The 70,488-nt window shown below is 39.3% G+C and overlaps 1 protein-coding gene across 5 annotated transcripts; it reads left to right on the top strand.

The window, feature by feature from the left end:
• The first annotated feature begins 30,449 nt into the window (after positions 1–30,449).
• On the top strand, positions 30,450–65,628 carry LOC128696082 (2-oxoadipate dehydrogenase complex component E1). 5 transcript variants are annotated; one of them, XM_053787136.2, is made up of 18 exons: positions 30,452–30,768; positions 32,640–32,757; positions 35,032–35,200; positions 37,754–37,973; positions 39,889–40,050; positions 40,626–40,813; positions 43,742–43,855; positions 45,834–45,941; positions 47,548–47,705; positions 49,472–49,607; positions 49,888–50,019; positions 56,864–56,993; positions 58,097–58,393; positions 59,490–59,692; positions 60,059–60,179; positions 60,968–61,156; positions 63,319–63,404; positions 65,058–65,628. In XM_053787136.2, the coding sequence occupies exons 1-18, from the start codon at positions 30,603–30,605 to the stop codon at positions 65,160–65,162; spliced, it is 2,802 nt and encodes a 933-aa protein (XP_053643111.1). In that variant the 5' UTR covers positions 30,452–30,602; the 3' UTR covers positions 65,163–65,628. The 5 variants fall into 5 exon arrangements, with proteins under 5 accessions (XP_053643113.1, XP_053643111.1, XP_053643110.1 ...); XM_053787135.2 differs by having other exon boundaries at positions 56,864–56,999; XM_053787137.2 differs by having other exon boundaries at positions 30,453–30,768; positions 56,864–56,984.
• Positions 65,629–70,488: the final 4,860 nt, after the last annotated feature.

Below are 70,488 nucleotides of genomic sequence, written 5' to 3'. Positions count from 1 at the left end.
ATTATTGCTATAAACACGCTAGATAACAGGGATATCTTGCTACTCCTACTTACACTTTGGTCACACTTCACAGACACGCACATGCATATATATATACATACATCTAGGTTTTTCTCCTTTTTCTAAATAGCTCTTGTTCTTCTTTATTTCTTCTATTGTCCATGGGGAAGTGGAAAAGAATCTTTCCTCCGTAAGCCATGCGTGTCGTATGAGGTGACTAAAATGCCGGGAGCAATGGGCTAGTAACCCCTTCTCCTGTAGACATTTACTAAAAAAGAGAAGAAGAAAAACTTTATAAAACTGGGATGCTTAAATGTGCGTGGATGTAGTGCGGATGACAAGAAACAGATGATTGCTGATGTTATGAATGAAAAGAAGTTGGATGTCCTGGCCCTAAGCGAAACAAAGCTGAAGGGGGTAGGAGAGTTTCAGTGGGGGGAAATAAATGGGATTAAATCTGGAGTATCTGAGAGAGTTAGAGCAAAGGAAGGGGTAGCAGTAATGTTAAATGATCAGTTATGGAAGGAGAAAAGAGAATATGAATGTGTAAATTCAAGAATTATGTGGATTAAAGTAAAGGTTGGATGCGAGAAGTGGGTCTTAATAAGCGTGTATGCACCTGGAGAAGAGAGGAATGCAGAGGAGAGAGATTTTGGGAGATGTTAAGTGAATGTATAGGAGCCTTTGAACCAAGTGAGAGTAATTGTGGTAGGGGACCTGAATGCTAAAGTAGGAGAAACTTTTAGAGAGGGTGTGGTAGGTAAGTTTGGGGTGCCAGGTGTAAATGATAATGGGAGCCCTTTGATTGAACTTTGTATAGAAAGGGGTTTAGTTATAGGTAATACATATTTTAAGAAAAAGAGGATAAATAAGTATACAAGATATGATGTAGGGCGAAATGACAGTAGTTTGTTGGATTATGTATTGGTAGATAAAAGACTGTTGAGTAGACTTCAGGATGTACATGTTTATAGAGGGGCCACAGATATATCAGATCACTTTCTAGTTGTAGCTACACTGAGAGTAAAAGGTAGATGGGATACAAGGAGAATAGAAGCATCAGGGAAGAGAGAGGTGAAGGTTTATAAACTAAAAGAGGAGGCAGTTAGGGTAAGATATAAACAGCTATTGGAGGATAGATGGGCTAACGAGAGCATAGGCAATGGGGTCGAAGAGGTATGGGGTAGGTTTAAAAATGTAGTGTTAGATTGTTCAGCAGAAGTTTGTGGTTACAGGAAAGTGGGTGCAGGAGGGAAGAGGAGCGATTGGTGGAATGATGATGTAAAGAGAGTAGTAAGGGAGAAAAAGTTAGCATATGAGAAGTTTTTACAAAGTAGAAGTGATGCAAGGAGGGAAGAGTATATGGAGAAAAAGAGAGAGGTTAAGAGAGTGGTGAAGCAATGTAAAAAGAGAGCAAATGAGAGAGTGGGTGAGATGTTATCAACAAATTTTGTTGAAAATAAGAAAAAGTTTTGGAGTGAGATTAACAAGAAAGCCTAGAGAACAAATGGATTTGTCAGTTAAAAATAGGAGAGGAGAGTTATTAAATGGAGAGTTAGAGGTATTGGGAAGATGGAGGGAATATTTTGAGGAATTGTTAAATGTTGATGAAGATAGGGAAGCTGTGATTTCGTGTATAGGGCAAGGAGGAATAACATCTTGTAGGAGTGAGGAAGAGCCAGTTGTGAGTGTGGGGGAAGTTCGTGAGGCAGTAGGTAAAATGAAAGGGGGTAAGGCAGCCGGGATTGATGGGATAAAGATAGAAATGTTAAAAGCAGGTGGGGATATAGTTTTGGAGTGGTTGGTGCAATTATTTAATAAATGTATGGAAGAGGGTAAGGTACCTAGGGATTGGCAGAGAGCATGCATAGTTCCTTTGTATAAAGGCAAAGGGGATAAAAGAGAGTGCAAAAATTATAGGGGGATAAGTCTGTTGAGTATACCTGGTAAAGTGTATGGTAGAGTTATAATTGAAAGAATTAAGAGTAAGACGGAGAATAGGATAGCAGATGAACAAGGAGGCTTTAGGAAAGGTAGGGGGTGTGTGGACCAGGTGTTTACAGTGAAACATATAAGTGAACAGTATTTAGATAAGGCTAAAGAGGTCTTTGTGGCATTTATGGATTTGGAAAAGGCGTATGACAGGGTGGATAGGGGGGCAATGTGGCAGATGTTGCAGGTGTATGGTGTAGGAGGTAGGTTACTGAAAGCAGTGAAGAGTTTTTACGAGGATAGTGAGGCTCAAGTTAGAGTATGTAGGAAAGACGGAAATTTTTTCCCAGTAAAAGTAGGCCTTAGACAAGGATGTGTGATGTCACCGTGGTTGTTTAATATATTTATAGATGGGGTTGTAAGAGAAGTAAATGCGAGGGTCTTGGCAAGAGGCGTGGAGTTAAAAGATAAAGAATCACACACAAAGTGGGAGTTGTCACAGCTGCTCTTTGCTGATGACACTGTGCTCTTGGGAGATTCTGAAGAGAAGTTGCAGAGATTGGTGGATGAATTTGGTAGGGTGTGCAAAAGAAGAAAATTAAAGGTGAATACAGGAAAGAGTAAGGTTATGAGGATAACAAAAAGATTAGGTGATGAAAGATTGGATATCAGATTGGAGGGAGAGAGTATGGAGGAGGTGAACGTATTCAGATATTTGGGAGTGGACGTGTCAGCGGATGGGTCTATGAAAGATGAGGTGAATCATAGAATTGATGAGGGAAAAAGAGTGAGTGGTGCACTTAGGAGTCTGTGGAGACAAAGAACTTTGTCCTTGGAGGCAAAGAGGGGAATGTATGAGAGTATAGTTTTACCAACGCTCTTATATGGGTGTGAAGCGTGGGTGATGAATGTTGCAGCGAGGAGAAGGCTGGAGGCAGTGGAGATGTCATGTCTGAGGGCAATGTGTGGTGTGAACATAATGCAGAGAATTCGTAGTTTGGAAGTTAGGAGGAGGTGCGGGATTACCAAAACTGTTGTCCAGAGGGCTGAGGAAGGGTTGTTGAGGTGGTTCGGACATGTAGAGAGAATGGAGCGAAACAATGACTTCAAGAGTGTATCAGTCTGTAGTGGAAGGAAGGCGGGGTAGGGGTTGGCCTAGGAAAGGTTGGAGGGAGGGGGTAAAGGAGGTTTTGTGTGCGAGGGGCTTGGACTTCCAGCAGGCATGCGTGAGCGTGTTTGATAGGAGTGAATGGAAACAAATGGTTTTTAATACTTGACGTGCTGTTGGAGTGTGAGCAAAGTAACATTTATGAAGGGATTCAGGGAAACCGGCAGGCCGGACTTGAGTCCTGGAGATGGGAAGTACAGTGCCTGCACTCTGAAGGAGGGGTGTTAATGTTGCAGTTTAAAAACTGTAGTGTAAAGCACCCTTCTGGCAAGACAGTGATGGAGTGAATGATGGTGAAAGTTTTTCTTTTTCGGGCCACCCTGCCTTGGTGGGAATCGGCCAGTGTGATAATAAAAAAATAAAATAACAGAGACCTGGCTCAATCTGAAAGATAGAGAGATGCCCTCTGAATGTCACATACAAGGCTATAAATTATTCCACACTGACAGGGTCAACAGGAAAGGTGGTGGAGTAGCGATGTATGTCAGAGACAATCTAAATTGTTGTGTTAGACAAGATATTAAATTAGAAGCGTCAGCCACTGAATCTGTTTGGTTACAACTTCTCGAGGGCCGAGAAAAACTAATTTTGGGTGTGATTTACAGGGCCCCAAATCTTGATAGGGAGTGCAGTAAACTTCTATGGGACGAAATTCGTAAGGCATCTACATACGAAAATGTTGTGCTAATGGGAGATTTCAACTATAGACAGATTGACTGGAGCAATTTGACAGGAAATTTAGAGTCAGGTGACTTTCTTGATACGATCCAGGATTGTTTTTTAAAACAGTTTGTGACAGAGCCAACTAGGGGAAATAACCTCCTTGACTTGGTTCTTGCCAGTAGGGAAACACTAATTAATAATCTTGAGGTTAATGATGAGTTTGGGGAAAGTGATCACAAATCACTCAGTTTTAATATATCATGGAATTCCCCTAATAATGGCAATCAAGTCTCCGTCCCTGACTTTCGCTTGGCTGATTTCATAGGACTGAAAAATTACTTAGGTGGGCTGAACTGGAATGACCTGACTAAGGGTCAGGTAGGTGGTGATGGTTGCCGATATGATGCTTTCCAGGGCATAGTTCTAGCTGCTCAGTCAAATTATGTTCCAAATAGGGAAATCAGATCAAACAAAAATGATCCTAAATGGATGAACAATAGATTAAAATATCTGATTGGTCAAAAGAGAGGCATATATAGGCAAATCAAAAGAGGAGAGGGGCAATTGAGAAATCGATATATTCAGTTAAAGAGAGAAATAAAAAAGGGAATTAGAAAAGCAAAAAGAGATTATGAGGTTAAAGTTGCAAGAGAATCGAAGACTAACCCAAAAGGATTCTTTCAGGTATACAGAAGTAAGATCAGGGACAAGATAGGCCCACTCAAAAGTTCCTCGGGTCAGCTCACTGACAGTGATAAGGAAATGTGTAGAATTTTTAACACATACTTCCTCTCAGTTTTTACACAGGAGGATACCAGCGATATTCCAGTAATGATAAATTATGTAGAACAGGACGATAATAAACTGTGCACGATTAGTCACAAGTGACATGGTCCTTAGGCAAATAGATAAATTAAAACCTAACAAATCCCCAGGCCCTGATGAACTGTATGCAAGGGTTCTAAAGGAATGTAAAGAGGAGCTTAGCACACCTTTGGCTAATCTTTTCAACATATCACTACAAACTGGCATGGTGCCAGATAAGTGGAAAATGGCAAATGTGATACCTATTTTCAAAACAGGTGACAGGTCTTTAGCTTCGAACTATAGACCAATAAGCCTAACCTCCATAGTGGGAAAATTTATGGAATCAATAATTGCTGAGGCAGTTCGTAGCCACCTTGAAAAGCATAAATTAATCAACGAATCTCAGCATGGTTTTACAAAGGGGCGTTCCTGCCTTACGAATTTATTAACTTTTTTCACTAAGGTATTTGAGGAGGTAGATCATGGTAATGAATATGATATTGTGTATATGGACTTCAGTAAGGCTTTTGACAGGGTCCCACATCAGAGACTATTGAGGAAAATTAAGGCACATGGAATAGGAGGAGAATTTTTTTCCTGGATAGAGGCATGGTTGACAAATAGGCAGCAGAGAGTTTGCATAAATGGGGAGAAATCAAAGTGGGGAAGCGTCACGAGCGGTGTTCCACAGGGGTCAGTGTTGGGCCCCCTGCTGTTCACAGTATACATAAACGACATAGATGAGGGCATAAAGAGCGACATCGGCAAGTTTGCCGATGACACCAAAATAGGCCGTCGAATTCATTCTGACGAGGACATTCGAGCACTCCAGGAAGATTTGAATAGACTGATGCAGTGGTCGGAGAAGTGGCAGATACAGTTTAATATAGACAAATGCAAAGTTCTAAATGTTGGACAGGACAATAACCATGCCACATATAAACTAAATAATGTAGATCTTAATATTACGGATTGCGAAAAAGATTTAGGAGTTCTGGTTAGCAGTAATCTGAAACCAAGACAACAGTGCATAAGTGTTCGCAATAAAGCTAATAGAATCCTTGGCTTCATATCAAGAAGCATAAATAATAGGAGTCCTCAGGTTGTTCTTCAACTCTATACATCCTTGGTTAGGCCTCATTTAGATTATGCTGCACAGTTTTGGTCACCGTATTACAGAATGGATATAAATTCTCTGGAAAATGTACAAAGGAGGATGACAAAGTTGATCCCATGTATCAGAAACCTTCCCTATGAGGATAGACTAAGGGCCCTGAATCTGCACTCTCTAGAAAGACGTAGAATTAGGGGGGATATGATTGAGGTGTATAAATGGAAGACAGGAATAAAGGGGATGTAAATAGTGTGCTGAAAATATCTAGCCTAGATAGGACTCGCAGCAATGGTTTTAAGTTGGAAAAATTCAGATTCAGGAAGGATATAGGAAAGTACTGGTTTGGTAATAGAGTTGTGGATGAGTGGAACAAACTCCCGAGTACAGTTATAGAGGCCAGAACGTTGTGTAACTTTAAAAATAGGTTGGATAAATACATGAGTGGATGTGAGTTGGACCTGATAGCTTGTGCTACCAGGTCGGTTGCCGTGTTCCTCCCTTAAGTCAATGTGACCTGACCTGACTAGGTTGGGTGCATTGGCTTAAGCCGCTAGGAGACTTGGACCTGCCTCACATGGGCCAGTAGGCCTTCTGCAGTGTTCCTTCCTTCTTATGTTCTTATCATGCTCCCCCCCTCTCCCTCCTGTCCTCCAGTGTTGTTGGGTCAATTTCCCTTAGCTCTCCTCGTAGGACATGCCCCTTAGCTTTGGGACTACTCTCGTTGCAAACCTTTGACAGTGCTCTGTTAGTGTCAGGTAAAGACCTACAAGATGTAGCTAATGTAATAAATAACACTAGAATTGGAGTCCTGCAGCAAATGGTTAGTAGACAAACTATTGTTACACCTCGGGAAAACGGAAGCCATTCTCTTTGGCACGAAACAAACTAAGGGTAAATAATTTTAATGTCCGGTGTAATGGGAAACCCATCACTTCAGTTTCCTCAGTAAAAAATCTGGGAATCCCCTTTGACCCATGCATGTCAGGAGAACTGATAGGGAACAGTGTAGTAAAGAAAGCGAATGCGAGGCTGAAGTTCCTCTACAGACAAGCAGTGTCTACCTACTGAGGCTCGCAGGACCCTATGTCTAGCCCTTCTACAATGTCATATGGACTACGCTTGCTCTTCATGGTACTCTGCCTTAACAACAAAAACAGATAAACTGCAAATCACCCAGAACAAAATGGTAAGATTCATCCTGGACCTCGGTCAAAGAGAACATGTAGGCCAGGAGGAATTACAACCATTGGATATGCTGAATATTGAAGACAGTAAAACAACTGAAGCTAAATCAAGTTTATAAAATTGCTCAGTGTCCAGAATATCTTGCTGCTAATTTTGTCAAGGCTGGGAACCAAAGCAACCACAGTACTAGGGGGGGAGAGCACAATTTTGTAGTACCCACAGTCAGTAGCCAGGCTTCAAACACCTTTTATTGCATAGCCATATGGAACAGATTGCCTGCACATGTCAAAGCCAGTCATAGCATGAGCCAGTTCAGGAAGAGGGCCAAAAGGTACCTATGAATGAAGGGACAGAAAGGGAGGAGAATTATTTTTTTTTTTTTTTTAGCTAATACACATATAACTAACTTTTTACCTTATTCCCAGTAGCCCTAACCTCGCATATCATAAAAATCTTCGAAAGAGTAATGAGACGGCAGATTACAAATTTCATGGAGCAGCACAACCAACATAACCCGAACCAGCATGGTTTTAGAGCAGGACGATCATGCCTGTCACAGCTGCTGAACCATTATGACAGAATTACGGAGGCACAGGAAGATGACCAAAACGCAGATGTGATTTACACAGATTTTGCAAAGGCGTTTGACAAATGCGATCATGGAGTGATAGCGCACGAAATGAAGGCCATGGGCATTACGGGGAAGGTAGGCAGATGGATTTTAGGTTTCCTAACACACAACACAAAGTAGCAGTGAACAGGGCAAGATCCAGCATCAGCGAGGTCAGAAGCTCAGTGCCCCAAGGCACTGTCCTGGCACCTCTGCTGTTTCTCATCCTCATATCAGACATAGGCAAAAAACACCCGGCACACTTTTGTATCATCATTTGCAGATGACACTAAAATAAGCATGAAAGTCACTACGGTAGAGGACACTGAAAAAGTACAGGAAGACAAACAGGGTTTTCCAGTGGGCAGTGGAGAACATGACGTTCAATGGTGACAAGTTCCAGCTGCTTAGGTATGGAAAGAATGAAGAACTCAAGAGGGTCACCAAATAGATTCTAGAACGTAAGGAACATGTAAAAGACCTGGGAATAATTATGTCAGCGGACCTTTCTTTCAAAGACCATAACAAGACAAAGATCACGACAGCCAGGAAGATGACGGGGTGGGTATTGAGAATTTTCAAAACAAGGGAAATAATGCTGATGGTGACTCTTCAAATCGCTAGTGCTCCCTCACTTAGAATATTGCTCAGTGCTGATGGCCCCGTTCAAAGAAGGAGAAATATTGGAGCTGGAACAAATACAGAGATGGTTTTGTAATTTTGTAAAGTTTATTCTCTATAAGGATTACAATGCTGAGTTTACAGAATTTGGTTATTGTGTGGTTTATATGTAGTAAAATAATAATTACAGAGTGTACCACTAGAACACCTAGCATGGCTAAGCATTTCGGGCAGACTTAAATTAAATCTTAAGTTTTAAAATATTACAAAATTATGAGGTAAGTTGGTATTATGGCTAAGTGACTAAATACTAGTTTGTGAGTTTAGCAATGTGAATGCTTTTGTTTTGGCACTATACATAGTTTCAGTATTGGAGTATCACAGGGCAACTTATGACTAGTTAAGATTCATTATTTTGAGATTGAGATTGATATTTCTGTTTATGGTCAAATGGGTGAGTGAGTGTAAGTGTTAACCACCAGGTGGAATTCGTGTAATTAGTTGACAGGGTGTATCAGGGAGATAAGATGTTTTCTGATGGTAGTTTTGAAGGTGATGAATGTGTCTGCAGTTTTAGAATTTTCAGGTAGGGTGTTCCAGATTTTAGGGCCTTTGACATACATTGAATTTTTGTAAAGGTTTAGTCGGACACGGGGAATGTCATAGAGATGTTTGTGTCTGGTGTTGTGCCTGTGGGTTCTGTCACAACTATCAAGAAAGCGTTTTAGGTCAAGGTTAATATTGGAATTTAAGGTCCTGTAGATGTAGACTGCACAGTAGTAAGTGTGGATGTACTGAACAGGGAGTAAGTTTAGATCTATGAAGAGTGGGGGGGTGGAGGGTTGCCAGGGATGGGATTTAGTGATTATTCTTACTGCGGCTTTTTGTTGGGTTATTATTGGCTTTAGGTGTGTTGTTGCAGTTGAACCCCAAGCACAGATAGCATAGGTGAGGTATGGATATATAAGTGAATGGTATAGTGTGAGAAGGGCAGTTTGCGGCACGTAGTATCGTATCTTGGAGCCTGTAAAGCACCTAAACTACTGGGAACGCCTGCAAGTCTTAAAATGTATTCATTGGAGCGGAGGAAAGAGAGATACGTGATAATATATACCTGGAAAATACTCGAGGGCCGGGTCCCAAATCCGCACACTGCCATAACATACTGGAGTGAGAGATATGGGAGGAAGTGTAAGATAAACCCAATGAGGAGCAGGGGTGCGATGGGGACAATAAGGGAACGCTGTATCAACATTCGGGGTCCCAGACTATTCAACATCTTACCAGAAGATATCAGAAACACGGCTGGAACAAGAAGCCTTCAAGAGGAAACTGGACAAGTATCTTCACCAGGTGCCAGATCAACCAGGCTGTGATGGATATGTGGGGCAGTGGGCCTCCAGCAGCAATAGCCTGGTTGACCAGGCAAGCACCAGCCGAGCCTGGTCCATGGCCGGGCTCAGAGGGTAGATAAACTCTCGAAACTCTTCAAAGGTAATATATATATCCTTTATAGTACAATAATAAGATATCTGCTACATTGTATAAGGTATTAAAAGGCCCCCAGTGGAAATAAGTCGCTGACTTTTTTGGGTAATCCTAGGTTCTCTACACATATGCTGCTATGTATGATAATCTATGTAACTGTATATGTGTATACCTGAATAAACTTACTATACTTCTAATTTCTTGATGTGCTTGACCAGGTGGGGGTTCCAAACTGGTGCTGTATACTCCAGTATGGGCCTAACGTTAGTAAACTGTGTAGAGTTCTGAACGATTCCTTACTGAGGTACTCAAGTTAGCCCGTGGCTAACGCGACGGGCTGGAGTTTTGAGACTCTATGACCGCGGGTTCAATCCCGGCCGGGGGTATGGTTTGGTTTGCCTTACTGAGGTGTCGGAACTATTCTTAGGTTTGCTAGTCGCCCATATGCTGCAGCAGTTATTTGGTTGATGTGCACCTCAGATGTGCTTGGTATTATACACACCCCAAGATCATCTTCCTTGAGTGAGGTTTGCAGTCTCTGCCCTCCCCACTAGACTGTACTCTGTCTGCGGTCTTCTTTGCCTTTCCCGGATCTTCATGACTTTGTACTTGGTGGGGATGAACTCTAGGAGTCAGTTGCTGGTCCAGGCTTGCAGCCTGTCTAGGTCCTTTTGTAATCCTGCTTGATCCTCATCCGATTGAATTCTCATTAGCTTCACATCGTCTGCAAACAGGGACACTTCTATATCTATGCCTTTCAACGGCATCACGTCATCCCCCCACCCTAAACAAAAACAAAAAAACTTTCTACAGAATGGCGTACTTTAAACAATTATGGTAATTGACATATATAAATTACTTTATAGAATGCCCTTGTATTGCAAGGCATTTCGGGCAGCCTTAATTAAAACTAACAAATACTAGACAGCGAGACACATATGGTACATGAAAATATAAATACTTAGTTTATACTATATTGAAGGCATTCAGTAATTTAAAAAATATTCTTAGTGAAGATGTACTAAGGATGAGCTACACACCTTAACTTAAACAAGATGGGTCCTACACAGATGACAGCAAGGAAATGAGTGAGCTACTCAAGTCCCAATATGACTCAGTTTTTAGCAAGCCACTAACCAGACAGAGTCGATCAAAATGAATTTTTTATGAGAGAGCCACAGGAGGGAGGGAGGGAGAGATACATGATTATATACACCTGGAAAATCCTAGAGGGACTAGTACCGAACTTGCACACGAAAATCACCCACTACGAAAGCAAAAGACTTGGCAGACGATGCACCATCCCCCCAATGAAAAGCAGGGGTGTCACTAGCACGTTAAGAGACCATACAATAAGTGTCAGGGGCCCGAGACTGTTCAACTGCCTCCCAGCACACATAAGGGGGATTACCAACAGACCCCTGGCAGTCTTCAAGCTGGCACTGGACAAGCACCTAAAGTCAGTTCCGGATCAGCCGGGCTGTGGCTCGTATGTTGGTTTGCGTGCAGCCAGCAGCAACAGCCTGGTTGATCAGGCTCTGATCCACCAGGAGGCCTGGTCTCAGACCGGGCCGCGGGGGCGTTGACCCCCGGAACTCTCTCCAGGTAAACTCCAGGTAAACTCCAGAATTTGGTTAACACAAGCCTATCCGATGTTATCCTGACGCCAAATGACTTCGAACAGGCGATAAATGACATGCCCATACACTCTGCCCCAGGGCCAGACTCATGGAACTCCGTGTTCATCAAGAACTGCAAGAAGCCCCTATCACGAGCCTTTACCATCCTATGGAGAGGGAGCATGGACACAGGGGTCGTCCCACAGTTACTAAAAACAACAGACATAGCCCCACTCCACAAAGGGGGCAGTAAAGCAACAGCAAAGAACTACAGACCGATAGCACTATCATCCCATATCATAAAAATCTTTGAAAGAGTCCTAAGAAGCAAGATCACCACCCATCTAGAAACCCATCAGTTACACAACCCAGGGCAACATGGGTTTAGAACAGGTCGCTCCTGTCTGTCTCAACTATTGGATCACTACGACAAGGTCCTAGATGCACTAGAAGACAAAAAGAATGCAGATGTAATATATACAGACTTTGCAAAAGCCTTCGACAAGTGTGACCATGGCGTAATAGCGCACAAAATGCGTGCTAAAGGAATAACTTTAAAAGTCGGTCGATGGATCTATAATTTCCTCACTAACAGAACACAGAGAGTAGTCGTCAACAGAGTAAAGTCCGAGGCAGCTACGGTGAAAAGCTCTGTTCCACAAGGCACAGTACTCGCTCCCATTTTGTTCCTCATCCTCACATCTGACATAGACAAGGATGTCAGCCACAGCACCGTGTCTTCCTTTGCAGATGACACCCGAATCTGCATGACTGTCTTCCATTGCAGACACTGCAAGGCTCCAGGCGGACATCAACCAAATCTTTCAGTGGGCTGCAGAAAACAATATGAAGTTCAACGATGAGAAATTTCAGTTACTCAGATATGGTAAACACGAGGAAATTAAATCTTCATCAGAGTACAAAACAAATTCTGGCCACAAAATAGAGCGAAACACCAACGTCAAAGACCTGGGAGTGATCATGTCGGAGGATCTCACCTTCAAGGACCATAACATTGTATCGATCGCATCTGCTAGAAAAATGACAGGTTGGATAATGAGAACCTTCAAAACGAGGGATGCCAACCCCATGATGACACTCTTCAGGTCACTTGTTCTATCTAGGCTGGAATATTGCTGCACACTAACAGCACCTTTCAAGGCAGGTGAAACTGCTGACCTAGAAAATGTACAGAGAACCTTCACAGCGCGCATAACGGAGATAAAACACCTCAATTACTGGGAGCGCTTGAGGTTCCTGAACCTGTATTCCCTGGAACGCAGGCGGGAGAGATACATGATTATATACACCTGGAAAATCCTAGAGGGACTAGTACCGAACTTGCACACGAAAATCACTCACTACGAAAGCAAAAGACTTGGCAGACGATGCAACATCCCCCCAATGAAAAGCAGGGGTGTCACTAGCACGTTAAGAGACCATACAATAAGTGCCAGGGGCCCGAGACTGTTCAACTGCCTCCCAGCAAACATAAGGGGGATTACCAACAGACCCCTGGCAGTCTTCAAGCTGGCACTGGACAAGCACCTAAAGTCGGTTCCTGATCAGCCGGGCTGTGGCTCGTACGTTGGTTTGCGTGCAGCCAGCAGTAACAGCCTGGTTGATCAGGCTCTGATCCACCAGGAGGCCTGGTCACAGACCGGGGCGCGGGGGCGTTGACCCCCGGAACTCTCTCCAGGTAAACTCCAGGTAGTATTAAATGAGAACTGAAGGATTGAAAAAGAACGGAAATAATGGCGGCTGAAAGAATATGTTCAGGATATGTTCGGCATAATGAATTGTCATCAGGTTTAAAGTGGTTGGCAGACAGGGAGCCTCTGGATTCTTCTGGGATTTTTAGATTTTGCCACCGAAGTGGCTAGTTTATTGTGCACCCCATATCCATCCTGTGGACGGTAGCACAAGAGCATATGGATACACAAAAGGCCCAGGAACTAGGCCCCAAGGGGTTAACAGGAATACATATGGATTTATATCTACATATCTATAGTTCACTTATCTGTTACAAGCAAATTTAGGAAATTTGCTTAGTATATCTGGTATCTTATTTTCATTAATAAGATATCTTGACATGTCACATAGGTTATTATACTGTCTGTCTCTGTATTCTTCAATAAGTGGACAATTAATCACATAGTGTTCAAGACAGTGACCATATGCCTGATCACATAATTTACATTTAGTTTGATCATCATCTGTGTGTCTCCCAAACTGCCAGAAGTACTTGTAACCAAGCCTAAGCCTGGCCACTACAACATCAGCCAGTCTGTTCACATTGCAAGTTGCTCCATAAACATACTTACCTACGTTCATGTTTTCATAGTGGGTTATAGATCTACTCAGGCTTCTAACTGCATTCCTATAACAATCATTTTCATTATTTACTTATCTCCTAATATTATTCCTAATGCTAGACACAGTTATACCAAAGTTATATTCTACATTCTCCTTCTGGGTACTCTTCTTGGCTAACATATCAACTTTATCACGAAGGAGTAATCCAATGTGTGATGGGATCCATAGCAATTGTACATTAATTCCTTTGTCCCTAATTTTTGAGTATCTATACCTGGCTTCTCCAATGAGCATGTTGTTGGAGTCATTATATGAGTCAAGAGCCTTCAGTGATGACATAGAATCAGTAATGATGATAAGAGTCAAGCTCAGTGTCATAGGTTAGCTTTAGCGCCATTAGGATTGCAAACAATTCAGTTTGCAGTGTAGATGCCCAGTTGTTAATTCTTATGCCTAACTCAAATTTATTATCGTTTTTAACAAGGGAGGTGGCAACAAGAGCAGATGTAGCCCTGCCAGAAGACTCCTGTTTAGATCCATCAGTGTATATAACTTGTGATAACTCATTGTCCTCATCGCCTCCGAGCCGTGTGGACGAGCTGCGCAGACGCTCCTGTTTGAGTTTGTTTTGCGCAGTTTACCTGATTGAGCTGCCCCTAGCGTTGGTTGGTGGAAACTTTATTTTCTCCAACATGGCGCTGAATAGCAGAAGAAGAATCAACACTGTCTGCATTGAGATGATCCGTGGTGCTGTCACAGGATCCAACATGGATTTATTATTACCAGCGATCATTCGCGATACCTATGGTATAGCAAATGAGGAGATATGTGGTGTCGCATTAAATGGAATGACAAGAATCTTCGTTAAGATGACGTCTGCACAAGTCTACGAGGCAGTGGTCGACAAGTATCAGGAGACCATCATACAGGTTAATACAGCTGTGTCGGTGAGACTTCATGATGTATCTCGACATTACACCTGGGTGAAAATCAGGAATGTGCCTTTTGAGGCGACTGATTTTGATATTACCAGTGAACTGCGTACTTATGGGACGGTTCACGTAGCCACAGCAGGGAGATGGGCAACTGGACCGTATGCAGGTGCGCTGGAAGGCGCGTATACAGTTAAAATGACTCTTCGGCACCCTATTCCTTCATATATTGTGTTGAAAGAATTAAGGACTCAAGTCTATGTAACGTATGCGGGGCAACAACGTACGTGTCGGCTATGTGGGTCATATGACCACATCGCGGCGCAGTGTGAGAAACGAAGTGGGTACCCGGCACAACAGCAACGGCAACAGCAGCAACAGCAACAGCAGCAACAGCAGCCAGTGGACGAGGTTGGCGATGAGCGAGAACAGTCTCTTGCTACACCGCCCCAACAACGGTTGTCATGGAGTGAGGAGGTAGACAAAGAAAAGGAGCTTGAATCGCCAGTTGTAACGCTACAAGGAGAATCTCAGTCATTGGACATACATAAGGTTTTTGAGGAGAGACTACCTAATATGGGTGAAGAAGTGGCGGCGTCTTTGGTAAAGGCGTTGGATGACCTGTTAGAGGAATCGGTCCTAGATCAGGTGGAAGACCCAGGCTCAGTTCTGGGGAAGGCTGTGAATGATGGTATGGCAGAAGATGACGGTTTGTCGACGAGAGAGTCTACAGGATTGAAGGTGCATGCAGTAGAGGTGGAGGTGCATCAGGACGGTGCTTCTGATGTCAAAATGCAGGTGGAGGGCGGGACACGAAAGAGGACTGCAGCATCATCGGATTCTGATGATGTGCTAACTCCTGCCCAACGCCCTGGGAAAAAGTCTTGGGTGGAGGTACAGAAGAGAGGGAATGGTGAACCCAAGGATCAAGGGATTGCAAAGGTGATTCCCAACAAAGGGGGGAGGGACAGAGGTGTTGCAAAACGAACTGGGGTAAAGTCAATGCCGGGGACAAAAGGAAAACCCATTTGTTGAATTCAAGTGTTTTACTATAAATATTAACGGGTTGAGAGCTGAGAGGAAGCTTAAGTGGTTTAATGAGTATTTGGTGCGACTTGGTGTGGATGTGGTATTCTTACAGGAACATAATTTTAGGCCTGGTTATGAGTTGGATATGAGTGGTTATAATGTGTACATGGAACATGCGACGCGTTTGAAAGGTGGGGCTGCCATTTTGGTAAAGGAAACTAGCCCGTTTATAGTAAGGCGTAGTGAAGGGGGGGAGGGGAGGGTAATTAGGGTGGATGGAACTTGGGGTAGGGTTCCCATTAGTTTAGTATGTGTATATGGTCCGGCTGAGGGTGACGTGAGTATTAAAACTAAATTTGTTCGGGACGTGCTGGTCTATTTTTTACGTGGTTTACCGAATGTTGCAATAATAGGCGGAGATTGGAATTGCGTGATACGTCGTAAAGATGTGGAGCCCAGAGGTGCGGGGTGTTGTTTGGGTATATTGGGGGATATATTGACCGGGGTGGGGTTAAAGGATGTGTGTGGGGGGGGAGGGATGGTAGAGCATACCTTCATTAAACGAGGTTATGCGGCGAGGTTGGACCGAATGTACGTGCCTTGTGCGGTTACTGTGCGGAGGGTGGATGTGATAGATGTGGTTTTTTCCGATCATAGAGGAGTGGTAATAGATGTGGATATTGAGGGTGTGCCTCGGAGGGGTCCATCATTTTGGAAATTGAATGTAAAGTTATTAAAGGAAGAGGATAGTCTTTTGTCTTTTGGACATATGTGGGATCGTTTAGTGGTAGAAGCTCCAGGGGATGTTGCCATGGTTAATTGGTGGGAAACAATAGCTAAAAAACGTATTAAGGAATATTATATTAATCGAGGGAAGAGATATAATCAGTTACAATACGGTTTTCAAAAATATTTAGAGGGGCAGTTGCGCGAATGTTATGCACAAATTAATGCTAATTATCCTGTTATTGAAATTGAAAGTTTGAAGGAAAATATCCGGAATTTACAAAATGAGAGGTTTGATGGGGAAAGGCTTAAGGGCGGGATTGAGGAGGTTTTGTGGGGAGATCGGCCGTCGGCGTGTGTGTTGCGGAGTCAACACACACGTCGCAAGGCAATGGAGTTAATGGGGTTGAATGTTCAGGTAGGTATGCAAGGGTATAAAGTGGACCAGGTGTTGACGACGACTGAGGGTATGAGTGGGTATATTGATGCTTGGGTTAAGTTGAAAACGCAAAGTGTGGGAATAAGTGAAATAGCATTACAGTCAATTGGAAGGTTTGTGCAGTGTGAGTTGACAGAGCATGATCGATTCGTTTTGGAAGGGCCGATAACGGAGTGCGAGACATGGGTAGCTTTATCCGGGGCGCAATTAGGAAAGGCACCAGGAATTGATGGGTTGCCCAGTGACTTTTATCTCCAAAATTGGAGCGTTTTAAAAGAATTTTTGGTAAGATTATTCAATATCATTAAGCGGGATCGGGTTTTAGGGGCACAGCAGCGGATGGCTGTGGTCGTTTTAGTGCCTAAAGGTGAGCCATTAACAGTTAAAGACTATCGTGCTATTTCGTTATTGTGTGGTGATTATAAGATTTTTGCAAGAATTTTAGCTAACAGAATAAAAAAGGTCCTGGGTAAAGTGATCGATAAGGGACAATATGGGGTGCCGGGAAGGTCTATGTATGACGGGCATGGTTTGATTAGAAGTTTTATTGAAGAAAGAGTAAAATTGGGAGTGGGGGGGGTGTTGGCTATAGATTGGGAGGCGGCATATGATAGTGTAGAAAGGGAAGCGTTATGGAAGATTATGAGATGGCAGGGGTTTGGAGAGGAAATTATATCATGGGCCAAATTAATGTATCAAGATGCATCCTTGCGGGTGCAGGTAAATGGAAGGTTAGGAGAACAAATTCAGATGAGCAGGGGTCTACGTCAAGGTTGTCCCCTTTCACAAATATTTTTTGCGTGTTTACAGGATCCCTTTTATAGAGGAATTAGGGTCTTATTGGCAGCAAATGGGGTTGGTGACGAAAGGGGTGGGGGGGCTGGCATTGTTGGATATGTTGATGACACAACGATTTTAGTAAGTGGTAACAGGGATTTGCCTCGGGTGGAAAAGTTAGTAAATGTTTTTGAAAAGGCTTCTGGCATGTCAATTAATAAGGAGAAAACGAAGTATATGGATCTTGGAGATAGGTTAAGTGAGGAATGTGAAGTAGTTGAAAGGTGGAAAAAGGTGGACCAATTACTGATATGTGGGATCGTTTATGTAAGTGATATCAAGTTAGCACAACAAATAAATTCAGTGCGTATTGTAGATGGTGTACTGAAGCGCCTCAGTGGTTTACGAGCTGCACACTTAACTTTGCATCAAAGAGTAATTACAACGAATGTCCTATTATATAGTAAACTTTGGCATGTAGCAGCAATATATCCGATACTTCGTAGTGAGATACAAAGGTTACAAAAGCGCGTTTTTAGATTCATTTGGGGTACTGGAAGCGAATGGTTAGGTAGAGCGGTTGTCACACTCCCGGTTGGCCGTGGAGGGCTGGGTCTTATAGCTGTTGAAAAGAGGATTATGAGTGTGTATTTGAAACGTAGTTATAAGCGGGAGGGGGGGGCGAGGGAAGGCGGACTTCATAAGATACGTCAGGATATGCAACGGTGGTGGGTGGGTAGGGAGTTCATAATAGGTGAGGCAATGTTACGGGTCCTCATAAACATGAGCGATCCTTCACATATTAAATTGGGAAACCTTGATGGGGTGGAAGGTAAGGCAGTGGTAGCAGTGGTAGAAGGTGTTTATCCGATGTATGATTGGCGTAATATCTGGGGGCGTTTGAACAAATTACGTTTAAAACCTAAAGTACGAGAAGTAATGTATAGATTTTTACATGGGATCTTACCGTCTGGAATGGTTTTATTCCATAAGAGAATACGGGAGGATGGGATATGCAAGGCTTGTGGTGGATGGGAGACTGTTTTCCATATAGTGTATTTTTGCGAATGTATTGAACTAATAAGGGTTTGGTTGGGTAAGGTAATAAGGTTAGTGGGAGGGGGGGGTTTGCAGGTGTTGAGGGTTTTAAGCTTAGACATAGGTGGGGTGAATCAGATGGTAGAGAATGCGGTAGGGTATATAATTACAGATTATATTTATATGTCTTGGGCTATGAGAGGAGCGAACGTGTGTGAAAGAATTAATGCATTAACAGCAACTTTTTATAGGACAAAGTGTAGAAATAAGGAGGTGTATGGGGGGAGATGGGAGAGGGATTTAAGTGAGGGTTATAGGAATTTCACTTTACGGGATTTACGGGAGTTGAAAGGCAGGTAAGGGGGATGAAATGGGCTGGTTTCCTAGAATGGGCGGTAGCATGATGAGTTTGATGAATGTTATATGAGGTATGTCTGGGGTGCAATTTTAACATTATTTGTTCCGAGTGTGTCAAGTACAATACAGTTATATTTGGAATTATCGACTTATAACTATGTATGTGTATGTGTGTATATATATGCATGTGTTGTATGTGTGTGTGTATTTGTGTATGTATGTGTTGTATGTGTGTGTGTATGTGTATATATGTATGTATGTGTATGTATGTATGTGTGTATGTATATATGTATGTATGTGTGTATGTATGTATATGTGTGTATGTGTACGTATGTGTATATGTATGTTTACTTTCTTGTATATACCATTAATGGTTTTTCTCATGAACATTTTCAATGATATACAATACATATTTTCTATGAGCATTTATGATTTTGATACAATGTGTAAATGTCAAAATGGCTTTTTATGTTCCAGTTTAATTTACAATTGTATTTTTGTAAGCACAATTGATTTGGTGCCAATAGAAGTATGTAGTTTAAGAGTTTTACGAACCCTTGAAGTTGTAAGAATTGGATGAAGTTATTCATGGTTGAGTTGACGTAATATTATAACTGACGTTGTAAGTGATTGTGTTCAATTAGACAACATACTTTATATACTTATTTATATGTATGTACATGTATGTAAATTGAAGTCTGATTTTAAAGGTGAAGAGTGGGTTTTCCTTTTTTGTTTTTTTTTTTTCTCTTTATGGTAATACAAGGTTGTATTATGTACACCAACAAATATGGTTAGGGGAATGTGGTAAAATTTTCGTGTTGATTAGACATTTATAATACAGATGAAATACTAGGCTTAGGTTAGGGTAAATTTATGATAATTGTGGAATGTTCTTTGATTCAAACTGCTCTTTATTATACTTGTATTTTATTATTCTAGTGTGAATTAAGAGCAAGGATGATTAATTTGAGGAAGAGTTAATATAGGTTTGCATGTTTTTGCGAAAAGTTAACTTATCCACATGTAGCTAGTATAGGACAATTTTAAGCTTCGGTATCTGATTTTATATGTAGGTAATAGTGGTCATATTTGTTATATTGTAATGTTATTCGTTAATGTTTCAATATCTAATGTAACGTTTTTTCAGTTATTTGTTCATATATTGTCATCTTTAGGGTTTTTCCTTTTGTCTATTGTCTATTGTTGGTTTTAAATAAAATATAAAAAAAAAAACTTGTGATAACTTATTACTACCAGCTAGGTGAGAAATTTCTTCTTGAGCAGTTGCTCTAACAAGTGATTTAAGGAAGGGATTAATAGCAATGAGCTTCTTGGGAGGGACTTGCAGGTATGTGATATTAAATGATCACATCTTCCACAGAGGGGTGAAATGCTCTTGTTGCCTAGAATGATACAGTTCATGCAGGTTATAAAACTTAATGCAATTGCACGTTTTCACAATCCATTTAGATCTGTGTGTATTTACCTCTAGACACATGGTAAGATTCATTGTGGCAGTGTCTTGTTCATTTCTCAACATTCTAATACCGAGTGCAGTGTTAATCTCAACAATCCTATTACTGATCCTAGAAATACCAAGCTCCTTCCTCATGTTAAGAACTTTTGTAGATCTAGGACAGCCAAGAATAATCCTGAGAGCTTCATTTTGCATTAACTCCAAGGGTCGGAGAGAACTTTCTCTAGCTAATATCAACATGGGAGCAGCATAATCAATTAAGGACCTAACATAGGCTATGTACATCATTCTTACGATTCTCACATTAACACCATAGTTGGGGTTGTAGCCAGCAACAGCTTTTAGAGCATTTAGCCTAGCTTTGCATTTGTTGTTTAGTTGTGGTATAGTGGATTTGTTAAAGGGAACATCTACACCAAGATATATGTAAGTTTTAACGTAGCTAATGATTTCACCCTGCAAATAGATGGGTGGGGGATGTCGTTTGCTTGTTAATATCTTTGTTTTAGAGGAAGATATTATGAGGCCTAGTCGATTACAAATTGCTTGAACTTCATTAAGAATGGTATTCATCTTCTTATGCCCTGTTGTATGGATCATATCACCAGCATAGCTTATAGCTATATGTTTAGGTGAGGCAGGTAGAACATTTAGGAGAGCATTAACCAGAATATTAAATAGCATGGGACTAAGAACTCCTCCCTGCGGTGTACCTAAAGACATTTCTTTAGAATCACTTCTGAAGCCTTGGTCAAGGACAGAGGATACTCTATTTGACAGGTATCCTATTATCCAGCAGAGTAAGCTACCACCAATATTCATTTTGGCTAGTTCATGTAGTATAACGGTTCTGTTCGCAATATCAAATGCAGATTTTAGATCAAGGAAAGTGGTAAAACTAGTAGAGGCGTGTGCAGTGAGAAAGGTGGAAATACAGTTCTGCACACTTTTACCTTTCATGAACCCATAGAGGTAGGGGGAAAGTTGGTGTCTGATTCTGTAGTACAGTCTGTTAAGTATCATTCTTTCAAAAGTTTTACAAAGACAACTAGTTAAGGGAGTGTTTTAAATTTTAGGTCTTTTTTAGGCACATTGAGTTTTTACACAGGCTGGGTCGGATACGTTGAATATCATATATATTTTTGTGTCTGGTATTATGCCTATGAGTTCAGTTGCAGATATCAAGAGTTTCAGAGCAGCACTGATATTAGAACTGACTGTCCTGTATATTTAGTATGCATAGTAGTGAGTGAATTTTATGTATTTTAATCGAGTTTATACTTGGAATAGTAGCGGACTGTTGTCTGGCACTAGATTGGGTGAGTTCCAGTCCTCTGTATTTTAACCAATACTTAAGATCTAGTAGATATACTTAAAAACCTTTAAGAGACCCAGGAGCTAAAGTTCAACCCTCCAAAGAGGCACAGGAACCGGAAATTAACACAATCAAGAGGCCCACGTTTAGTTCAACGCACAAGAGCTGCAGATCAACACCCTCAAGCGACCCAGAAGCTGGAACCCAACCTAATTAACCACTATGAATATATTTATGCAGGAACATTCATAAAATGAAGGTAACAAAGACGCACACTAGAGTACCAAACCATCAAATATATAAAATAGTTATAACTAAATACTGTACATTCGCGTAGTAACTCAAGAGGATCTCGCCTTCAAAGACCACAACAATGTATATCGCATCTGCTAGAAAAATGATAGGATGGATAATGAGAACCTGCAAAACTAGGGACGCAAAGCCCATGATGATTCTCAACTCGCTTCTCTCTAGGCTGGAATACTCCTGTACACTGCCCCATTCAAGGCAGGCGAAATGGCTGACTTAGAGAGTATACAAAGAACTTTCACGGCACACGGAAGTACGATAAGGCACCTAAATTACTGGGAACGGTTGAAGTCCCTCGATTTGTATTCCCTGGAATGCAGGCGAGAGAGATGCATGATAATACACACTTGAAAAATCCTAGGGGGACTAGTACCAAACTTGCACACGAAAATCACTCCCTATGAAAGCAAAAGACTCGGCAGATGTAACATTCCCCCAATGAAAAGCAGGGACGCCACGAGTACACAGAGACAACACAGTAAGTGTCCGGGGCCCAAGAGGATAGGAATAAGACAGGGAAACATGCACCAACAGGGAATACAGTCACAGAAACCCAAGGCAAACGGAAACCAAGCCTATGCACATACTATGCACTTGGTATCTGCAGACATGGGAAATCTGGAAAAACAGACGGGACGTGCAACTATGACCACCCTAGAAAATGCCATGCCCATATGACAACAGGAAAATGCAAACTCCCTTCCTGTAAGCTTTTTCACCCTGAAATGTGTACCTCTTCAGTACAGGAAAGACTGTGCTATAACTTAAATTGCCAGGCACACCATCTAAAGGGGACAAAAAGATACAAAACATCCAGGCCAAGGGAAAACCTGGGTAGCCACAGCCACTCAAGAGGGAGAGGTTTTTTAGTGCCAGGAAGGAAAAAAAAACTGGCAGGAAATGGCAGAAATCGTACACCAAATCCAGTCATTCCTGGAGTGGAACCACAGTCGATGGCCTCCACTCCAAACCAAGATACAGATCCTAATGCCGGAAAAAAATCCCCCCCCCCAGTACCAACAATACCACCAGTCCGATGACATTCTTCTTTGCAAATATACAGGGTCTAAAGCCAGCAACAAACAACAAAATACCTTTCATCCGTGGACTGCTTGCAGAGGCAAAGGCAATGTTCGCGGCTTTCACTGAGACCCACATAAAGGATCACTTGGACAACGAAATATGGATCCCAGGTTACAACCTATACAGATGTGACAGAGTGAACAGGCAAAGGGGGGGGGTTGGCCTGTACATTGCAGAGTCACTTGTTTGCACAGAACTGCTTAATGCCTCAAATGATGTAGTGGAAGTTTTAGCAGTAAAGGTCGAGAACCAAAACCTAGTCATTGTGGTAGTCTACAAGCCTCCGGATGCAACATCCCAGCAATTCCAAGAACAGCTGTTAAAAATTGACCACTGTCTGGAAAATCTTCCAGCTCCTGCACCCAACATCTTGCTCCTGTGGGATTTCAACTTAAGGCACCTAAAATGGAGGAATATAGCAAATAATATTGTTGCAGTAACACCAGGAGGCAGCTCTGATGAAAACTCACACTCGCACGAGCTTTTAAATCTCTGCACAAAATTCAATTTAAACCAGCAAATAATAGAGCCTACTAGACTGGAGAATACACTAGACCTCATCTTCACTAACAATGATGATCTGATAAGAAATGTCACCATATCAAAAACAATATACTCAGATCACAACATAATTGAGGTTCAGACATGTATGCGTGGAGCCCCAGACCGACATAATGAGACTAGTCACGAGGGTGCATTCACCAAATTCAACTTCAATAACAAAAACAAAGTGGGACCAAGTAAACCAAGTCCTAACCGATATAAGCTGGGAAGATATACTAAGCAACACAGACCCCAACTTATGCCTAGAACAGATTAACTTGGTGACACTCGATGTATGCACAAGGCTTATTCCTCTAAGAAAAAGGAGGAGTAGATGTAAAATAGAAAGAGACAGGCGCTCCCTTTACAGGCGACGGAAAAGAATAACAGCGGCTAAAAGAGGTCAATATATCTGAAATGCGTAGAGAGACACTGCTCAGAGAAATAGCAAGCATCGAGCTTAAGCTAAAGGAATCTTATAGGAGTCAGGAATCGCAGGAAGAACTAAAAGACATAAATGAAATCGAAAGAAACCCAAAGTATTTCTTCTCCTATGCCAAATCAAAGTCGAGAACAACGTCCAGTATTGGGCCCCTACTTAAACAAGATGGGTCCTACACAGATGACAGCAAGGAAATGAGTGAGCTACTCAAGTCCCAATATGACTCGGTTTTTAGCAAGCCGCTAACCAGACAGAGTGGAGGATCAAAATGAATTTTTTTAGGAGAGCCACAAAATTTGGTTAACACAAGCCTATCCGATGTTATCCTGACGCCAAATAACTTCGAACAGGCGATAAATGACATGCCCATGCACTCTGCCCCAGGGCCAGACTCATGGAACTCCGTGTTCATCAAGAACTGCAAGAAGCCCCTATCACGAGCCTTTTCCATCCTATGGAGAGGGAGCATGGACACGGGGGTCATCCCACAGTTACTAAAAAACAACAGACATAGCCCCACTCCACAAAGGGGGCAGTAAAGCAACAGCAAAGAACTACAGACCGATAGCACTAACATCCCATATCATAAAAATCTTTGAAAGGGTCCTAAGAAGCAAGATCACCACCCATCTAGAAACCCATCAGTTACACAACCCAGGGCAACATGGGTTTAGAACAGGTCGCTCCTGTCTGTCTCAACTATTGGATCACTACGACAAGGTCCTAAATGCACTAGAAGACAAAAAGAATGCAGATGTAATATATACAGACTTTGCAAAAGCCTTCGACAAGTGTGACCATGGCGTAATAGCGCACAAAATGCGTGCTAAAGGAATAACAGGAAAAGTCGGTCGATGGATCTATAATTTCCTCACTAACAGAACACAGAGAGTAGTCGTCAACAGAGTAAAGTCCGAGGCAGCTACGGTGAAAAGCTCTGTTCCACAAGGCACAGTACTCGCTCCCATCTTGTTCCTCATCCTCATATCTGACATAGACAAGGATGTCAGCCACAGCACCGTGTCTTCCTTTGCAGATGACACCCGAATCTGCATGACAGTGTCTTCCATTGCAGACACTGCAAGGCTCCAGGCGGACTTCAACCAAATCTTTCAGTGGGCTGCAGAAAACAATATGAAGTTCAACGATGGGAAATTTCAATTACTCAGATATGGTAAACACGAGGAAATTAAATCTTCATCAGAGTACAAAACAAATTCTGGCCACAAAATAGAGCGAAACACCAACGTCAAAGACCTGGGAGTGATCATGTCGGAGGATCTCACCGTCAAGGACCATAACATTGTATCAATCGCATCTGCTAGAAAAATGACAGGATGGATAATGAGAACCTTCAAAACTAGGGAGGCCAAGCCCATGATGACACTCTTCAGGTCACTTGTTCTATCTAGGCTGGAATATTGATGCACACTAACAGCACCTTTCAAGGCAGGTGAAATTGCTGACCTAGAAAATGTACAGAGAACCTTCACGGCGCGCATAACGGAGATAAAACACCTCAATTACAGGGAGAGCTTGAGGTTCCTAAAACTGTATTCCCTGGAACGCAGGCAGGAGAGATACATGATTATATACACCTGGAAAATCCTAGAGGGACTAGTACCGAACTTGCACACGAAAATCACTCACTACGAAAGCAAAAGACTTGGCAGACGATGCAACATCCCCCCAATGAAAAGCAGGGGTGTCACTAGCACGTTAAGAGACCATACAATAAGTGTCAGGGGCCCGAGACTGTTCAACTGCCTCCCAGCATACATAAGGGGGATTACCAACAGACCCCTGGCAGTCTTCAAGCTGGCACTGGACAAGCACCTAAAGTCGGTTCCTGACCAGCCGGGCTGTGGCTCGTACGTTGGTTTGCGTGCAGCCAGCAGCAACAGCCTGGTTGATCAGGCTCTGATCCACCAGGCGGCCTGGTCACAGACCGGCCGCGGGGGCGTTGACCCCCGGAACTCTCTCCAGGTAAACTGCGTCCCAGCATACATATGGGGGATTACCGATAGACCCCTGGCTGTCTTCAAGAAAGCACTGGACAGGCACCTAAAGTGAGTACCTGACCAGCCGGGCTGTGGTTCGTACGTCAATTTGCGTGCGGCCAGCAGTAACAGCCTGGTTGATCAGACCCTGATTCACCAGGGAGCGTTAATCCCTGAAACTTTCTCCAAGTATACTCCTTGTATAGTGTAACAGTGCAAAAGGAGTAACTACGCAATGAGTAATAGCAAACAAGTTGATAAGGCCAGATTGCAGTTACTCCGGTATGGAAGATCTGAGGAAATAAAAGTTGGAACGGAGTATAAATCACATATTAACCACACAATAGAGCAAAAAACTAACTTGAAGAACTTGTGAGTAATAATGTCAAAGGATCTCACCTTGAAGGATCACAACACTGCCATTATCACAGCCGCGAGGGAAATGATAGAATGAATAATGAAAAACCTTCAATACTGCTGTACGCTAACAGCACTTTAGAAGTTTTGTCAAGCACCTTAAACAGTAATACCTGGGAACGTTTGAAGTCATTTGACCTGTATTCCTTGGATGCATCTTAATTGACACCTGGAAAATCCTACAAGGGACTGGTCCTTAATCTGTATATAGAAATCACTCCCTACAAAAGCAAAATGTTCGGCAGACGATGCAAAGGTGTCATGAGTGCACTGAGACAACACATTAAGTGTAAGGCGCCCAAAACTATTCAACTACCTTCCATCATACATAATAGGGTTTCCCAATAAACTCCATGTTGTCCTCAACAGGGAACCGGATAGGTTCCTAAAGTCAATTCCTGACCAGCCAGGCTGTGGTTCGTATGCTGGACTGAGCGCGCCCAGCAGTAACAGTCTGGCTTTAAATATTAATGGAAATAAGTCACTGACTTGTCTGGGTTATCCTAAGTAATTTACACATCTTAAACTATGCATGATAATTGTACTTATGTGTACCTGTACCTAAATAAATTTACTTGCCCTGATCCACTGGGAAGCTTGGTCATAGACCGGGCCGCAGGGGCGTTGACCTCCGGAACACACAAGTTATGGCACAGAAGTATTACGGGCTCACATGTATTATGTAGATTTAACTTAAGTTAACCCAAGTAAGACAAATAATGTGACTTCTTAAAATCAAAATAAAAAATATACCGGACTCCCAACATAAAAAAATTCCACTTACTTACTTGAAGCAGATTTGAAGTTCCACACTTCTGAAGGCAATGATGATTATATCATCTTGGTCCACAGACAAGACTTATCACAGACATTATGTCCACTATTAATTAATAAGCTTCACTGTGCAAACTGGAGCTAATTAATAAGCCCAGAGGTGGGCACGCGAGCACAGCTAAAATAAAAAACTGGATGGCCAAAAGAAACTATGGGAAGATTTGTGGAAAATACTGAAGGATTGCTTCTCGGCGGATTTTGACCATTAATTAGTCTAAATTGTACAATATTATTTGATTTTAGAAACCAGATATTATTTTGGACTAAGGTTTACTACTACTACTAGGAGGCATTAATTAACATTTCACAATACCTACTATATATGTACACCATGAAATGATTACTTCTTTGCAAAATTGTTATTTTGGGAGATATTAGCGAAACTAGTATAACTTTGGTTGCAAGACAGTGTTTACACTCAGCCATGCTGGCAACCAATATGAATATTCGTACCATTTTCACCCTCTTCTAAAATAACAATTCCTACAAGAAGTACTTACTTATTCCGTGATGTACATAGGTTGTACTGTGAACCGTAAACTACTACCCGCGTTCCGGAGATTAGTAATCGTAAGCTATAGTCAAAATTTGCGAAGAGCAACACACCCACACCGAGGGAAGGTTGGACCACCATTATGCACACGTTGTTGAACGGTTGTTCATTATTTGTAGTTTTCTGGATTTGTCTTGGATGTCTGCGGATTCTAGCCGGTCACCAACTTTGGCATGGTGTGGGCGTCTGGCTCTTGCCGGGTTTAAACGATGGTAGTCACCTTTCCTTCTAGGTTTTCTAATTAGTTAGTTCATTTAGGTACATGTACATATAAGTACAATTATTATACATAGTGCAAATTAGCTAGAATAATCCAAAAAATAGTCGGATCAAGTGACTTATTTCCACTGGAGTCTTAACTTTTTTCCATTCTTAATTATTATCATTATTATAATCATAACTAAGCGATAAACCCACAAGTGTTAATTGTACTCCACGTCTGTAATATCATTTTACTTACCTGAACACGAGACACCTCAATACAGTTATGGCTTTGTTGCCTCGTGAACACCTGAATTATCTAGGATCTTCACTCAGCAGTAAACTTTTTTTTAACTTGTGGTTAGTTCATTGTGCAATTATGCATAAAGACAAGATTATAAGCGTCACAATGGGTTAGTTAGTTAGTTTAATATGTTTATTATGCACCCCATACCCATCCTGTGGGCGGTAGTTAAAAGATTACAGAGGTACATTATTGGTCCAAAGACTGGACTCCAAAGTTTTGATAGCTGAGAAAGTTACAGAGGTAATGAACTCACAATTTACAAAGGTAATGAACTCACAATTTACAAAGGTAATGAACTCACAATTTACAAAGGTAATGAACTCCAGGTAGGTCTGGTCACAATCATGACAAGTTACAAAAGTATTTACAGATTAGAGGTACGTAATGGGTCCAGGGACTGGGCCCCCAAAGTTTTGATAGCTGAACTAGGTACAAGGGTAATGAACTCACAAGTTACAAAGGTAACGAATCCTGTAAGAATGGGTCAATCCACATTGTGATTTAAATAATTTTTTAAAGAGCTGGGTATAATTTGATTCCTTGGATTTTAACAGCAGACCCTTCATGTGTGCCTTGATGTTGGTGAACCCTTTGTGCGTACCTTGATACGCGTGAACCCTTCATGGTGTGCCCTGATACTGGTGAACTGTTCATGATAGTACCTTGGCACTGAACCCTTCATGCGATGCCTTAATATTCATTGGGTGCCTTGTTGCTGGCGAACGCTTCATCGGGTCCCTTGATGCTACTGAATCCTTCATGGGGTGCCTTGATGCTACTGAATCCTTCATGGGGTGCCTTGATGCTACTGAATCCTTCATGGGTACCTTGATGCTGGTGAGTCATTCATGGGGGTCCCTTGATGCTGGTGAGTCATTCATGGGGGTCCCTTGATGCTGGTGAGTCATTCATGGGGGTCCCTTGATGCTGGTGAGTCATTCATGGGGGTCCCTTGATGCTGGTGAACCATTCATGGGATGCCTTAATATTGATAAAATAATCTTATACTTACTTATTCTTAGGAACTGGAACTTCCTACTCTTCCTTGGATCAAAATTAATTGTCTTATGGTTCGGTTGATAGCGTCTGCAGCTGACACACTGAGGGGCCAGGAATCGCTACACCGTACAAGTGAAACGTTGGGAATATTTTCTTACACTTACTGCTCCCCCCCGCTCACACAGCAGTAAGTAGGTACCTGGGTGTTAGTCGACTGGTGTGGGTGGCATCCTGGGGACAAGATTGAAGTGCCCCACTGGAAATAAAACAGTCCTCGATGACGCACTTACTTTCTCGACTCACGAAATCGTCATGACGCGTCGGTCTGGAGTGTTATGACTGATCGAGGGTTCTGCCTAACCCGCCCGTGGCATGGTTTACTTTCTTGGGCTATCCTGGGTGGATAACCCTCCGGGTTAAAATAAATCCTGACAAATAATAATCGTCATTGTTTACTAGAAATACATGTATAAGGTACACAGGCCTAGCTGACATCAATGACATACTACTATACAGAAAGCCGCTTGTTATGCAAAGCATTTCGGGCAAATTAGGTCAGTTTTGTCCCAGGATGCGACCCATGCCAGTCGACTAACACCTAGGTACTCATTTTACTGATGGGTGAACATAGACAACCGGTGTAAAGAAACACGTCCAATGTTTCACCCTCGTTGGGAATCGAACCCGGACCCCTCACCGTGTGAAGCGAAAGCTTTTGCCACCAAGCCACGGTCGCTGTATTACTCCTACAGGTTTAGCGCTTCCCATTGGAAAATGCAACAACAATAATCGAATACCGCCGTGGGTCGTATCTAGAGGAAAAATTTGAAATGTGTAAAGCACACGTACTAGAAGTAACCATCCTGCATGTTGGGTAAAAGTAAGAAGTTACTCTAATTTCTGAGGCTATTCTAGATAATTTACACTATGTATGATAATTGTAACTGTGTGTACCTGTACCTAAATAAACTTACTTATCTACTTTTAAGTTATAAAAACGGGTAACCGGACTGCGCATTTTTTCAAAATAAAAAAAACGGTGATTTAAAAGGATGATATTTCTTCTTACTTTGCTGGAGTAAAGGTACACTTGACATATGATTGCTAAACACAAAATATATACAAGTGTAATGTTATGGATCAATTTGTGAGATAAGTAACTTGAGAATGTTGTGAGTAGGGCAGTGAACTCTGGCCATATTGACTGCCCGTACCCAACATCTCTATTCTTTTTATTTGGGTTTCAGTATAAGACTATTAAGGATATTTACTGAGGTGAAGGAAGGTACTTTCTCAAAATGAGTCTCCTGGTGCGTTATATGAGACTGCTTGGGCCCCACACTAGGCAGCAAGTGTTCAGGAACACATACAGTGTGTGTCTTGGGTCATCTCTCCCTCATAGGTGTTACAGGTCCCTCAAAGGTGTTTATGGATATAAACCTCAAGAACCGAGTCCATTCTTATGTAAGTTAATTTTTGTTATTCGTGACATTATAATTTTTACCTCTGGGTCATCTCCCGGTGGGGGGGGGGGGGAGGCTGCCTTGCTGCTGGTTAAGGGCTCTTGATCCAGAAAAATTGGGATAATTTCCTCTTACATGGATCAGACCTGATTAGCTCTCATTCCCCAGGTGCTGTATAGCCCCTACAGGTTGAGCGTTTCCCCATGAATATAATATACCTAGGAGCCACCTGAAGTTGCTTGTAATAACCTCTTAAAAGATTTCTCAAATTTCTCAATTGAAGACTAAACTAAGTTACTATGATTGTTGAGTTATCTTTTGTTAAATCTTCATAATATATTACTATTATATTCCTATGACAAGTACATGTACAAGATATACAGACCTAGCTGACATCAATGACATATTACTATGTACAAAACCCCTTGTTATGCAGAGCATTTTGGGCAAATTAAGTCAGTTTTGTTCCCTGGATGCAACCCACACCAGTTGACTAATACCCAGGTACCTGTTGTACTGATACATGAACATGGACAGCAGGTGTCTTCAGGAAATGTGTCCTAGTATTTCCACCGGGCATCGATCCACGGACCTCAGTGTGTGAGCTGAGTGCGCTAGCAATGAATTAGAACTATTCTCCCCACCCTGGATCAAACCGGGTTGCCTCCAATTCCCCAGGTGCTTTATGAGACCCCTACATGTTTAGTGCTTCTGCACACAATGATAATATATAGTCTTGAGTGGTATTGAATTTAGGGTGCTCATGGCTTGGATGATAGTTGTCTTCAGCTCACATTGAGGGTCCAAAGATTGCTCCCAGTATGGGTGAAATATTGGGTATGCTTCCTTACACCTGCTGCCCCTCTTCACCTAGCAGTAAGTAGGTACCTGTGTGTTAGATGACTTTTGTGGGTTGCATCCTGACGGACAAGATCAACCTAAGTTGTCCAAAATGTTCTACATAACCAGGGGTTTTCTGTATAGACCATCAGTGATGTCAGCTAGGTCTGTGATAAATGTATCATGTACTTGTAAAAATAATAATAATTACTATTATTATTATTGCTACTACTATTATTATTATAGTGCATGTATGGCTGTAGTTCATGGCTACTACTTGGCAGAAGCTGGCCATTAATCAAGATTTTATACCACATACAACCTATGTTCACCATGAAATGAGTAAATATTTCTTGTGTAAATTGTTATTTTGGGAGATATTAGTAATAATAATAGAATTTATTTTGGCTGCACAGCACATCAGAGCATGCTCAGGTTATGGTATATGGTATATTTTTTACCACTCATACCCAAAATATCTCAATTAATGCACTCTTGATATCACTCAGTATGATGTACATTGCTGTGTATATATTTAAGATTTAATACTGTCCATGGAGACGTGGCGGAAAATCCTTCCTCCATAAGAAATGCCTGTTATAAGAGGCGACTAAAATGCCAGGAGCAAACGGTGGATAACTGCTTCTCTTGTATAACTTACTAAATGTGAAAAGAAATTTTTTCATTTCATGTTTCAGGTCACCCTGCCTTGGTGGGAAATGGTCACTGTGTTAAAAAAAAAAATACGTAAGATTTCTAAATGTTAGGTCAATAAGCTATGAAGGTTACTTTTGATTCTGACAATATGGGTGAAATGACAGGATATCTTTATTGGGTCCTTTCATCCATTAAGTTTTATGCTTATATTATTCACTAGTTACATTTAAATCATAGTGGAGACAAGAGGATTTTGTGGCTTGATCTGCTGTTGGAGTGGGAGCAGGGTAATATTTGTAAAGGGATTTAAGGAAACCTGTTAGTTGGACAAGATTCATGGAAGATTTCCTATAATTTTCTTTTATTTGTCCTCAGTATCAGATGATGTCATACAGCGCAGAGCAGAGGAAAGCAACATTTTCAGATTCATCTGTGCTTATCGTGAATTTGGACATCTCAAAGCTGATATCAACCCATTGCAACCAAATGAAAGGTGAATTAAAATAATCTTATTCCTAGAATCATTATATAGTAAATTTACCTTCAGAAAATGCCATGGGTGAATATAGGTTAGTTAAAAATTTTGTCATAGCTCATTTATCTGCATGAATATACTATTCTGTAAAAAATTTTTACTGTAATCTATCCAGTAATCTGTTTTAATTTTTTGTACATATCATAATTATAAAGCCATAACAAAGTTGCTTGCATGTACAGTATCATATTTATATTTTACTGTAAGTACTGTATTAATTTTCCATTTTTTAAGATAAACCATATTTAGTAACTTTTGACACTATTTTGTTATCAAGTAAAATTTTGATTTATATTAATTTTTCATTGGTGTTGCTTTAAATTTATTTATTTTTTTATTTATTTTTTATTTATTTATAATTTGAGCACACTTACAGAGGTACAAAAAAAATACAGATAAGAGCAGCATGCCAAAGCCACTTATACTATGCATAGCATTACGGGCTGATTGCACACCATTTTTTTTTTTTTTTATTATCACACTGGCCGATTCCCACCAAGGCAGGGTGGCCCGAAAAAGAAAAACTTTCACCATCATTCACTCCATCACTGTCTTGCCAGAAGGGTGCTTTACACTACAGTTTTTAAACTGCAACATTAACACCCCTCCTTCAGAGTGCAGGCACTGTACTTCCCATCTCCAGGACTCAAGTCCGGCCTGCCGGTCTCCCTGAACCCCTTCATAAATGTTACTTTGCTCACACTCCAACAGCACATCAAGTATTAAAAACCATTTGTCTCCATTCACTCCTATCAAACACGCTCACGCATGCCTGCTGGAAGTCCAAGCCCCTCGCACACAAAACCTCCTTTACCCCCTCTCTCCAACCTTTCCTAGGCCGACCCCTACCCCGCCTTCCTTCCACTACAGACTGATACACTCTTGAAGTCATTCTGTTTTGCTCCATTCTCTCTACATGTCCGAACCACCTCAACAACCCTTCCTCAGCCCTCTGGACAACAGTTTTGGTAATCCCGCACCTCCTCCTAACTTCCAAACTACGAATTCTCTGCATTATATTCACACCACACATTGCCCTCAGACATGACATCTCCACTGCCTCCAGCCTTCTCCTCGCTGCAACATTCATCACCCATGCTTCACACCCATATAAGAGCGTTGGTAAAACTATACTCTCATACATTCCCATATGATCCTTAATTATTTCTGAACTAGTTATTTAAGGAGCTCGGTTTTTGTATAATTCTTTAGAAATGTACTGTAATGTAAAAAGTAGTTTGATCATTTAATATTGGCAAGAACAGAAAAATAGAGACAGTATTGTTTTTAGCTCATAATACTGTTCGTAAAATACTGTATTTGTACTGTAGTACGTATTAAAATCTTTTATAGAATTGATTTTAATACAGTATTGGATAATTGCACATTTTCACCATCATTCCCAAAGGCACTGTCGGATGCCTGGATTTAGCATTTCCCCCATGAAATAAATAAAAACAATAATCTATAATCTATGCTCACTGGCCTCTTCAAGGCTGGAAAGATAACAGAGCTGGAAAATATATAAAGATCATTTACTGCCCTCCACAGAGCCAAAAAAGGCATTTAAATTATTGGGAACATCTTAAGTCCCTGGAATGTACTCTCTGGAGTCGAGAAGAGTACCTAATAATAAAGTATATACTATGTACTTACTGATGTGAGACATATGGGAAGAAAGGTAAAATAAACCTAGTGACAAACAGGTGCCATGGGCATAATAGAACACTATGTAAACATCTGTGACCCCAGACTCTTTAACCTGCTACCAGCAGGTATCAAAATAATTGCTGGAACAAATGTTTAAATCTTCAAGAGGAAATAGGCCCAGTATCTCCAATAAGTTCAGATCAACCATTCTGTGATGGTTATTTGGGCCAGCAGACTGCTAAGAGCAACATTCAGGTTGAACAGACAATCAACAGTTAAGCTTTGCCACACTATTCTTTAATCTCATGCAGCATACTGTAATTACAGGAGTAAAATTTGTGAAATTCCAGTAACAGAATGAGGTAAAACTCAAAATTTGTGAACCTTAAAATATTTTAATGTAGAACTAACAAATTTAATCTTTAATGTTGATGGAGCATGTGTAGTGATATATTTAGGAAGTACCTAATAATTTTTATTTATTCTGCTGCCCAGTCATTGGTGAGTGGGCACCTCTGACTTTTCTGTGCTGTGCTCTATTTAAAAATAATAAGAATCTATTCAGTGGCTTTATTTCCTTAGACTGGTGCCTGAGTTGGAACCTCGATTGTACAACTTAAGTGTCGATAAGACATATAACATTAAAGGTCTCATAGCTGGGTGTGATGAGTCTTGCACATTAGAACAGCTGCAAAGCATCCTACAAGACAAGTATTGTGGACATATTGGTGCTGAATTTTCATACTTGCCAGTAAGTTATTATAGTAAATCTTAACAGCCATTAAGTGCAGTCTTAACATTCATGAGGCTTACTTGTGCATAATATGTTCCTGAAACATTATTGTTCCATGCTCTTTGTTCACATAATTTGCAATTTTTTAAACATTTCTGAACATAAATAAACATTACAATTTTCTACTGTTTAACATAGTAGATCCCGCTTAACAACTCTTCTCACAAATTAATTTTGAATAACGACCATAAAAACCTAGGACCCTTCCCACTGCTTAAAGACCACCTTATGCTTGTACAGTTATCAGATTCCACGCTGCTGACTTCTACCCCTCTTAACAATTGCTTCTGCTCATGCAATGACCAGATAATGTGTATACAGTGTGACAACCTAAGGGTCAGTATAATCCTTTAACCCAACAGTAGATGACTTAGAAGCCATCACAGTCCTTCAACCCACAAGTAACAATGACATGTACATATATGTATATGTATGTACACTTGAGAAATACATGCCTCTTTCTCTGTGTGAATGTATGTATGTGTATGTGTAATGTGTGTGTGTGTGTGTGTATGTAATGTGTGTTTTGTGTGTGTGTGTGTATTGTGTACTCACTTATTTGTGGTTGCAGGTGTCGATTCATAGCTCCTGGCCCTGCCTCTTCACTGATTGCTACTAGGTCCTCTCTCTCTGTGCTCCATGAGCTTTATCAAACCTCATCTTAAAACTGTGTGTGGTTCCTGCCTCCACTGCATCACTTTCTAGGCTATTCCACTTCCTGACAACTCTATGATTGAAGAAATACTTCCTAACATCCCTTTAACTCATAGGAGTCTTCAGCTTCCAATTGTGACCCCTTGTCTTTGTGTCCCATCTCTGGAACATCCTGTCTTTGTCCACCTTGTCAATTCCTTGCAGTATTTTATGTCGTTATCATGTCTCCCCTGACTCTCCTGTCCTTCACAAGGAAAAACTAACATAATAAGAAATTATAGAATAGAACACACTGAAAATAGCAGAAAAATACTATAAGAATTTTTTGGGCACAACAAAAAATTAAGACACTCAGCAATTAACACAAGGTAGCAAGGAAAATTGAATACAAAGTAAATACAAGTTAACTGAACAAACTCCTACACTGGGAGTGTTAACACAGCAACAAATTAACAAATAAAAATTAATAATAACACTGCACTTAGTGTAAGAAAATTAGTATATCACACTCAATAAAGAAAATATCAGAAATTACTTCAGTCTGTAGGGAAATTATATTAAAACACAGCAAGAAAATTAGAATAATTTACACATGTGTAATACAACACTGAAAGAACACTGTCTCAGTATTAAGTTAGTCACTTGGACATGAAAGTATATCATTAATATGTATCACTGAGAGTTCTGAGCATAACAGTCTTGCAGAAAGTATTCTGCACACTTGAATAATTTCTAAATGAACAGAAAATTTACAATGCAAGACATATACGGGGAAAAAGAATGAGATAAAATTTGGAGGAAACCTAAGGTGCAGATACTTGTAAAATGTTGTCACACTTTGCTTCAAGGAGCTGGGAACTACAGATCATATAGGTTCTGAGGTAGAACTCAATGATGACACTGCTCTTAGTACAAGTGTCATGATATGAGAAAAAATGTATCAAGTTGTCCTTAGTTTTTGCTGCCTGTACCTAAGAGGGCATCTAAGAACAGAGTTTATTGTCCCTTTCCTCTTTAAGAATGAATTTAATACTGTTTATTTGGGTTAATTTTAATTATTTTTTTCACTAGCTGGAAAGATACTGGTGTAAGAATGGGAATTTCTTCCTTTGCATTTTTGAAGGCTACAAGTTATTTTGCCTTTTTTAAAGCCTGAGCCTAGTTTTTCTCTAGAACATGATCTATCTATATATTTTTGTTCAGGTTCCCTAGTTACTGCTGGGTGCAAGGGGCAAATTTATTAGAGCATGGGAATTCCCCCTCCACATCTTTTTGAATCTGCTCAAAAATTAAAGATTTTTTATTAAGTAATATTTACCTGACACACTACAGGTTCAAGAACAAGAGTTGTAGGTAATAAATGAAAAGGTAAAACAAGCTAACGTTATAAGTTCTGGGAGGCAGAACAGTTTTTAAAATCCAGAAGTCTTGATTTTTGGGGGAGTTAAATTGGCATGCAAATTGATAGTTATGTGGAGTTGGTTAGAAGGATGCTTTGATGAAAGATAATGGTTCACAGGAATTTAGGAGCTTTAATTTTTTTTCTATCATTAGATTGTATCTTTGGTGTGGTTATAAGTACTGTACATAATGTAATTTCAGTAGGGTTATTCTGTTATTTTATTTGCCACTGCACTTCTTGTATTTATGTCTTCATTGGTTATTTGTGTGGTAGTTTATTTTCTTCCATTTGTGAAGTTGTAATCCCTGATCAACTTAATGTCAAACAGAAAAGAGAAAAACTGCTAAATATATTAGTTATTCTTTATACATTATACTGTAGATCTGATTTTTTTTTTTTTTTTTTTTTTTTTTTTTTTTTTTTTTTTTTTTTTTTTTTTTTTTTTTGCCATTCAGACTCTGGAAGAGAGAGAGTGGTTTGCAACAGCCTTTGAAACAATAGTTGGAGAAGTTCTGACCACTCAAGAACGCATCAGGCTGGCTGGAGACTTGTTGAGATCTCAGGCTTTTGATAATTTCTTAGCCACCAAGTTCCAAAGTGTTAAGAGATATGGAGGAGAGGGAGCAGAATCTATAGTTGGCTACTTCAAGGAAACATTCAAGAGACTTGCACAGGGTAGGTCAAGAAACAAAAGTGCTGTATTATAGTTTTGATAATATACTGATACATTTGAGTCTCAGTATGTATGGAATGTGATTCCTAGAGGCCCTGCAATTACCAGATCCAGAGGTGGATCTTCTGTGAAACTAATGAAGCTTAAGCTTCAGGGCCCCTAATCCTGGAGGGGCCCCAGAAGCGACTTTAGTCCACATTGCTTAAAAATTTTGGGTCTACTGTATGAGAAGGGGTTGTGAAGGGGCCCCCATAACAGTTCAAGCTTCAGTGCCCCAAAAATGTAGGTCCTCCACTGACCAGATCCATAAAAAATCTTATGACCATGTTCTATAAGAAAAAAGTTGATTGTGCATAATACATTGTAATATATGAAGATTTTTTTAATCCATGCAGTACAAACCTTTTATGATATGCTGATGAGATGAAGATGGCATTGGAAGAGCTGTTAGAAAGATGATAATTATTGTTATTACTGTATTATCCTAATTACTACTATTGCTAATTATATAACTTAACTCCTGTAAAACAGTTAGTTTTGCTTCTACCCAGAATAAAATGTTTGTTTATGGATCTTACAGCTTTACAGTGGACCCCCACCTTACGATATTAATCCGTTCCTGAGAGCTCATTGTAAGCCGAAATTATCGTTAGCCGAATTAATTTTCCCCATAAGAAATAATGGAAATCAAATTAATCCGATCCTGACACCCCAAAGTATGAAAAAAAAAATTTTTTTACCACATGAAATATTAATTTTAGTACACACAAACTGAAGAACACATGCACAATTACTACTCTACTAAGAATAGAATACATGACACTTACCTTTATTGAAGATCTGGTGATGATTGATGGGATGGGAGGAGGGGAGAATGTGGAAGTTATTGTTTAGAAGGGAAATCCCCATCCATTAGGACTTGAAGTAGCAAGTCCTTTTCCAGGGTTACTTTTTTTTTTTTTTTTTTTTTTTTTTTTTTTTTTTCAACAAGTCACTGAATATCAACAAAACATTTTTGTAATGACTTTATTTTATTGTTTTATTTTGGTATTTCATGTTTTACTTTACTTTTTATGCTGTTAGTACTGTATTTTATACTGTAAGGTTTAGGATAAACACTGTACAACACAAATAGTTGTTTATTTCCCAGAAATTTTGCATAAAAAACACGGTCGTAAGTCGAGTGGTCGTAAGTCGAGCAGGTCGTAAGTCGGATGGTAGGTGTATATATAATTAATATTTTTGGGAGCAAAAGGCTAGTAACCCCAGTTAGTTGAAAAAAAAAAGTTTTTTATTAATACTAAGCATTATTATTGTTACTACAGGCATTATTATTATTTGTGTTAGAATATTAATCATATGCATTCATATGTGATTATGTGTGAGTGAGGTGAAAATTTTGAATGATGATGAAAGTATTTTCTTTTTGGGGATTTTCTTTCTTTTTGGGTCACCCTACCTCGGTGGGAGATGGCCGACTTGTTAAAAAAAATAAAAAAAGCATTCATATGTACATACCATTAATGGAAATACAGTGGACCCCCGCCTTACGATTAGTTCCCAACTCAAATAATTATGTAAGTGTATTTTTGTAAGTGCTTTTGTACGTGTATTTTTGGGGGTCTGAAACAGACTAATCTAATTTACAATATTCGTTATGGGAACAAATTCGTTTGGTAACGGCACCCGAACAGACTTCTGGAATGAATTAATATCGTAAGTCGGGGGTCCACTGTACTGTACTGCCTTGTATTTTTGTTGACAAAACATGTATATACACTGAAGCAAACAAAATATCAGTATATTAAGGTATAATGTACATATAAAATTCTGTACTTTATGATTTTTATGAAAATGTGAAAAATATTGGTGAAGTGTTCTTGAAATTTTATTACCTCTTAAGTTTTCCCGTTATAGATGGGGTGGAACACGCCGTGATGGCCTTGGCTCATCGGGGACGGCTTAATCTTCTATCTGGTGTTCTGCAGTACCCACCAGTTGTTATGTTTCAGAAGATGAAGGGTCTACCAGAATTTCCTCCTGGCATGCACTTTACAGGGGATGTTCTCTCACATTTAGGTAGGATCACTCATGGAAAGATAGCTGAGAATAAATATGATGAATGTGTTTTTGTCCTTTGAATCACCCTGTCTTGGTGGAAAACACTCCAGTGTGTTAACAAAATTTACTGGTAAAATAAGATTTCAGTAATTTTCTTAAAGTAAATAGCATTTTGTTAAATTACATTTTGTGTGTACATAATTACAATAATTTTGGGCTATTGCAGTTAATAATGTGTCATGGAATTTCTTTTGGCCATGGCTTCATATTTTGTTGTCTATTGATTGTCTGCTGTATAACCTCCAGCCTTAGGTCAGATCAGTGAGTAACTTCTAACTAGGTTGCTAATTAAGATTTTATTGTTTATGAAACCTTGGAAAGCTCTAGATTGATAATGTTATAATTGATTTACTGTAATTTTATTAGTTTGTATTATCTGAAAGTTATACATATTTAATTGTGAATTCACTGTTTATATGCTTTTTTTATTTTTATCATTATAAACTTATGCACCTGTACACACTTTGTAGATAAATATGTTGTAATGTTGACTTGGAATTTTCCACTTTTTTTGTTTTCTTAATTTTTTGCAGTCGTCTCGGTAGACTTAGAAATGGCTGAGCACTCCTTGCACGTTACTATGTTACCAAACCCATCCCATCTGGAGGCTGTGAATCCTGTGGCTTGTGGCAAAACACGTGCAAGGCAAAAAAGTTTAGGTGAAGGTTGCTATTCTTCAGATGTTTCTGCTCGGGCTGGTGATAAGGTTGTTTGTATTCAGGTAAGGAAGATAAATGAAGTATAGATAGGGTAATATTTTTTTTTTTTTTCAACAAGTCGGCCGTTTCCCACCGAGGCAGGGTGACCCAAAAAGAAAGAAAATCCCCAAAAAGAAAATACTTTCATCATCATTCAACACTTTCACCTCACTCACACATAATCACTGTTTTTGCAGAGGTGCTCAGAACACGAACAGTTTAGAAGCATATACGTATAAAGATACACAACATATCTCTCCAGACTGCCAATATCCCCAACCCCTCCTTTAGAGTGCAGCCATTGTACTTCCCATTTCCAGGACTCAAGTCTGGTTATATAAAAATAACCAGTTTCCCTGAATCCCTTCACTAAATATTTCCCTGCTCACACTCCAACAGATCGTCAGGTCGCAAATACTATTCGTCTCCATTCACTCCTATCGAACACGCTCATGCACACCTGCTGGAAATCCAAATCCCTCGCCCACAAAACCTCCCTTACCTTTTCCTTCCAACCTTTTCGAGGATGACCCCTACCCCGCCTTCCTTCTCCTACAGATTTAAATGGTCTCCATGTCATTCTACGTTGATGCACTCTCTCTAAATAACCAAACCACCTCAACAACCCCTCTTCAGCCCTCTGACTAATACTTTTATTAACCCCACACCTTCTCCTGATTTCCACACTCCGAATTTTCTGCATAATATTTACACCACACATTGCCCTTAGACAGGACATCTTCACTGCCTCCAACTGCCTCCTCGCTGCTGCATTCTCAACCCAAGCTTCACACCCATATATGAGTGTTGGTACTACTATACTTTCATACATTCCCTTCTTTGCCTCCATAGATAACATTTTTTGACTCCACATATACCTCAACACACCACTTGCCTTTTTTCCCTCATCAATTCTATGATTAACCTCATCCTTCATAAATCCATCCGCCGCACGTCAACTCCCAAGTATCTGAAAACATTCACTTCTTCCATACTCCTCCTCCCCAATTTGATATCCAATTTTTCTTTATCTAAATCATTTGATATCCTCATCACCTTACTCTTTTCTTTGTTCACTTTCAACTTTCTACCTTTACACAGGGTAAATATATACACAGGGTGATAAGTTATTAAATGCTGTAAAGAGTTTTTATGAGGATAGTGAGGCTCAGGTTAGGGTGTGTAGAAGAGAGGGAGACTACTTCCCGGTAAAAGTAGGTCTTAGACAGGGATGTGTAATGTCACCATGGTTGTTTAATATATTTATAGATGGGGTTGTAAAGGAAGTAAATGCTAGGGTGTTCGGGAGAGGGGTGGGATTAAATTTTGGGGAATCAAATTCAAAATGGGAATTGACACAGTTACTTTTTGCTGATGATACTGTGCTTATGGGAGATTCTAAAGAAAAATTGCAAAGGTTAGCGGATGAGTTTAGGAATGTGTGTAAAGGTAGAAAGTTGAAAGTGAACATAGAAAAGAGTAAGGTGATGAGGGTGTCAAATGATTTAGATAAAGAAAAATTGGATATCAAATTGGGGAGGAGGAGTATGGAAGAAGTGATTGTTTTCAGATACTTGGGAGTTGACGTGTCGGCGGATGGATTTATGAAGGATGAGGTTAATCATAGAATTGATGAGGGAAAAAAGGTGAGTGGTGCGTTGAGGTATATGTGGAGTCAAAAAACGTTATCTATGGAGGCAAAGAAGGGAATGTATGAAAGTATAGTAGTACCAACACTCTTATATGGGTGTGAAGCTTGGGTGGTAAATGCAGCAGCGAGGAGACGGCTGGAGGCAGTGGAGATGTCCTGTCTAAGGGCAATGTGTGGTGTAAATATTATGCAGAAAATTCGGAGTGTGGAAATTAGGAAAAGGTGTGGAGTTAATAAAAGTATTAGTCAGAGGGCAGAAGAGGGGTTGTTGAGGTGGTTTGGTCATTTAGAGAGAATGGATCAAAGTAGAATGACATGGAAAGCATATAAATCTATAGGGAAAGGAAGGCGGGGTAGGGGTCGTCCTCGAAAGGGTTGGAGAGAGGCGGTAAAGGAGGTTTTGTGGGCAAGGGGCTTGGACTTCCAGCAAGCATGCATGAGCGTGTTAGATAGGAGTGAATGGAGACGAATGGTACTTGGGACCTGACAATCTGTTGGAGTGTGAGCAGGGTAATATTTAGTGAAGGGATTCAGGGAAACCGGTTATTTTCATATAGTCGGACTTGAGTCCTGGAAATGGGAAGTACAATGCCTGCAATTTAAAGGAGGGGTTTGGGATATTGGCAGTTTGGAGGGATATGTTGTGTATCTTTATATGTGTATGCTTCTAAACTGTTATATTCTGAGCACCTCTGCAAAAACAGTGATAATGTGTGAGTGTGGTGAAAGTGTTGAATGATGATGAAAGTATTTTCTTTTTGGGGATTTTCTTTCTTTTTTGGGTCACCCTGCCTCAGTGGGAGACGGCCGACTTGTTGAAAAAAAAAAAATATATAGACTATATATTATTAAAAGAGAAATAATTTATTATTATTTATTGCATATGATTGGTCCAGTATGTGTATTCCTAGACATTTTTTTTTTTTTAATGTGCCGGCCGTCTCCCACCAAAGCAGGGTGACCCAAAAAAGAAAGAAATACTTTTACTATTATTCAACACTTTCACCATCATTCACACATAATCACTGTCTTTGCAGAGTTGCCCAGATATGACAGTTTAGATGTCACTCCAAACAGCCAATATCCCAAACATATACTATATAGAAATACGTACTGTTGTTTGAAGAGTAATATAGTTTGCTACTTTATATTATGTAAATAGAGCCAATAAAAATAACTCAGAAATAAAGAAACAGAGGCCCATGATAGTGCATCTGTGTGCAACTAAATGTGGAAGATTTACTGCCATGATATAGTTTACGAGTACAGTATGTAAAAAAAATGTTTTTGTTGTTTTCAGGTCCATGGAGATGCTGCACTGGCAGGACAAGGGGTAATGCAAGAAACGCTGGCACTCTCCAATGCTCCACACTTTGCCATTGGTGGAGCCTTACATGTCTCCATTAATAATCAGGTGTATTTCTATTAATTTTCCATGGGGAAGTGGAACAGAATTCTTCCTCTGTAAGTCATGCGTGTCGTAAGAGGTGACTGAAATGCTGGGAGCAAGGGGCTAGTAACTCCTTCTCCTGTGCACATTACTGAAGTTAAAAAGAGAAACTTTTTACTTTTTGGGCCACCCTGCCTCGGTGGGATATGGTCAGTTTGTTGAAAGATTTCTATTAATAAGTAAATCATGTAAAATTACTGTACTGTGTTAAAATAGTATTAGAGATGGGAGATGTGGTTAATATGCAAGTTATGCAGCCCAGTAGAAAACTTTTTCTCTTTCCATTCCCACACCTTTGTTAATTGGTGTTGGAAGCAAAAGGAGCATTGAGTGAAGCTTGCTGGGTAAGTGCTTTTCTTGAATATAATATATAATAATCTTGAAGGCAATAGCTCATTGCTTAAATGCTAAAGAGTTAATGCATACCTAGTAGTATAACAGATCATATAATACAAGAAAACAAAATGAAATAAAATAATTGCTAAATCTGTGACCTCGGAATGTTTATGCCAGAAACTAAAATTATACATAAGAATTATACAGTATTAATTTTTTTTTTTTTTTTTTTTAAACAAGTCGGCCGTCTCCCACCGAGGCAGGGTGACCCAAAAAAGAAAGAAAATCCCCAAAAAGAAAATACTTTCATCATCATTCAACACTTTCACCACACTCGCACATTATCACTGTTTTTGCAGAGGTGCTCAGAATACAACAGTCTAGAAGCATACACATATAAAGATACACAACATATCCCTCCAAACTGCCAATATCCCAAACCCCTCCTTTAAAGTGCAGGCATTGTACTTCCCATTTCCAGGACTCAAGTCCGACTATATGAAAATAACCGGTTTCCCTGAATCCCTTCACTAAATATTACCCTGCTCACACTCCAACAGATCGTCAGGTCCCAAGTACCATTCGTCTCCATTCACTCCTATCTAACACGCTCACGCACAAAGAAATAAATCTTTATAACTAAATTTTATATAACCGGACTTGAGTCCTGGAAATGAGAAGTACAATGCCTGCACTCTAAAGGAGGGGTTTGGGATATTGGCAGTTTGGAGAGATATATCGTGTATTTTTATACATATATACTTCTAAACTGTTGTATTCTGGGCACCTCTGCAAAAACAGTGATTATGTGTGAGTGAGGTGAAAGTGTTTAATGATGATGAAAGTATTTTCTTTTTGGGGATTTTCTTTCTCTTTGGGTCACCCTGCCTCGGTGGGAGACGGCCGACTTGTTGAAAAAAAAAAAAAATTTGCAAAGTATCGTAATTATTTTACAAAACTGATTACAAATATTTTGTAGTGCAGTATTATGAGAGGAATCTTAACACTTAGGATAAGCAGTGTGTGGTATGAATATTTTGAAGAGACTTAGGAGTGCACAGATCAGATGACAGTATGGAGTTACTAAAGTTATAATTCAAAGGGCAGATGTGGGTCATTTTAGTGTTTTGACCATATAGAAAGGTTGGAGCAGAATAGGATGACAAAGGTGTATAAATATGGGATGGAAGGAAGAAGTCAAAAGAATCGTCCTAAGAAGTATTTGAGGGAGGGATTGAAAGGTTCTAAGTGGTAGAGGTTTGAGCATCCAGCAAGTGTGTGTGTGAAATCAGAATGAGTGATGACATATTTAGGATATGATGTGCTGTTTCAGTGTGAGCAAAGTAGCATTTCAGGGAAACCAGTTACACAGATTTGAGTCCTCGAGGTGGGAATGTGGAGATTTTGCTGCTCAGAGCATCAGCCATAATGTAATTCACTTTTGGTAAAGCAGCTGTTGAATGAATAAAGGTGAATGTGGCTGATGTGATAAAAAAATGAATTAGTAATTCTTCTTTCAACACACCGGCCGTATCCCACCAAGGCGGGAATTAGTAATTATTAAATGTTAAATATTTTACCTTATTTTGAAATATTTGTATTTCAGATTGGCTACACAACCCCTGGAGAGCGCACACGATCATCAGATTATTGTACAGATATTGCAAAGATGTGTAGCATGCCAGTCATACATGTAAATGGTGGCAATCCAGAGGTTGGTAATTTTTGGTGTCTGAGGGTGGAATTTATGGCACATGTGCTAAATTTGGATGAAATGTTGGCTGAAAAGATTAAGAAAGGTTAAGTAAGGAATCAGCAAAGAATGGGAACTTATGAAAAAAAATAGCTGATAAATGTAGAACATTGATTGAATGTGAAAGACAGTTGTGTAGACATAGCAATATGTACAAGATTGGAAGTATAGAAATATACGAAGTTGAAAATTTTATAAGTAAAAATTACGTAAGCCTACAGATACAATGGTCAAATTGTTGATGGCCCATCCTATCTGTATAATACAGTGGTACCTCGGGTTACGAACTTAATTCGTTCCAGAAGGCTGTTCGAGTGCCGATACCGAACGAATTTGTTCCCATAAGGAATAATGTACATTAGATTAATCTGTTTCAGACTCCCAAAAATACTCTTACAAAAATACACTTACATAATTGTTCTAGTTGGGAGCTGTTTGAAACTTGAGATAACCACTGTATTTATAAAGCAAGTAGCTGAGGCCAGTGGTGTATTCATTATTTATATACATGAATATCTTAAACCTAGGTAGTAGGTTGGTAGACAGCAACCGCCCAGGGAGATGCTACCCTCCTGCCAAGTGAGTGTAAAACGGAAGCCTGTAATTGTTTTACACGATGGTAGGATTGCTGGTGTCTTTTTTTTCTGTCTCATACACGTGCAAGATTTCAGGTACGTCTTGCTACTTCTACTTACATTTAGGTTACACTACACACATGTACAAGCATATATATACACACCCCTCTGGGTTTTCTTCTATTTTCTTTCTAGTTCTTGTTCTTGTTTATTTCCTCTTATCTCCATGGGGAAGTGGATCAGAATTCTTCCTCCGTAAGCCATGCGTGTCGTAAGAGGCGGCTAAAATGCCGGGAGCAAGGGGCTAGTAACCTCTTCTCCTGTATATATTACTAAATGTAAAAGGAGAAACTTTCATATTTCCTTTTGGGCCACCCCACCTCAGTGGGATACGGCTGGTACGTTGAAAGAAGAAGAAGAATATCTTAAAGCCTGTAATACATTTAGCATGCATACGTAGTCTGGTTGTATTTCAGTGACAAATAACATGGTAGAAAGTTGGTAGATATCAACTATCCAAGGATTTACTACTGTCATATTCACAGTCATATGACTGAAATGGAAGTCTTGTAGATGTTTTGCACTTAGACTTGCTGGTCTCAATATTGTTGAAGATGGCAGGTAAATCTTACAAAATCCTGATTTACATTCAGCATACACATACCTTACTAGCTAGTTGTCAAAATTAATAAATTATTTTAGGAGTGTGACTTATGAAGGATACAAGGTTATGAGACCACAGTATGTATTAAGTTTAAAAATTCTGTAAAGAAATTTTGTGTTTTGGAAGTTGGTAATAAGAATAAAATTTTATTTTTAATTTGTTTTTAGGATAAAATGCATTAATATTTGACTTGAAAATTCACAGATACATTTTCTGTTAACCTTGCTAACATAGGAATAATTAAAAAACTTATGCTTTTCACCTGTAGGATGATTAACTGAGTTATCCCTGTGTATAAATATATACAGTACATGCACATTTTTTCCAGGCTGTTGTGAAAGCTGCTCATTTAGCAGTCCAGTATCAAAGGAAATTTCGCCGAGACGTGTTTGTTGATTTGGTGTGCTGGCGCCGATGGGGGCACAATGAATTAGATAATCCTTGGTTTACCAATCCCTTGATGTACAGCAACATTGATTCTCGCAGGTTTGTTATACGTCTCTTTACTTTCCTGCGTTTAGTGTTTTCTGTGAATATACTAAGTAACACATAATAATTTGTATGACTTTATAAATCAGATTTATAGTACATGTCCATTAAACATTCCTTGTCATTAATTAGAAGACCAACAGTAGATGTTCAGCATGTACAATTGTACATCCCACCACATAGCTTACAGGAATGTATAGTTGCACATCCTTAGTCCATTACAGTGTTCATCTTCTTGTTCCTTCATTGTTCTGTATTTTTCTTAGATTCTTACTTTTAATTAAGAATGTCACAATTTTCTTATTGTATAATTAAAGCATAATGTTACTGAAACCTACAGCTGATGACTCTAAACAAATTAAGGATGTGGAATGTGAAAAATACTTTCAATAGTTTTTACCGATATTTTGTAATTTTGAGTAATGTAATGAGTGAATTGGATAAGGCAGTTGCAAGTCTATAATGGTAAGTGTAAATTTTATAGTGGGAAATGGAATAGGTTTAAAGTGCTAAATAACCAAATGGTTTTAGTGCTTTGTAAATAAAACCAAACCAACAAATCAAATATTTTTTAAAGATGATACATAGTTTAATTTCCATTTGTTTTATTTCATTAAACACATTCATGAGAATTCCATAGTCTTAGGGATAAAGACACATAAATACAGTATAATGCAATCCTTTATTGACAGTGTTTCACCTACACAGTTCTTTATCAAGTCAAATAGATCTGACTGACTTGATAAAGCCTGCTGTGTGGGTGAAATGTTGCCAATAAAAGATCACATTATACTGCATTTATCTTTATTCATCATGTCTGTTTTGTACTATTTCTCACCATAGTCGTAAGGACTCGGAATCTATAAGGTGTATTCCTTTTACACATACAGTAATGAAAATGTAATATCTGTCAATAGTGTAATCATATCTAAAACAAAAATAAAGATAATATAAATAGTGCTTGAAATGTGGCCATTGGTCTAGAAATTTGGTTGCAGCTTTTAATATTCAGTTGTAATGAGAACCAAATGATTGCTAAGTTAATTATTTTACCTTAGGATTTGCAACTTCAGTGTCAAAATTGGCAACTATAATTAGTGGGCGAGGGGCTTGGACTTCCAGAAAGTGTGCATGAGCATGTTAAATAGGAGTGAATGGAGACGAATGGTATTTGGGACCTGACGAGCTGTTGGAGTGTGAGCGGGGTAATATTTAGTGAAGGGATTCAGGGAAACCGGTTATTTTTATATAGCTGGACTTGAGTCCTGGAAATGGGAAGTACAATGCCTGCACTTTAGAGGAGGGGTTTGGGATATTGGCAGTTTGGAGGGATATGTTGTGTATCTTTATACGTATATGCTTCTAAACTGTTGTATTCTGAGCACCTCTGCAAAAACAGTGATTATGTGTGAGTGAGGTGAAAGTGTTGAATGATGATGAAAGTATTTTCTTTTTGGGGATTTTCTTTCATTTTTGGGTCACCCTGCCTCGGTGGAGACGGCCGACTTGTTGAAAAAAAAAAAAATTAATACTATGCTGTGTACAGTATTTCATACCAGTGCTGTCTTATGTTTAAGGTGTTACTGAAAGAAAAGTCATTTCTGATATTTCTTTTATAAAAAAAATATAGAAAAATGAGGAAATAACAGATATGCAATGAGAAAATGATGTGCATTAGATCAGGTTATAAGCACGATTAATATTTGAGTAGGTGTGATTTTTTTTTTTGGGGGGGGCCTAATGTGTCAGTATCTGACTTACAGGAGTGTGCCAGACACATATGCTGATTCCTTGGTGACAGAAGGCATACTAACCCAGGAAGAGGTTGTGAAAACTACAAGTGATCACATGGCATTTCTAGCTGAGCAGTTCAAACTAGTCGATTCTCATGTTCCAAAGGTATACCGATATAGTTTATTCAGAGGGTAAATGCTCTAATTGATATTTATCAGTGAAATTTTAATGAAAAATGTTCTTAATAGAAAATTAAATGCTGACCTAATATTTTTGCTAATGTTAATTATGGCAGATGTAAGGATAAATAGTCTGCCAGTATAAACAGAAAATTTGGAGAGAAAAAAATAGATGTAATACTCATTTTGAAATGGAGAATGTATGTTGAAATTAGATGTTTACTTACCCTTGTAAAGAGTGATTACTCTTTATTATCTTATTTCAGGCTACCCAACTAGAAAAGCAGTGGTCAGGGCTTGTTCATGCTCCTGGGGCCATTGAAGTTTGGGACACTGGAGTGGATATTGCTTCTCTTAAGTATTTAGGAGCAAAGTCTGTCTACGTACCTGAGGGATTTGTAAGTATTGTCTTGTAATACTCTACTCAGTATGATTTATAATTTTCAGTTTCATATTCTAAAATTTCTGAAGTTCCATTTTTTATATCCTTATTCATTTGTCATGCTGTGTTAGTACAGTATAGTACAATACAGTCTATAATGATAAGTGTAAACTTTATAGTTAGAAATGGAATATGTTTAATGTGCTGAATACTCTAACAGTTTTAGTGCTTTGTAAATAAAACCAAACAAACAAAATACAGTGGACCCCCGGTTTACAATATTATTTCATTCCAGAAGTATGTTCAGGTGCCATTACTGAACGAATTTGTTCCCATAAGGAATATTGTGTTAGATGAGTCCATTTCAGACCCCCAAACATACATGTACAAACGCACTTACATAAATAAACTTACATAATTGGTCGCATTGGGAGCTGATCATAAACCGGGGGTCCACTGTATTTTTTTTAAAGTTTCATACTTTTATTTTTGTTTTATTTTCTTAAATCCATACATTCATGAGAATTCCATAGTCTTCAGGATAAAGACACACGTACATTATAATGCAATCCTCTATTAACAATGTTTTACCCACTATTACAGAGTACTACATTAAAATATTTATACATAAAATAATGCTCCATACATAATGTCATTTTCCACTTTCAGTATACTACACAGAAAATGACATATATGAATATTTTAATACAGTACTCCATAATACCCACAAGGTGCTTTATCAAGTCATAAACAGATCAGATTGTAACTTGATAAAGCCCACTGTGTGGGTGATATGTTGCTGATAAAAGATAACATTATACTGTATTTTTTTTTTTTCAACAAGTCTGCCGTCTCCCACCGAGGCAGGATGACCCAAAAAGAGAAAGAAAATCCCCAAAAAGAAAATACGTACTTTCATCATCATTCAACACTTTCACCTCACTCACACATAATAACTGTTTTTGCAGAGGTGCTCAGAACACAACAGTTTAGAAGCATATACGTATAAAGATACACAACATATTCCTCCAAACTGCCAGTATCCCAAACCCCTCCTTTAAAGTGCAGGCATTGTACTTCCCACTTCCAGGACTCAAGTCTGGCTATATAAAATAACCAGTTTCCCTGAATCCCTTCACTAAATATTACCCTGCTCACACTCAACAGCTCGTCAGGTCCCAAATACCATTCGTCTCTATTCACTCCTATCTAACATGCTCACGCACGCTTGCTGGAAGTCCAAGCCCCTTGCCCACAAAACCTCCTTTACCCCCTCCCTCCAACCTTTTCGAGGACGATCCCTACCAAGCCTTCCTTCCCCTACAGATTTATACGCTCTCCATGTCATATTTAGAAACAAAAAATAAGGCAATATAAATATAGTGCTTGAAATGTGGCCATTGATCTAGAAATTTGGTTGCAGCTTTTTAATATTTAATTGTAATGAGAACCAAATGATTGTTAAGTTAATTATTTTACCTTAGGAATTGCACCTGCAGCATCAAAATTAGCAACTACACCTACCATCCGACTTATGACCTGCTCGACATATGTCCATTCGACTTACAGCCATGCATCTGGCAGTTGGGCTGGGCCGGCTGATGCATACCGCTGTGCAATATTTGACGATACTCACGGCGGCAATGCGCCATGCAGGCAGCATCAGTTTGAGTAACCCTACCCTATCAGCAGCATCACACTGTATTAACTGTACTAACTGGACAGTAAATTTCACCATGGCCCCTAAGAAGAAGTCTGAATCTTGCACTGGAGATTGTGGCAAGTAGGCAAGAAAGGCTCTTACTCTCGAACTCTCTTTATTTGTTTTCACTGTTGCACATAAACCTGTCTCTATCTGTCTGCCTGTATATCAGTCTGTCTGTATCTGTCGGTATCTGTCTATCTGTCTGTATCTATCTGCCTGTCTCTCTATCTGTCTTTATGTCTTCCTGTGTGTGTCTGTCTTTCAGTCTACCTGTGTGTCTGTCTTTCTGTCTGCTTGTCTCTATCTCAGAGCTGCTCATGAACCAACAGGTATTACACATGAAGCAGAGTTGTCATGTCTTCAATATGACGCTGATATCGCTCTACGGCTTATTTATCTATCACAATTCATCTAATATGGCATAATTTATATATTTTTTTTTTTATTATCACACCGGCCGATTCCCACCAAGGCAGGGTGGCCCGAAAAAGAAAAACTTTCACCATCATTCACTCCATCACTGTCTTGCCAGAAGGGTGCTTTACACTACAGTTTTTAAACTGCAACATTAACACCCCTCCTTCAGAGTGCAGGCACTGTACTTCCCATCTCCAGGACTCAAGTCCGGCCTGCCGGTTTCCCTGAATCCCTTCATAAATGTTACTTTGCTCACACTCCAACAGCACGTCAAGTATTAAAAACCATTTGTCTCCATTCACTCCTATCATAATAAACAATATAAATAACAAAAACCTGATATACACTCTAGAATGAATAAAATATGAACTTAACTGCTTTAAGCTCCACATCTTACGCCTGTGCTGGCAATGCAGGTACACATTAAAATCATTAAGAGTGTGTAACTGGTCTTGATGATGCCATATTAATAATAATAATAACACAATGTGTGGTGTAAATATTATGCAGAAAATTCGGAGTGTGGAAATTAGAAGGTGTGGAGTTAATAAAAGTATTAGTCAGAGGGCTGAAGAGGGGTTGTTGAGGTGGTTTGGTCATTTAGAGAGAATGGATCAAAGTAGAATGACATGGAGAGTGTATAAGTCTGTAGGGGAAGGAAGGCGGGGTGGGGGTCGTCCTCAAAAAGGTTGGAAGGAAGGGGTAAGGGAGGTTTTGTGGGTGAGGGGCTTGGACTTCCAGCAAGCGTTCGTGAGCGTGTTAGATAGGAGTGAATGGAGACGAATGGTACTTGGGACCTGACGATCTGTTGGAGTGTGAGCAGGGTAATATTTAGTGAAGGGATTCAAAGAAACCGGTTATTTTTATATAACTGGACTTGAGTCCTGGAAATGGGAAGTACAATGCCTGCACTCTAAAGGGGGGGGCTTCGGGATATTAGCGGTTTGGAGGGATATGTTGTGTATCTTTATACGTATATGCTTCTAAACTGTTGTGTTCTGAGCACCTCTGCAAAAACAGTGATTATGTGTGAGTGAGGTGAAAGTGTTGAATGATGATGAAAGTATTTTCTTTTTGGGGATTTTCTTTCTTTTTTGGGTCACCCTGCCTCAGTGGGAGACGGCCGACTTGTTTAAAAGAGAAACAAAAAAAAAAACAATAATAATCACTCTGAGGCACATTAAATGTGTGTAAAATGTTAATATAGACATATTGCATAATCCATCTATGATTTTTTTCAAAATTATATAATAAACATGCTATGTAACATATGAACATATAAATTAACATTATTATGAGATGTTTTTCTGGTCGGCTTGACAGAGTGAACAAAACCCATTCATGTCCGGGCTGGTGACAACAACAACTGGTTTGTTTACAAAACTTGCAAACCTTCTACACACTCATTCTCTCTCTCTCATTTATTCATTTAATCTAGTTTACTCACCTCTCACTCTACATTAAGACTACAGATATTTTAACCCTTAAACTGTCCAAACGTAGATCTACGTTCACATGCGTAGCGCTCCAACCTTGATTTTCCCCATTTGAAAGCATGTAAAAAGAAAACGTAGATCTACGTTCAGAGCCCCTCGCACGTGGACGTAGATCTATGTTTGGACAGTTTAATTGTTAAGGTAAGTAATTATATTATAGTTTAATAATAATAATATTATTATCAATATTAGTACATACATATTATTGTAATAATAATACTGTAATAATTATTATTAATATTATTATTAATTTAGGGCACTAGAGCACAGATCCACTGTCTGGATTTTTTGGGTTATCCTAGGTAATTTATACTATGTATGATAACTTTACTTATGTGTAACTGTGAGAGAGAGAGAGAGATAGAGACAGAGAGAGAGAGAGATAGAGACAGAGAGAGAGAGAGCCAAATTCAGTCAGTCAGGCAACCACCCACCCACCCACACAAAGGCCAGCCGGCCTGCTAGCCAGCCAGCCAGATACGTATTACATATGTTCCAGAGTTGTTTCTCTTTACTTAGGGCATAGATTAGAGGACATTCTGGCATGATGGCACTACCAGTGGTATTCTCCCATTCCACTGTGTTGACAATACTTAAAGATAACAGTAACATATGATACTGTATGAGATGTAAAATTTACAATACAGTTCACTACCATGTATACATATTATACAGTACATAAATGATTAAAATATATCTATAGAAGTAAATTATGGTAAAAAGAATGAAATAATGATTGTACATTACATTACAGTACTATGTAGGTAGTTTATATAGCAAAGGTTGGACATTATGCCCTACCCAGTATGTCGGCAATTTTCAAAGGTTCAACTTACGTCCACTTTGACTTACGACCAGTTGGTAGGAACCAAGCTTAGTCATAAGGTCAGATGGTACTTTTACATATAATTAGTACTGTGCTGTATACAGTGTCTCATACTGGTGCTATCTATTAATTTCTCTCAGCATCATTTCATTGCATATACTATATACCTTAGGCACATATATTAACCCTTACAATTTTAATATTTATTTCTGACACCGAGGCAGATTGGCCCAAAAAGAAAAACGAAAGTTTCTCTTGAAGTTTAACCCTTTCAGGGTCCGTCCCGTAGATCTACGGCTTTGCGTTCAGTGTCCAAACCGTAGATCTACGTCATGAGCTCAGCTCACTCTGATAAACTGTGAGTGGTACACTTGGGCCTAGATATGAGAGAATACATCTATGTGGTATGTGTGCACCACATAAAACAAATCCTGCAGCACACTGTGTATAATGAGAGAAAAAAACTGAAACCAAGATTTTCGATTAAAACAGCAACTTTGCAGTGTTTTTTCATATGTTTTTTATAGTTGTATTTGCAATTTCTTGGTCTCATTTGATAGAATGGAAGACATATTACAGAAATAGAGATGATTTTGATTGGTTTTAGCACCGGAAATGGCTTGAAACTGAGCTCAAAGTAGCGGAAATGTTAAATTTTTGTCGATGTTCAAGAGTAAACAAACGACCTCACACGTCTAATACATGCCAGCTGGTGGATCTAATACACATTCACAAATGTGGTGATGATATTTATACAATTATTACAATATTGCATAACAGTAAATCTTCTATTTTTTGGTGTGAATAAAAATTCATTATGTAAATAAAAAATAAAAATGGGATTTATTTGTAAAGCCTCAAAGCGTAACTAATGAACCGAGGAGATGTTAGTTTAGTGCCAGGAATGCCTACATTGTTTATTCTGGATGCTATTTTGAAATTGGAATATTTTGAACTTTGTGTTAAATTGGCCAAATTACCAATTTCCGATCACTTTATTTTGTAGTTGAAACAGTTGACTTGGCGATTTCTTGTGCTCAATCGATAGAATAGAAGTAATACTAGTAAAATAGCTAAGAATTTGGTTGACTGGAATGATGTAATTGGCCTAAAATGGAAGTCAAAGTCGGCAAAATCGCCGATTCGTAAATATCGCTGACACATCAAAATTTGCGAGAGCATAATTTCGTCAATTTTCCATCAAATTTCGTACTTTTTGTTTTATTACCTTCACAAAAAGATTCTCTACTATTTCATAAGAAAAAATAACAAATTTTTTGGGGGGAAAATTCTTGGACACTGGGGCACCACTTCAGATTTGGGCCTTGGACCCTGAAAGGGTTAATAATATATATACAGGAGAAGGGGGTTACTAGCCCCTCGTTCCCAGCATTTTAGTCACCTCCTCCGACACGCATGCCTAACAGAGGAAGAATTCTGTTCCACTTCCCCATGGAGAAAAATTGGAAGCACACACAGAAAAATAATATTCCTAAAACCTTTTGGCTACTGTTAAGCACTGTTAAGAAAAATCCAAATAAATTAATCATCATAAATTGCAAGAGTTCAGCCACAAACAAGAGTCATTCCTGGGAATAAAGTAGTCCTTTCATGTTTTCCTACATTACTTCTGCCAGCAGTAAGACTGGAGGTAGTGGAGATGTTATGTTTGAGAGATGTGTTAGGTGTGAATATTACGCAGAGAATTCAATGTTAAGATTAGAAGATGGTGTGGAATTACCAGAGGTATAATTTAGAGAACTGACGAGGGGGTTATTGAGGTGGTTTGGGCAATTAGAAAGGATATAGCTGAATAAGATGACTGAAAAGATACATAAATCTGGAGTGAAAGAAAGGAGGTGCATGGGTCATCCCAGGAAGGGTTGGTGAACAAGGTTTTTTATTGCTAGGGGTGTGAACATCCAACAGGCTTGTGCATGGATGTTAGAGCAGTGGAGAAAAGTTTTGTATGACTTGACATGCTATTGGAGTGTGAGCAAGGTAACATGAAGAAATTCAGGGAAAACCAGTTAGCTGGACTTAAGTTCTGGAGGTGGGAGGTACTGTACAGTGCCTGCAGCCTCAAGGAGGGGTGAAGATGTAGCACTTTAAAGGGTCATCTGAATTGTGGTATCAGCACACTTTTGGCAAGACAGCAGTTGAATGACTGATGGTGAATGTGTTAAGTTTTTTGGGGTCACCCTATCTCTGTGGGAAACAGTTGGTGTGTTTAATAATTATTAATTGTTATATGTTTTTTTTCCCTATTGATTTATTCAGCTTTTTAATGTTTTGTCACTATTTTTCTTTGTATATTTGTGCACAGATACATATGCATGTTCATATTCTTACTAATTTAAATTATAGTTAAAGAAAAATAAAACTTAATGTATCCCATATGTATACATGTCAACAGAATGTCAGTAAGCAACTTAAAAGAAGCCACATTGACACCCGTCTTCAGAAACTTACCGAAGGACGTTGCTTGGACTGGGCAACTTGTGAGGCTTTGGCCATGGCTTCAGTATTGCATCAAGGTATACTTGGTAATAGTTAAGTATAGTTTTTTGTGGATTTAATCGAATTGAATCGAATAAGACGACGAGAGCTGTCGTGAGATGGGAAGGAAGAAGGATAAGGAAGGATGGAAATAACTGGAAAAGGATGGGAAGGAGGGGAAGAGGAGGAATTAAGGCAAGTGGCCCAACCACTTTGGGACATGTGGTACTGAAGTCCTGGAGACGTAGATGGAGAGGCTTGAATGATGTCGTTACTTGGCTCACTAGGAGAGGATGGCGAAGGCAGTGGTAGGAGCTGGGAGTGTCAGAAGGCAAGCAAGCAGGATGAGTTGGTTATTGTCTTGAACCATTTTTCAGTGCATTGAATTTTGTTCGAGAGATTTGTAGCACACGTATGGGAGAGCTGTAGTAGAGTTCGTTGGTTTGGAGTTGGTGGAGTATCTGTTTGAAGGTAGGGTATGGTCTTTCGTCGCTTTGGTACGTTGCAGTGTTGTCTTGGAGATGTTGGATGAGTTCTAGGCGAGCCATTCGTGTGGGGTATTGCATCGTGGTGTAGAATGTGAGTCCTTTGTGTTCAACCCATGGTGTTCCAGGTAATCGACGTGAGCGAGGTGGAGAAGGCGGTGGTGGAGTTGAGGAAGGTGGTGTTGATTCGTTGTCAACTTCAGTAGACGAATTAGAAGATGTTTCTGGTGGCAAGGCTTCTGATTGATTTAATATAGCTATTATTTTATTTAAAAAGAAAATTTGTTATATAATACCTTATTTAAGGTGAGTGAATAAAAAAAAATGTATGTAAATTCCAAGGTGACTATTTGTATGCTTTTGTAAAGGGAATGTAATAATGGAAATGGCAAAACTGATAAAAGTTTGAATTTATTAATGGTGCATTTAAAAAAGAGAGCAAATTAAAATCAGCTTGAATTGTAAGCAGAATACTATTTATGGGTTAACATGTAGAGAAGATTCAGTATGAATTGGTTATTTGTATGGCAGAGTAATTCCAATAGAATACCAGTAGAAATTTAAGCAAAAAATTATTGAAATACACACACTTAAAGTCCCAAGTCTTTGAAAGATGAAAGCATTTTTCCTCTATATTTTTCAGTAACAGAATTTTTTTCTTAAAGGTTTCAATATACGTTTAAGTGGTCAAGATGTGGGCCGAGGTACATTCTCACAACGGCATTGCATGTTGGTTGATCAGGCAACTGATGAAATGTATATTCCTCTTAATCATATGAGTGAAGAACAAGCTGGACACATTGAAGTTGCCAACAGCATTCTTTCTGAAGAAGCAGTACTTGGCTTTGAATATGGAATGTCAGTGGAAAGCCCAAACACGCTCTGTATATGGGAGGCACAGTTTGGAGACTTCTACAATGGTGCCCAAATTATGATTGATACATTTGTATCATCAGGAGAAAGTAAGTACAGTATATTTTTTCTTAAGAGCAACTGCAGGTCTTCTTCATTTTAGATAGATTACTTCTGTGTTTATAATTAAAGTTATTGGTAGTGTAATTCACTGTAATGCCATGTGCATTCACCTTTTATATAGGTACATATACCTGTGATATATTCCTGTGACCAGTTTTAAGTTTTTCTACCCTTGCAGCCTGGCCTGGGGTCAAACTTTTCTTTTGATTGACTGGTCAACCTGACTGTTGTCATTGGTGGTCTGTCAGCCCACATATCCATCACAGCCTGGTTGATCTGACACTTGGTATAACCATTTTATTACTAGGATGACTTAATTCATATGATAATTTTCATTATTGCTCTTGGTGTCTTTTCTGTTGATGCTTTTCCCTCAGGAAAAGCTACACATTCCCTACCCACTCTAAAACCTCCTTGCTCATCCGCAATCCTACATTCTGTCTTACCTCTAATTCTTTCAATAATAACCCTACCATACACTTTTCCTGTTATACTCGGTAAACTTATTCCTCTATAATTTTTACAATCTCTTTTGTCCCCCTTCCCTTTATATAAAGGGACTATACATGCTCTCTGCCAATCCCTAAGTACCTTCCCCTCTTTCATACATTTATTAAACAAAAATAACAACCACTCCAACACTATATTCCTCCCTGCTTTTAACATTTCTGTCATGATCCCGTCAGTTCCAGCTGCTTTACCCCCTTTCATTCTATGTAATGCCTCATGAACCTCCCCCACACTCACATCCTCCTCTTCTTCACTCCTAAAAGATGGTATGCCTCCCTGGCCAGTGCATGAAATTACTGCCTCCCTTTCTTCGTCGACATTTAAAAGTTCCTCAAAATATTCCCACCATCTACCCAATACCTCCATCTCTCTATCAACTAACTCTCCTACTCTGTTTTTAACTGACAAATCCACTCATTCCCTAGGCTTTCCAATATTTTTTCTTATTTTCATCAAAATTTCTTGACCATGCCTCTCCCACTTTATCATCTGCTCTCCTTTGACACTCTCTCACCACTCTCTTCACCTTTCTTTTATTATTCTTTTATTATTTATGAAAGTTAATATATGTAGGAAAATGGTTGACACAAAGTGGCCTAGTAATGGTTCTGCCTCATGGATATGATGGTGCCGGCCCAGAGCACTCATCATGTCATATTGAACGCTTCCTGCAAAACTGCGACTCTAGTGAAACTTCTCCAGATGGAGAAGATGTCAACTGGATTATTGTCAATCCAACAACTCCTGCACAGTATTTCCATTTACTCCGGAGACAGGTAAGATGAGGGTGTAGTTAGTCTGGAAATTACTTGTCAAGAAACATATCCTAATACATGTATTTGTATTTTTCTAAAAATACAAGTTGATGAGTCATTGTTCATTTGTTGCTTGCCATGATGTTACTTATGATAATGTAAATACACTAATTTGAAAAATGTATTCAGTGCACTTATAGCTTTACATTTTTATACACGTGTATAAACTTTCTATAAAAAATTTTGTTTTTCATCTATGTATTTAGCACTCTTAATTAAGACAAGCAGGGCCCATAGCATACATATTTCTCAATTGATAGTAACTTAGGAGCTGTAATTATCCATGTTTTTTTTCAGTGAAGTCTATTGATTGATTACTTCTGGCAGATGCTGAGAAACTACCGCAAACCTCTTATCATTGCTGGTCCTAAGATGATTCTCCGTCTACCAGCTGCATCATCTGATCTGGAAGACATGGCTCCTGGAACACACTTCCACCCCATCATTGGTGAGTTGTAAGCTTAACATGCATGTGCTTGACAATATAAAATGCTATGGAAATAGATGTATTTACATACAACACAATACTTTCACTTTCCTTTAGTAACAGTGTTAGCATCAAAGAAGCAGTCTAGCTTAGGGGAAGATGCCAAGAAGTTTAAGCATAAAACTGTGCCTCTAGTAAAGAAAATAGAGGCAAAAGATATGCCAAAAGGTGGTGCACACACGAGTGATTCAGCCCAGGCTTATGAGGTGAGGGCATCAAAAATTTCTTTGATTAGAGACAATGAGCAGAAGATAAGAGCTTGTGTGATAAGTAACCAAATTATGGCACATTGAAAAAAATGGAAAAGTGGTCAATACAGCTAAATAAAATTGAAAAAATGCTGGATGACTAGATTCACTACACGTATCATGTTTTCACGTATAGCTCAATTTTTCTGGAACATATCTCAAGTGAAATGTTATTGTCTACTTTATTAGAATATTCCAACATGTGCGGTGGCTAATTCACAATTAGTCCATTAATTTGTGAAGAAATTCTTCTGTCCTTGACTGTTATCGACTCATGACTTAATTGTTGTCCAGGATGAACAGTTCATCTTAATTTTGAGTTGGGTGTGAATTATTACAGCCATGGTAGTGTGGCTTTTATTCTTTACAGTGACTGATATTCTTAGAGATTCTTATTTTGAAATTAGGTTTAAAAAGTTTTAAGATAGTGCAATATCCTGGAAAGACTAACAATATGTCAGCCTACTTTCATTAATGCAAAACTTAATTTTCTTTTTTTAGGTGACAAAAATGTTAACCCTGACAGTGTCAAGAAAATAATTTTTGTGAGTGGGAAACACTATTATGCTTTAGTGAGCGAAAGAGAAGCTCGTGGCATCACAGACACTGCAATCATCCGGCTGGAGTGTCTCTGTCCATTCCCAACCAACGACATCAACAATGAATTGCTGAAGTACAAGAAGGCCAAGAGTTAGTTTAACCCATTTTTGGGGGGAATATTTTTGGACATATTGTTAACCCAATATGTTAACTTCTGTTCAACAGATAATGATCTAAGTACAGCCTCTCCTCACTTAATGACGGAGTTTCGTTCCTAAGACCACATCAGTAAACAAATTCGTTGCTGTGCAAGAAAGGTATAAAATACCGACAATATGAAAGTTAAGACACATGTGCAACATCTGGATATCTTTATTGTAGACGTTTCGCCATCCAGTGGCTTTATCAATACAGATTCTAGGACATAATTGGAAGACAGTAGAACTATATACAAAAGATGAGGTAATCAATCCCTCAGCCTTGGAGTTAGTGTTCACAGCATCGTGGTGGAGGAGAATCTGGAGCAAAGGCAAGAAGACTGGCGGTTATATAGGCGTCAGTGGATAAGGACGTGCAGCAGACGAGGGCATAGTCACTGGTAGGCGGGATTCCCCAGTGGAAGTAGGTCCTTCCCAAAGAGATGGGTTAGTTGTAGCAGCCGTGAAGAAGGTCTTGTAGATGTCCTCTGAACCAAGATTCCATGATGTTGCAATGTCTGACAAGTTGTGCAAGAAAGGTGTAAAATACCGACAATATGAAAGTTAAGACACATGTGCAACATCCAGTGGCTTTATCAATACAGATTCTAGGACATAATTGGAAGACAGTAGAACTACATACAAAAGATGAGGTAATCAGTCCCTCAGCCTTGGAGGTAGTGTTCACATGTGTGTCAACTTTCATATTGTCGGTATTTTATACCTTTCTTGCACAACTTGTCAGACACTGCAACATCATGGAATCTTGGTTCAGAGGACATCTACAAGACCTTCTTCACGGCTGCTACAACTAGCCCATCTCTTTGGGAAGGAACTACTTCCACTGGGGAATCCCGCCTACCAGTGACTATGCCCTCGTCTGCTGCACGTCCTTATCCACTGACGCCTATATAACCGCCAGTCTTCTTGCCTTTGCTCCAGATTCTCCTCCACCACGATGCTGTGAACACTAACTCCAAGGCTGAGGGATTGATTACCTCATCTTTTGTATATAGTTCTACTGTCTTCCAATTATGTCCTAGAATCTGTATTGATAAAGCCACTGGATGGCGAAACGTCTACAATAAAGATATCCAGATGTTGCACGTGTGTCTTAACTTTCAAATTCGTTGCTAAGTGAGGAGCATACTATAATGGTAGTGGGTTTGTGTCACCAATCTTTGATATTGTTTTAATGTCACCTTTGAACTAGTTGTAGCATTTCTAGCATATTTTTTAATGTTTATGCACTAGTGTACTGTGTACAGTGGAACCCCGAGTTTCGAACGTATTGACTATCAAACGCTTCGAGTTTCGAATGCTTTTTTCACACCAATTTTGTCCCAAGTATCGAACATGCCCTGTATTTCTAACCGCGTACCAGACCTGTCCGCCTGCCCGGGGTTTCCCCTTCCAAGCAATAAGTGCTCCCTCACTCCTCCTCCCTATCTTCCAGATACCATCAATAATCTTCAATAAAGGTAAGTAAAAATGTTATTTTATATGTTTATTTATCTATTACTAATTGTACTATGTATATTTGTTGTGTGTATGTAAAACTATAATTAATCTCTGCAAAATGTATTTTTTTTTTTTTTTTGGTTTCAGGAACGGATTAATTGCATGTACATTATTTCTCGTGGGAAATATTGCTTCGAGTTTCGAACGTCTTGACTTTAGAACTAGCTCCTGGAATGGATTAAGTTCAAAACTCGTGGTGCCACTGTATTGTACTGAACAAAATAGAGGAAATCAGCTCTAATATACATTTAGGTATGCATACTGGTCAGACAACCCGTTGTAAGTCCGATACGTCGGTAAACAAGTATGTCGCTAGGTGAGGAGATGCTGTATAGAATTGCAAGAAATTGTACATAGTGCAGCAAAATTTGTTAATGGCATTTAGTAAACATACCATACTATCATTCCCCTACTAGCACTGAATAACAAGATGACTTGCAAGATTGAGATTATGTAATGGAGAATGTTTTTTTCTGAATTTCTAATTATAGAAAAAACTACTTCCTAATGAGATAGCAGTTATCACATTATAATATGATATTGTTTACCATTGTTGAAAATCTATTATGTAATTGTAATTATGTATATCCTCAGCATTTGTTTGGTCGCAAGAGGAACACCGCAACATGGGAGCTTGGGTTTTTGTGCACTCACGATTTGAAAACTTGTGTTCAACAAAGGTATTGCTTGATGTTTATATTCATTAATGTAGATAGTGTAAATTTAAGGAACAATGCAGCTTAAGCGAGCAACTCATACACATTTCAATATTTTATACAGTAGAACCCCCTTATCCACTGATTTGGTATCCATGGTTTACTGTGGCTGAAAAATACTTCTTTAATTTTGCATAATAATGGCCCCAAAGTGCAAAAGTAGAGAAGCTGACAGTTCTTCAAAGCCTAAGAAAAGCCGTGAAGTGCTTCTCCATTTTTTTTTAACACATCGGCCGTTTCCCACCGAGGCAAGGTGACCCACAAAGAAAGAAAAAAAAAGTTTCATCATCATTCAACACTTTCACAATCACTCATACAGAATCAGTCTTTGCAAAGGCGCTCAGATACGATAGTTCAGAAGTCCCTCCAAACTGCCAATATCCCAAACCCCACCTTAAAGTGCAAGCACTGTACTTCCCATTTCCAGGACTCAAGTCCAGCTAACCGGTTTTCCTGAATCCCTTCACAAAATATTACCCTGCTCACACTCCAACAGCTCGTCAGGTCCCAAAAACCATTCGTCTCCATTCACTCCCATCTAACACGCTCACGCATGCTTGCTGAAAGTCCAAGCCCTTTGCCCACAAAACCTCCTTTACCCCTTCCCTCTAACCTTTCGAGAACAACCCCTACCCCGCCTTCCTTCCCCAACAGTTTTAAGTGCTCTCCTAGTCATTCTACTTTGTTCCATTCTCTCTAAATGACCAAACCACCTCAACAACCCCTCTTCAGCCCTCTGGCTAACACTTTTAATAACCACACCTCCTAATTTTCACACTCCGAATTCTCTGCATAATATTTACACCACACATTGTTCTTAGACAGGACATCACTGCCTCCTCACTGCAGCATTTACAACCCATGCTTCACACCCATATAAGAGTGTTGGTATCACTATACTCTTGTTCATTTCCTTCTTTGCATCCATGGATAAAATTCTTTTGTTTCCACAAATACCTCAATGCACCACTCACCTTTTTCCCTTCATCGATTCTATGGTTAACCTCATCGTTAATAAACCCATCTGCTGATAAGTCAACTCCCAAATATCTGAAAACATTCCCTTCTTCCATACTCCCTCCCTCCAATGCAATATCCAATTTTTCTTTATCTAAATTGTTTGATACCCTTACTCTTATCATTGTTCACTTTCAGCTTTCTACCTTTACACACACTATCCTTATCCATGAAAAATAAAGTATTTGCATTGATAATTTGCTATTTGTCAGGTTTTGAAGATGTATATTGGAGAGAACTAAGTTAAGAAACATGGACAGTTATCATATTTTATATACTTTTAATTTTTGTACCGGAAAAATCAGCCACAGAACAAAAATTAAAGATTAAATAAATTTCCTGTTAAATTTTATCATATACCCAACTTCTCCCCATTATACAGTAGCCATGTTGCAGTTTGGTGGGTCATAATTGGACTACTGATAGTTACAAATAGATAGAGACTTTAGCCTTCTCTTTAAACATATCAAACTTATATTTCAGTTAAATCCTATATTGCATTCTCATGATCATAAAATTTCGTTATAGAGCTAAAGTTATTCTTCGCAATGCAGTTCTAATTAATTTTACATGCAAATTAATGCCTTCCATTTATTATAGTTGCAGTATGCTGGCCGGGAAGTACTGGGTACTACAGCAGTTGGTATTGGTGAACTTCACAAACAGGAGGTTCAACATGTTATGCATCAAACTTTTACTTGCTGACCTGACTAAAAACAGTCATGCGCTGCATAACAACATTTAGGTCAACAATGGATGGCATATATGATGATGCCATGCGCTGCAGTCGTATAAAAGTATAGCACATACAATTATGTACAGTACATATACTTGATAATAAACAACTATGTTACTGGTTTATGTATTACTATACTGTACTTTTAATCGTTAGTCTAGAGTGTACTCTTTCTACTTACAAAAAAAGTTTACTGTAAAACAGTATGCTGTGTTATGCCGGCAGCAGCCTCATACATCACGTGTTTACCGCGTCTCTTGCTAGCATCATTTTCCACTGTGCTTGATTTTATCTCATGTTTTGTTCATCATGGCCCCTAAGCATACAAAATCCACTACTAATGTTGCCATAGCTGAAGAAGAGGTAAGAGAAAAGGAAACTGCAGGAAAAGAAAAAGAAGAAAACCCCAAAGAAAATTCACAGTGAAGAGTTTAGCAGAAGCTTTTGCAGACCTCAACAAGCTCCTTCATGGGAGGTTCCTTGATGCAGGTGAAGGGGCTCTTGATCTAGGGAATTGGATCTGTCCTCTGGTTCCCTGAATTGAGCCTGAATACCCTCCATCCCCCCCACATGCGCTGTATAATCATACGGCTTTAGCGCTCCCCCATGATTATAATTATATAATCAAGCTCCTTAAAAAGTCTGAAAACATGGACCTCAACACTGAAAGGTTTTCATTAATAGAAAGGAATGCTCATGGTGCATTATCTGCTTACAAGCAAATTTATGATGAAAAAAAAGAAACAATTGCCTATAGTATTCAGTACAGTAACATGATGTACAGGTTTGTAGCCTAGGAGCAAGAGGCTATACCATATAGCCTAGGTTTGCGTAAGTACACTATGACATTGACAGAATGATGGTATCGCGTAACGATGCATTTCTCAGAACATATCCCTGTCATTAAACGATGCATGACTGTAATATTAAAAGCACATTGCCAATCTTGTGGTTAAATATGGTAGTCAAGATAACTTTAGATTAATTTTTGTATATGGCTAATACAGGTGATATATGGTAATAATTACTGCTTATCAGATGAGCATATGTCTGTAGAAAATAAAATATTAACAGGATAAAAGGTCTAAGCTATCATATCATAGGGCCTCTTCAAAGACAATGATTATGTATGAGTAATGGTGAAAGTGTTGAATGATGAAAGTTTTTTTTCTTTCTTTTTGGGTCACCCTGCTCCAGTGGGAAATGGCCGACGTGTTAAAAAAAAAAATACCTTAAGTCTTTGATGCTGTGCAATACTGAGATTTAAAAATGCAGCTAACATCAGGGCCATTAGTGCATAATCATTAACCCTTAAACTGGCCAAACGTAGATCTACGTTTTTTCAACATTTGAAAGTATGTAACCTGGAGTTTACCTGGAGAGAGTTCCGGGGGTCAACGCCCCTGCGGCCCGGTCTGTGACCAGGCCTCCTTAGGTCAGTGTCCCAGGATGCGACCCACACCAGTCGACTAACACCCAGGTACCCATTTTACTGATGGGGAACATAGACAACAGGTGGAAAGAAACACGTCCAATGTTTCTACTCTGGCTGGGAATCGAACCCAGGCCCTCACCGTGTGAAGCGAGAGCGTTAACCACGTATATCTACTTTTGGAGCACTACGCATGTGAACATAGATCTGCTTGGACAGTTTAAGGGTTAAAAGCTGATGGTATCTTTATTTAGACTGCTATTTTTATCTGGCCTTTAGTACATATTATTGTTCCATCTGAATGCCCAAGTGGTTTTTTTTTATTATTCAAACCAGAAGAGTGAATTCCTTTAGCCTAAATACTGTGTACATTTGACTGATACATAAGGCTGTTCAAGGGAAATGCAGTATTTGAATACACTTTGTATCTAATATATCCCTCTAGGGTTTTGTATTATTTCTTACCAGTTTTATGTAGTGGATGAAAAGCATTCATTGCTGTGTCATGTAAAGCATTTTGTGAGGGTTTGGGTCACTGTATTGATTCCACAAGAGGTGACAATCATTGAAGATTCTCTAAGTGTTTCTTAGTGGCTCAAAACAGTCATGTAAAAACTATAAAGTATATTTGACCCTGTGGAATAAATTTGTGGTGCACCAGGTCTTCATCACAAAACGTCAAGTCACAGTAGCAGCTCTCATACATTTACTGTGTAGCACTGGATGGACGTATCTTTTGAAGGGCTGAGTAATAAAATAGGAAGATAGGTATTCAAATACTTTTTTTTGCTTTTATAACAGAACTTATAGAAAAACAGCTAGGGAATGAGTTATGATACATGTGTTTTCTTCTTTTGAGTCACACTGTCTTGATGAGAAATGGCTCGTGTTTAAAAATCTAGTCCAGGAACTTTGTGATTACACATACAGTGCATAAAAGTAAAGCTTCACATGCATCTTCTATGATTATTTTGACTGCAGAGAGAATGACAAAATGTAGGAAGAATAATCTTCACAAACTTGGATGTTTTTTCTACCTTGGTCCTCCTAATGTGGACTTTTATTCCATTATCCATTTTCACCCCCTGTTTTGACATGCTCTGTTCACAATGTTTTTTTTTTTTTTTTTTTTATCACTGCTTTTGCAACAAGTTTAGAAGCATATACGGCCGTCTCCCACCCCATTTCCAGGCAGGGTGACCCAAAAAAGAAAGAAAATCCCCAAAAAGAAAATACTTTCATCATCATTCAACACTTTCACCACACTCGCTGCTGCATTTACACATTATCACTGATTAACCTCATCCTTCATAAATCCATCCGCCGACACGTCAACTCCCAAGTATCTGAAAACATTTTGCAGAGGTGCTCAGAATACAACAGTTTAGAAGCATACACATATAAAGATACACAACATATCCCTCCAAACTGCCAATATCCCAAACCCCTCCTTTAAAGTGCAGCCATTGTACTTCCCATTTCCAGGACTCAAGTCCGACTATATGAAAATAACCGGTTTCCCTGAATCCCTTCACTAAATATTACCCTGCTCACACTCCAACAGATCGTCAGGTCCCAAGTACCATTCGTCTCCATTCACTCCTATCTAACACGCTCACGCACGCTTGCTGGAAGTCCAAGCCCCTTGCCCACAAAACCTCCTTTACCCCCTCTCTCCAACCCTTTCGAGGATGACCCCTACCCCGCCTTCCTTCCCCTATAGATTTATGTGCTTTCCATGTCATTCTACTTTGATCCATTCTCTCTAAATGACCAAACCACCTCAACAACCCCTCTTCTGCCCTCTGACTAATACTTTTATTAACTCCACGCCTTTTCCTAATTTCCACACTCCGAATTTTCTGCATAATATTTACACCACACATTGCCCTTAAATACTGTTCACATATATGCTTCAATGTAAACACTTGATCTACACATCCCCTACCCACTCTGAAGCCTCCCTGCTCATCCACAATCCTACATTCTGTCTTACCTCTAATTTTTTCAATTATAACCCTACCGTATACTTTTCCTGGTATACTCAGTAAACTTATTCCTCTATAATTTTTACAATCTCTTTTGTCCCCTTTCCCTTTATATAAAAGGGACTATACATGCTCTCCGCCAATCCCTAGGTACCTTCCCCTCTTTCATACATTTATTAAACAAAAGTACCAACCACTCCAACACTATATATCCCCCTGCTTTTAACATTTCTGTCATGATCCCATCAGTTCCAGCTGCTTTACCCCCTTTCATTCTACGTAATGCCTCATGTACCTCCACCACACTTACATTCTGCTCTTCTTCACTCCTAAAAGATGGTATACCTCCCTGGCCAGTGCATGAAATTACCGCCTCCCTTTCTTCCTCAACATTTAAAAGTTCCTCAAAATATTCTCGCCATCTACCTAATACCTCCCTCTCCCTATCTATTAACTCCCCTACTCTGTTTTTAACTGACAAATCCATACTTTCCCTAGGCTTTCTTAACTTGTTTAACTCGCTCCAAAATTTTTTCTTATTTTCATTAAAATTTCTTGACAGTGCCTCTCCCACTCTTTCATCTGCTCTCCTTTTGCACTCTCTCACCACTCTCTTCACCTTTCTTTTACTCTCCATATACTCTGCTCTTCTTATAACACTTCTGCTTTGTAAAAACCTCTCGTAAGCTACCTTTTTCTCTTTTATCACACCCTTTACTTCATGATTCCACCAATCACTCCTCTTTCCTCCTGCCCCCACCCTCCTATAACCACAAACTTCTGCCCCACATTCTAATACTGCATTTTTAAAACTATTCCAACCCTCTTCAACCCCTCCCCCCCACTACTCATCTTTGCACTAGCCCACCTTTCTGCCAATAGTCGCTTATATCTCGCCCGAACTTCCTCCTCCCTTAGTTTATACACTTTCACCTCCCTCTTACTTGTTGTTGCCACCTTCCTCTTTTCCCATCTACCTCTTACTCTAACTGTAGCTACAACTAAATAATGATCCAATATATCAGTTGCCCCTCTATAAACATGTACATCCTGGAGCCTACCCATCAACCTTTTAGCCACCAATACATAATCTAACAAACTACTTTCATTACGTGCTACATCATACCTTGTATATTTATTTATCCTCTTTTTCATAAAATATGTATTACTTATTACCAAATTTCTTTCTACACATAGCTCAATTAAAGGCTCCCCATTTACATTTACCCCTGGCACCCCAAATTTACCTACTACTCCCTCCATAACATTTTTACCCACTTTAGCATTGAAATCCCCAACCACCATTACTCTCACACTTGATTCAAAACTCCCCACGCATTCACTCAACATTTCCCAGAATCTCTCTCTCTCCTCTACACTTCTCTCTTCTCCAGGTGCATACACGCTTACTATAACCCACTTTTCACATCCAATCTTTATTTTACTCCACATAATCCTTGAATTTATACATTTGTAATCCCTCTTTTCCTGCCATAGCTTATCCTTCAACATTATTGCTACTCCTTCTTTAGCTCTAACTCTATTTGAAACCCCTGACCTAATCCCATTTATTCCTCTCCATTGAAACTCTCCCACCCCCTTCAGCTTTGTTTCACTTAAAGCCAGGACATCCAGTTTCTTCTCATTCATAACATCCACAATCATCTCTTTCTTATCATTTGCACAACATCCATGCACATTCAGACTTCCCACTTTGACAATTTTCTTCTTATTCTTTTTAGTAATCTTTACCTACATAAATTCAATAACCAGTGGTGTGTTATGAAAAAATTGCTAGGTTAAGCAACTGACACTTAAGCTTTTCAGTAAAGCTAAAGCACAAATATTATTGATTATAGTTAAATCAAATTATTT

Source organism: Cherax quadricarinatus, chromosome 48, assembly GCF_038502225.1.
Source record: "Cherax quadricarinatus isolate ZL_2023a chromosome 48, ASM3850222v1, whole genome shotgun sequence".
Taxonomy (NCBI): Eukaryota; Metazoa; Arthropoda; class Malacostraca; order Decapoda; family Parastacidae; genus Cherax; species Cherax quadricarinatus.
Note: the sequence above shows the minus strand (reverse complement) of the source record. Positions and strands in the feature narration are given on the sequence as shown.

What these genes read in the sequence shown, in the direction of transcription:
- LOC128696082 (XM_053787135.2), top strand. Translation starts at nt 30,603, where the DNA reads ATGAGTCTCCTGGTGCGTTATATGAGACTGCTTGGGCCCCACACTAGG. An exon ending in GGATGTTCTCTCACATTTAG is followed by an intron (nt 40,051 to 40,625) that starts GTAGGATCACTC and finishes AATTTTTTGCAG; the next exon opens with TCGTCTCGGTAGACTTAGAA. An exon ending in ATTTGTATCATCAGGAGAAA is followed by an intron (nt 58,394 to 59,489) that starts GTAAGTACAGTA and finishes TAATATATGTAG; the next exon opens with GAAAATGGTTGACACAAAGT.